This window comes from Polypterus senegalus, chromosome 1, assembly GCF_016835505.1.
Source record: "Polypterus senegalus isolate Bchr_013 chromosome 1, ASM1683550v1, whole genome shotgun sequence".
Classification (NCBI taxonomy): domain Eukaryota; kingdom Metazoa; phylum Chordata; class Cladistia; order Polypteriformes; family Polypteridae; genus Polypterus; species Polypterus senegalus.
Genome location: NC_053154.1, coordinates 46426044 through 46498132, shown reverse-complemented (window position 1 = coordinate 46498132; position 72089 = coordinate 46426044). Strand labels below are relative to the sequence as shown.

General features: G+C 39.6%; 1 long non-coding RNA gene across 1 annotated transcript; it reads left to right on the top strand.

Annotated features, from left to right (window-relative positions):
• The first annotated feature begins 17954 nt into the window (after window positions 1-17954).
• On the top strand, window positions 17955-60802 carry LOC120517836. Its single transcript, XR_005631113.1, has 3 exons — window positions 17955-18019; window positions 42766-42866; window positions 60608-60802. It is a non-coding gene; the product is annotated as an uncharacterized LOC120517836 (long non-coding RNA).
• The last annotated feature ends 11287 nt before the right edge of the window (window positions 60803-72089 follow it).

Here is a 72089-nt window from a genome sequence, read left to right as displayed (position 1 = left end):
CAATGGAGACTGCTCCAAGGTTGATTTCTATCTTACACCAGGGGTTGTTTGGCCAAGCTCTAGTCTCTCACTAGTTAAGTGCTTCTGAGCATCTGATTTTTATATTATTATTATATTTTAATTTATTTCCTGTAGTTTATATCATAACTCTGCACATGTTTATTCCCTTGACTGGACACTCCAAGGAGTTGACTGGAGCATAGAACACGGGTTCAGTGCCTTTCATTAAATGGGCAGGAGGACAAAAAGAAAATCAGTTGTGTGTGGTTTATTCTTACCCCAGTCTGTGAGAGAGTGGGTGCCATTAAAGCCTGGCATCTGCATAGTTAAAGAGGAAATCATAGGGGATTTTTTTTAACAGTGTGAATTTAGTTGTTAAAATAACACTACCAATCCCAGCAGGTATTGGAGATGAGAAGCCCTTTGACTGAAGGTTCAAAAGCCTTCCTCTGCCTCCAGCTGGGATGTTATTCAGACCCATATCCCACTGTTTAAAGCCATCACACATCCTGTCCCTTGTACATTTTAATCCCTAATAAGGCCAGCTTTCTGTCACTAAACTAAAGCCATCGTGAGATTCCTTAATAACCGATTCTATATGAAGCCTGGGAAGCATCTCCACATTTAAAACCGGCAGCCAGCGATTTTATACATTCAGCCGATTGGTCACCTTGCTTCAGAAGCACCAAGGGATGAACAGGAATCATCTTTTCTAGGCAGGTGTTTTGAGTTATCTGGCTTCACTGGATTTCAAGAGGATGCAGTAAAGATAAGCTCCTGTTAAAATGGAAACCTAATAGTAAAGTCTATCTTCCACTTTATCGGCTCCCAACCACACATTTTCTTTGATTATTTGTCCACGTTTCTTTCATTACAAAGCCCTTCAAATAAATATTAACTATAGGATTAGGGTTAACAATGCAGTCGCTCAGGGTTCAATGCAGAGGGATTAAGGGCGCACTTGTCAAAAGCCTGGGAGTCCAGAGGCCTACTGCAGTTTCTAATTGGATCTTTCCCGCCAGTCCCGGCCTGGTGCTTTCACTCAGGTTCTTGACAGGCAGCAGCAGTGAGTTCAACAGGACACACTAAAAATAATACTGGAAGACAAACAAATAATTTCCTTCCTTTGAAAGTTATACACATTGAAAGCACTTGACTTGATGTGTAGTGTAATCAACATTTCATGGAAGGCATCTTACAGCATGGAAAAGGTTGGAGTTAGAAATGACTAATGGGACGCCAAAGAATGATAGAAAAACACACATAAACACTTGTTTGAAGTATACAGAGTGAACCTTGGTCTTTGTAAATTTACAATTTACTGTAGATTATAAAACACAGACGCACCTTCATAAACAGTTGATAGTCTTATCGGTGGCTCTGCTTGGTGGGACTGGCCAAGCCCCAGATAATAGGGTTTCCATCTCAGGGCAGAAGAAGGTTCGTGGAGTGGAGGGAACGTGTTAGGTCTTTAAAGGAGAACCCCTAGTAAGATCTTTGACCAGCAAGTATCTTAATTGGAAGAGCTGAAGCTTTGACACTGGGCACACAGTGCCCTATAGCCTCTTCAAATTCAGCCATCTTCAACAACACGTTAGACCCGGGATCTCAAACTCCAGTCCTGGAAGGCCGCAGTGGCTGTAGGTTTTCATTCTAACCTTTTCTTAATCAGTGACCTGGCTTTGCTGCTAATTAACTTCTTTTGAATTAATTTTATTTTACTTGCCCTTGAAGACTCAGACCCCCTAATTATTTTGTTTTCTTTAAATAGCAGCCAAACAATAATGAGATACAAATGAACCAAAACATGACCAGCAAACTGTGACAATCATACAATATCTGAAAATAAAAAGGATGGAGGTCTTAGGAATGTTGATCTACTCAGGTCAGGTCCACAAATCATTTTAATGTTGCTCTTAGAAAAGTAAAGAGAAAATCAACAATATTAAAAATGTTTGCTATTGCACAATGGGAGCAGCAACAAGCCATGGAATTAAAGAACGGGTTTAATTAACAACGAGAATCAGTGCCTAATTAAGCAACTGGTTGGCATGAAATTGGTTGGAGTTTGATGCCCTGACTTAGTTGGTCTTCTGTTGGCCCACTCACTTCACATTTCATTTCTGTTTAAGGAAAGAAATGAAGCAATTCAGAGGAACGATGAAGAAATTCTGGGGAGCAAATCTTGAAAAACAAGTCAATTAAAATTAATTCAGAAGAAGTTAATTGGGAGTAAAAACAGGGCACTAATTAAGAAAAGGTTTAGAATAAAAACCTGCTGCCACTGCGGGTCTCCAGGAGCGGAGTTTGAGATTCCTGCATTAGACTAACCCCCGGGCCCAGAAGGAAATGTGGTATACAGTACACATCTGGAGATGAAATGATGAAGCAAACATTCCTTGATTTTAAGACAGATGTTCAGGGTAGAGCTGATGCCAGGATTAGTCAGATGGGTACAGGGTGGTTTGTTGTCTGTCTGTGATGCCCTCGATTGATTTGTAACTCCACCGCATTTCTTATAAAATGCCGCTGTTTTTGTGATTGACTTGTGATATGTATGCCAGTGGGCCCAATGGACAATTGATGGGTTAGTACCAGTTGTACAAAAAATACTGGAATAATAAGCCCCATCTTCTCATGGCCCAGAACTCTTGAGAATTATCCTGAACCCGTGCCGATCCTGACAGCATCAAGTACAAGGCAGGAACCAACCCTGAATGGGGTGCTAGGCCGATGCCTCGCTTCACCTTCTCGCACACACCAATGCTGGGCAACTTGAGCTTTTCATTTAACTTAACATGTATGTGTTTAGGATGTGCCTGTAGGAAACCACACAGACATTAGTGGAACGTGGCCCTATGTGGAAACGTTTTAATACTATTTTTGCATTTTTTAAAGAAAATAATATAGAAAGTCACTCTTTGATTGTTGAAAATAAATTATATTTTAATTGTATTATAAACACATTTATCTATGGAATCAGAAGTTGTATATTAATTATTAAGCTGCACTGCATTTGTATAAGTGCTTGCAAACTAATTATTATGTGATATGACATGCAGGTTTCATATTTTATCTTTTAATATTTAACAAAGCCCTGCTAAGAAAGGTTTAAATAAAAATTATCATAAATTACATTTTTGAATATTTATTTTCAAACTAATTCTGAAATGCCTTGAAGTGAAATCTATTTAATTTTAATTGATTACCATCATTATTACTTTTATCAGTAATGCCATTATTACTCAGCATTGATATGAACTAAATTTTACTGTACATGTTGTGAAAGGTAACCTGATTTTTTAAACATATTATTAAAATGGAAAAATGTGTTGACATTATTTATGAAATGCATCACAATTAAAATATGTGGTTAAAACTGTTTAATAAATTAAATGAAAAATCACTTCAAATGAATTATTAAATATATTACTGTAAGAAATCAGTTAAAGTTAAATAGTGTTACAACTATTTATTAAATACATTACCCTCCAAACTCCAAAGTTATTTATTAAATGTTATAGAAAATATGTAAAAAATATTTAACTATATTTCTTGTTTTATTTATTAAACATATTATTACAGAAAAATCAGTTAAAATATATATTGAATGCATTACTATAATAATGTATCCAAATAATTTATATTATAGACAAATCAGTTACAAATATATATGTTAAATGCATTAATATGAAAATGTGTTAATTATCTCACTTGTATTGTTTTTAAAAAATTTTTTAAGTTTCTGTTGATATGTGTGTGTGTGTATTAAATACATTAGTTTAAAAATGCATTAGAATTATTATTCAAATCTATGATTTTTTTTAATTATACATAAAATGCATTTACAATTAATTACAAATATTTTAATTAAATGCATTATTATAGAAAAATCATAAAACTAGAAACTAAAATGTATCACTATAACAAAATTCATTAAAATTACTAATACATTTGTGTAAGAAAAGGTCCAAACTTCTTATTAAATACACTGTTAAGCATAAATTCTTTTTTAAAGAAACAACAATATTAACACACTAATAATTTACACAAAAATACATTTTTAATGAGACACAGCAAACATTTTGCACATAGATTATCTCTAAACTAATTATTTTTTGCAATAGAAATTGGAAACAATGTCTTACAAAACGTTTTATTGCATTTTTACATTACTAGCTAAGTTTGGAGGCTGATAATAATTTTGGTCTTATTTTGGTTTTATTTCATCGTTGTCTAAACCCTTTTATAGGCCAAGTGATTACAGAATAGAGGATAGTTTTGTTTTATTTTCTCATTTTTCTTCTCATTTTTTCCTCCAGTGCACAATCGAGCAGATTATCTTTCTATATGTAATCACACTGCCCCCCCACCAATGGATGATGATGTAGATGAAAATTATTTTGAGACACAAGCTGAGGTCACCAAATGAATTTTGTAGCTCAAACAATTGCTGGACTCAGTAGTACGTAATGTGTTATTTAGGGTAAAGTAAGGGTAAGAAAACAAGTTTCACATCCCAGAGCTTCCTGAAAGTAACTGACAGATTTTGTGTAGGTAGGGAAAATAATAAGCAAATATCTTCACATCAGCCTCTATATATACACACTAATGATTTAAAGCTCCCTACAGCATTAACAGAAATGAAAACAGGGGAAGTTTGTAATCCTTAGCCAAAACGTCAAAGACAATACTTCTTTGCTCCTGCTACATGTCTCCAGAGAAACTTGAGATATAAACTTAAGTGAACTCTGGGATGGGTCAGTGTGACATATTTTGCTTTTATTTGTGATCAATTTTTTATTGTAATTCTGCATTGAAAGAACAACAGTCATGAAAAGAATCTCCTTTTGGTGCTCATTTTCCTATTTGTTCCCCAATCCAGCCATTTTTCTGAAGCTTCTGTATGCTTTGATGCAGTGTTTCGATGTGCTGCTACAGGTGGTAAACCCAACCTTTCAGCAGATAGCTCAAATCAAGGTGAAGATTGCTCTATTTAGTGATGTTAATGGATGTTTGGATTGGGACACTTTCAGAAACACATCAAATGAGGCAGTGTTATGTTATTTGATTGCATTCCATTTGCAATTTAGGATGGAAATAACATTTATCAGAAGTGACTCTGATGAAACTACACCTAACATGTTCATGGAAAATAAACAAAAACTTACAGCAGTGAAGGCAACACCCTTCTCTTCCCTGATTGAACTGGTGTTCCATGATGCCACAACAGTAGCCATCAACAGAGAGAATGTTTGAGCAGATCATCTGGAGGTACAGGATATATGCTGAAGCTCCAAGTAGTACCTTGATGTTTGTGACCCACAAGGTGTTATGTACCATTTCTTTAGCATTTCGGTAGTGAGCCTATCTATTTTCTGTGGCTAAGATGGGATAAGTAGGACAACCTACTACTACAGGAACCAACTGCAAGGAATCACACCAGATCTGTGGAAACTAAAGACCATCCACAAACACTTCACGCCATAGCAGTAGAGGTCATCTGGGACAACATTTCAGGCTTCACTGCAATGTGGACCACATGGTTAGCTGTCTAGTGCGTGTGTTGTCAGAGACGGCCAGCAGCTCAGCCCGGCCAGGATGCCCCTGATATAGAAGGATGGGTGAAGGCAACTTTTTTTGAACACTGCCACCCCCAAGATGGTAGATGGCAACTCCCCTTGAAAGTAGCAGTGCCCTGGATTCTCACAGGGTATCCTGGGACTGGGAGTTCAGTATCTCATCCCTGTTGGGTGCCATCAGGGGGTGCTGTGGAAGGACCTGGAGAGACATATTGCCATATTAAACAGAAGCACTTCTGGGTCGGACACTATAGTAAGGACTTCTGTGAACCCAGCAAACGAGTCTGACTTGAGTGGAAGTGGACAAAGCTTGCTGGTAGGGGCGCAGGAGAAGAGAATTGTAATTATTGTGTTTATTATTTTGATTACTTGCCTGTTAATTTGTGGCTGTGGTGCTTAGGGGCACTGTACAAGAAGCAAATTATTAAAAATACTTCTTAGTGCTTTTAACCTGTGTCCTGAGTGAGTGTCTGTTGGGTTTAAAGGGGAAACAGTGCCACCTAAACCTAGCGTTCACAGTGTATATTGGGTAATTGGATGAAAAAACACCCCCATTCCCTCCAGGAGGCGCTCTTTTGGAGCACTTTTAGCCACAGGCTCATTCCACCAGGCTGTGTGAAGAAAAGCCTCTGCAGGTCTTTCCTGCCCAGTCCTGTCAGGTAATTCACTGCTTCCTCCAAAATACTCTTTAAATGTATTCTGAAATACCTGCACAATACACATTGATTTATTTTAATTAATTGTTTTATCGATTGATCAATTGGTTGATTGGCTGTATTATTTGTTCCTGTTTTTTATATTTCTGCTGCTGTATACATCTGAATTTCCCCATGGCATTAGTAACGTTTATTGAATGTTATCTTAGTTATAGATGTATAGTCACATACGCACGTACGTAACGTGAGGAAAATACTGTATGAGGAAGGAATTACATGTGACAATGTCACTAGCGATTGTCTGTTTCTTTAGAATGGAGGAAGAGAAAACCAGGAGGCCCACTGATGTCATGTCCAATACCTGCAAAGCAGAAATATTTAAACTGAATGACAGCCGGATTTCAGCATTCAGATTCACTCTGGTGCTCTGAGAAACGTTTGTTTTAAAAGATTTTTTGACTCTCTCGCTAGTACCTTCTTTATAAAGATCTGCAAATGCTATGGTATATTTGAATAATTTCACATGTATAATAAAATAAACTGAACCATGCATTTTTCATAAATAGATGTACAGTAACTACTATAAAAGTAGTAGTATAAAAGTAAGGTAGTTCTTTGTCTACGGTAAGCAGCTTAATAACTTTCTTTACATTAGTTTGCCTGTTTTTAAGCTTTATCCCCTATAATGAATACACACCCCTTTTCCTTCCCTTTTTCTTTGCCTTTGGCCTCTTCACCTCTCAAGTGTTGACCATTAGCTCTTATATTGACTCTACACTTGCTTGGCTTCTGTCCCGGAGTCAGCCGTAATCCTATTCCTGTATTAATTTCCTGTCATGTTCTGTCAGGAATGGTGTTGTTAGCTACAAGGAAGCCCTAGTTTTTATGTATCCATGTACCCATGAGCCATTAGTAAGCCTTATAGGGTGGGTACCTTCATTTTAGCAGAGTGTTCGTCAACCATGTCCATTGCTCTGGTATCCATCTTCTTGAGACATATCCTCCCAAGACATACTTCATTCTCTTTTGTGATTGTGACCCATCCCTAAAACCCTCTCAAGATCCACCATCTTCTGAAGTTATCCATGCTGTTATATTCGCTTAGAAGTCTGTGTTTCCAATGCCTTTTGTAAAGGAGGGTAGCAACACAATAGGCAGCTGGCAGGGAACAGTTAAATGGTAGAACTTCTGTTAATGTCTTTCCCTTCCCCAAACCACTAGAACCAAACCGCACATTATAGCTCTGCAAAGTTTACTGTGCAATGGTTTGTGTTGCCACCCAGGACCCCAGGAATACTTACTCCAGTGTATCTAAAAATAATTCTGGGCCGTGGTTGAAAAGACTCTCCTACAACAAGAGAAGGTAACTTTGGAGCTGGTGAGGAAGGGTCAACTGGTGAGAGGGAGGACGGAAATCTAAAGTGGTGGAGATTATGGATACTGGGATCAAGAGAGAGGTGAATATGCTTATGGGTAGTGAGGAGGTATTTTTTTACTGTTAGGCCTCAGATATTATGAATTAGTCTCATTTTAACAATATGAGGGGTTAATGATATGATTTGTTTTGATATTGTGCACTCATTTTGGGTTTTAAATATGAAGAATCCAAATATTGACACAGTATTTTTATTTAAAATGTATTTAAAGTATTTAAAACAATTGTGTGCCCTCTTCTGTGTCATTTTGTGACTTCGTCAAGAGGCCAGCGCTGGTGTCTTTTGCTAATCCAAAATTTTGCATAAAACTCAAACCTTTGTTTAGCAAATCCTCCTTTAAAATACTTTTCTAGTTTAAGATCTTTAGGCTCCATTTCTTTGAATTTGACTTTTAAATACAATTTTGCATCCAATTAAACCAAAAAAATTATAAGGCAAAAATCATAATTGGCTGACGTCATCCTTGTAGTGGGAAAGATAGCACCAGATTACGCCCTGGGCATCTTGTAGTTTGGGACTGAATGGGATCAGAAATAAGAGGTGTGAGACAGGGAGGAACAGACAAAGGTGGGCTTTTATTTACATGCAAAGTAGTACCAGGCAGGCTTTTTACACCATCCTCACTTCAACTAACACACAAAACACAGAAGCAATAAAACAGTGAGCTGTACAAAATTTACAGGTACAGAGAGTATTGCAAGTCCCCAAATGAAAAAGAAATGGAAACAATAAATATATATGCGCAAAAAAATGGTCAATCTCCCAAAATAAAAAGGCAGACAGGAAGATGCAACACAAAAACAGTCCTTTCAATAAAAAGATCCACAAAAATTATTTAAAAAGAGAAAACTTTACAAAATGACAAAAAGTTCACCACAACCCCAATTCATATAAATATCTCCACCAAAACTATACTACTCCTAGGAGTCATTTATATCGATATGTACAAAAAGAAAATATACACCAAAAATAAGGCACAAGCTGCTGTGTTTGATGCAGTTTTACGATTGAGCTACACCGAACACTCACTCACCACCATAGGCAGGAAGTGTCTTTTATACTCAGCGAGGTTTTGCAGACCAATCGTAGAGCACTGCATCACACTCTGACCACCCTCTTACGTCACGTCTCTTCTGCTCTCTGCAAGGCCTCTATTAAAATTCCGGCAGCCTCGTAGTTGCGTACATATGCTCACACACAGAAGCTTGAGTATTCTTAAATTAATACCTCTCCTCTTAATCCTTGATTAGGTTAAAGGATCCCATTTACTTTCCGCAGTAAATAAAAGAGTTCGAACCACCTTTCTTTTACATCAGTGGCGGGTGGTGATCTACCGCTGGCAAGGAACGGGTCTGTGCATGGAGCCGTGTTGGTCCATACAGTACAGCCGGGAATGACAGTGTCCTGACACGTTGCGCCAGTGAAGCAGCGCTTAAACACTAGCAAAGCCATCATCTTAACTTGTCTTCTGTTGAACAAGAAAGGTAAATGCTATTCTCTCTTTTCTGTTCTCCTACCCATAAAACATGCAGAGTCTTAAAAAGTTCATTTTTTCTCTCTTTGTTAATGACTTTTCAATTCACATTTACAATTGTGATTATTTTATAGCATAGATTGGACCACCCAAATTTAGAACTGGGGCAATTTTACGATTAATACATTTTGGTAATGCATACATTTTACCTTTCCACCTTTCTAATTTCAGAAATGGGCAGAAATACATCTGGTAGAACTAGAAATTATTTCAAGAGGCAGTATGGTGGCACAAGGATAGCATTAAAATCTCACAGAACTGATTTGATTTGCAGCTTTTTTGTACAGAATTTACAAACTGTCTCTATGCTTATATTTGCTACCCAGTTGATGCATGAATCAAAATTTTTCCAGTGTTAATGAGCATGGCACACTTGTGAGTATGTGAGTGTGCCATTTGGTAGAATGGCGTCACACCCTGGGTTGGCTCTAGTTATTTAAAATCTCTTACAATCACTATTGAGATTAAGGTGACTTCTGAGTTATAATTAGGATTCTTACAATGTAACGTTAAATAAAGGTTGTGTAATGTGTAATTTATTCAGATGAAACCTCCATCACCATAGCCAAAACTTTCGAAAAATCAAATGAAATTGCTGCCACGTAAAAGAGTACACTTGGAGCTCCTCTCTTTTTTTTACTTTAAAGTGTGAGAAAAACCTGCCTAGGTGAGCAGGCCAATTCTTCACATAGATTTAATGATTGTTTATCCTTCATGCTGGTTCAAATGACATTTCAGAATAACTACAAGGTGCTAATGAGATTGAAAGTGATGATATCAGGGCTCAAGTGTCAGCCACCATTGTGCAAGCCGACACAATGCTGAGAACCGTCCCTCTTTCTCTTTTTGTCTAGAGGCCCTCATCGAGTTGCTCATCGTGGCGGAAGTCAACGCTTCACCCATCCTCAATAGGATTATTGTCATTCCAGAGATAGTACTCCATCATAAGAAATGTATGAAGAGATCGGGGGCCCGCTGCAAACACCTGAAAACCTGGCTATGTGACATCTCCCAAAGCAGCTTAGGGAATTGGAAGACTGATAACCTTTGCATTTCGGAGCACTTGAGCCGTCTCATTCCTCCTGATCTGTTCTCAAGACCAGCAGCATGGGAGATGCTGGTGCTACTTTGCCTGTGAAAGGTGACAGCTGACTTTCCCTTTCTTTTGTTGGAAGCCTGAAAAAATGCTAACAATGTGGGCTTCAGTGGGCTGAATCCTGTAAGAACTGAACACACTTTTAATCAAGTGGATTGATAAAATAAAGGCTGAAAAGTTCATAGTTCCGTTAGTGGAGTTAGATGGTAAAACTGATGAGAAGCGATACAAGGAATTACAGGTAATGCAGAGGACACCATAACACTGACCAGAATGTGGATTCTCTTTCAGCCAAATTGAAAATCTGTTATTTGATGCCAAAAATGTTAAATGATAGCGCATGTTGTTACACGTGTGCAACAGGGGGTCATCTTCCAAGCTCAACTGAGGTAAGAGATACCATTCTAGGAAGAGAGGGGGTACTGTCACTAATGATATTTCTCTTTTGACTGCAGCTCCGGGCAGATGCCCAATGCGAGCACCCAAGCCCAGAGCTGGTCCTATCTGTTCCAGTTAGGACACCATAAACTGACAGCCTCTGAAGGTGGTATCATGACATGGAGTCAAGACTGAACAAGCTCCCATACAGGATCCGAGGATGGAAATGAGAAAGGAAGAATTCAGAATGGGCTTAATTTTTGGTCAACTATATTTTCTCTTGTGCCTGAAAGAACCAATTTTGCTTGTTTTGGTACCTCAATGATTTGTTCTGCCTTGCTTTGCTCTGTTTGCTGGTCACAATGTCACCTGTAAGCTGTAGCTCAATACCGTATAAATATCATTTTGCAGTGGCCGAGATACAAACAAGTAAATTGGATGATCTCCAAGAATAGTAAGCAAGCTATTGTCAGTAATGTGAGTTGGTATTAGCTCAGTATCCATCTTCATAACTTGGAGAACCAAAAACGCATGGAAAAAAATTACAAAGCAGTTTGGTTAACTGTAATACATTCAACTGAATTTAATTTTAGAGAAATTATGATAAGAGAATAGTATTGAGAAGCTTGTCTGAATGTTGTCATCAAAATTGTTCTAAGTTTCTGATGCCAATAAGATTGAAAACTTCTTTGTTTTTCATTAATTGCTGTATTAATATGGTAAAAGTGACCTGAATCTTTACTATTAAACTGCACCTTGCTCTCTTAGGTATTGTGTGCCAGGATGCCAGGCACTTGTAATGCAGACAGTGAGAATTGTTCTAGTCATGATATATGCTATGACTAGATTAGTGAGAAACGGAAGTGTACCTGAGGCCATCATTGAAATGCAGATGAAAGGGCAATGTCTTAGCCACTAAAGTGAATAAACGTAAAACTGGATTTATGGTAGATGCAATAATTATCATCATTGTTGTTGATATGGAAAACCAGTTGCCGTTTGTTGTCTGCTAAGAATACTTAAAAATTATAATGTGCTATCTTTCCACAACAGGCGTCTCAGTTTAAGTGCTAGCCGGAAGGGAAAAATACATTTACCTTGTAGTGGGGCAGAGATATTACAGAAGTGGGACAGTTCTTTACAAACTATAACAGAAGTATAAAACTGAGGAAGGTTCTTTGTAGGGGTCACGCATACATGTAAAATGGTCAACTTCTGGGCTTGTCAGAAGTAAGTAGCACAACACTGGGACATGATGGGTCAATGTCGCTGATGGCATTGTCTCTTTTTCCACCCACAGCTCAGAGAAAACCACCCGCTAATGGCAAATGACTTCACCTCTTCTGTTTATAAAGTCGAGATGCTCCCTGGGAGGGGTCATCTCATTTTGGGAAGAGGAGACCATCAAACGGTGCTTCCTGTGACCACTCTACACAGCTTGACTCCCCTTGGTTAGGTAGGCAATACAGCCTAATTGTCCTTTAAGTTTGTTTCATTTTGCTGGACGGTTTAGTTATTAAAAGGGATGACCCTGGTTGGCACCCCAACATTAAAGCATTAGAACAATCTAGACAAGAACAAGCCATTCCTTCCACCAAAGCTTGCCAGTTCTATGCACTTAATTTTTCCAAAATAACATCATGTCTAGTTTTGAAGGTCCCTGAAGTCCTACTGTCTGCTACATTACTTGTTAACTTATTCCATGTGTCTGTGGTTCTCTGTGTGAAGAAAACGTTCAAATGTTAGTGCAAAGTATACCCTTTCATTGGTGGACTTGCATGTTGACAGCACAGGTAAAATCCAGAATGTGTTTTGTCTGTGGTTTCCATGTTTAATGTGATTTTCTCAAAAACAATAGCTTTTAGGTTGGGTAAATCTAAACAGTCCCATTATAAGTGAGCTTATATGACCAAGAATCGCCTGGCTCATTACTACCTCATAACCAAAGCTGAAGGAATAAGCTCAATTCCACACAATCAAGTAACGGAAAAGTATGCTCTGAAATTGAATGGGTGGATGCTAGGACATGTATGAGCCTGGTCAGATTTTTGTTCTAAGAAGCTTTCTTTTATTTATTTTTTTCTTTTTCTGAGGTGTTTGATGAATGCTGGTCTTGATCTAATGTTCTTTCTGAAGTTGGTATTAATTAAAATACAGAATGTATTTAACAACAACAACAACAACATTTATTTATATAGCACATTTTCATACAAACAGTAGCTCAAAGTGCTTTACATATTAAAGAATAGAAAAATGAAAGACACAATTATAAAACAAAATAAATCAACATTAACATCGAATAAGAGTAGGGTTCAATGGCCAGGGGACAGAAAAACAAAAACTCCAGACGGCTGGAGAAAAAATAAAATCTGTAGGGAGTCCAGACCATGAGACCGCCCAGTCCCCTCTTAAGAGATGAGATCATACCATATGAAAATAATGTAAGTACATTTTTCACAATTAATGTTATATTTGTAGTGTACTTATTAGCACATCTTCCTCACAGTATTAGAATGCAGAAGTATCATTGTGTTGATACAGATTGTCATCCTCTCAAAAAGGTGAATATTTCAATTTACTATTTACATTTAATTGTCATGGACTTCATTTGTCACCTATTCCCACGGATGTGACATTTAAATAGGTCCTTCTGTGGGGATTTTGATGGACTATTCACAGCATTATTGTAGCTGGATATGTGGCTCCACTAACACCATACATGCACTGCTAGTGTGAATTTACTTGGACTTTTCAGTTGTTTAGGATTATCTATCAAACCAAGTAAACCATTGTCACCTGTTAAGATAAATGAATACCTCACACAACAATGATCATTTTCTCATCTGTTACTAATGTTGAATAGAAGCAATGAAAATTAAAACATCCATGAAAAGAATTTAAGTTGCAGTCCACAAAACCCACCACCCGGCCAACCACCACCACCATCTCCATTTATTGGTAAAGGGACCTGTCTTCAATTTCAAAGTTCACATTCAAGTTTTTATGCACTTTCTCATTTTCTGAAGTATTTATTTAACATTATTTTAGACAAAAACATTTTGGTGCTTACGACTGGATAAGTGACATGTGGATTATGCAATACAAACACCTTGAAATGTTATCATGGACATTTTCATATTGTTGTTGCTATTCAGTGTTTTGCCCCCACTGGTCCCCAGAGAAGCTCATTGTTTCAGAAACTTTATTATCAACTTTCATGAGGGTAACATTGCTAGACAACAGTGTGAAAGTGAAAGATGTGAATTTTAATACATTGAAGCTATGGGAAATAGGGGATTAGGTTCCCACGATCACTAAGCACTGTAATTTTTTGTTAGAGATTGCTCAAAATACACTCATCTACATAGATTTCTTTATAATAAAGTGTTATTTCTGAAAATATGAACTTTGCATAACACAATAAGCATATAATTCAGTACACAAAATAAATGTGGTAGCCAACAAAAAAAAATTTCTTGCTATTCATTCCCTAGAATTTTGTGATGTTTCCTTACCTGTACGGGAGGCTCCTGGAGCCAGGGAAGAGAAAAGGGCCAGAGCCAGAAGAGGTGGTCAAACTAGATAGACAGACTGCCCACCGGAAGTGGAAGATGTCACTAGGGACTTTCCATTCCACCCAGGCGCTAGACAGCAGCAACGCTTCATATTGGCACCCATTCAGGAACCAGCAGGGAATGCCGGGAGTTGTAGTTCGACTGTAGAGCCCAGCTGGGGTCCATGGGTTCTGCAAGGAAAATACGGGACTTCCACATGACCCGGAAGTACTTCCATTAGGCAATGGCCCTGGCACTGGAAGTGCTCCTGGGTCCTCAATGAAAGGGACTACACTCCCTTATCCAGGTGAGTCGGAGCTGGGAGAATGTAAAGCAACACTCGACTGGAGGAGGGCAGCGTGGTGAGAAAAAGAAGAGAAGTAATGTGGAGAGAGAGAGAGAGAGAGAACCTGTGTATGTGTGCTTTTTGCTACTTTGTGGAAGTGAGTTGAAGAAACGCTCCTTTATTTGAACCCGGGATTCTTAGTGTGATCATGTTTGGGGGTTTGGGGCTTACTGACACCCCTGGTTCCATCACAATTAATAAAAATACTTTAGTTGCTGCTTAAGTTCCCAAGACTGGTGAGGTCGCAACATCATCACCATCCGGCAGCCATGAAAGATGGAGTGTTGGAGATTGTAAAGGATGCACTGGATAGAAATAATCCATCAGTGATGCCTGCTTCGCGTTCCGCTTGAGATCCTTAAGGGTCTCTTTACGTGCCCTTTAACCCTGAGGCTGCAACTGATGGTGGATTTCAGCAGCCTTGATGCCTCTAACCAGCTGGTTAGTCCATTAACACCAAACTTGTGGCCCATAGCAGCTGCCAACATTACTTTAACATAGTTTACTTTAAATATTATTTTATTTAACACCTTTTTATTACTGGCTTTGCAGACTTTTACTACACTTTGGGGCCACAATTGCAAAACAAATCTTGTTTTTTTAAGCTAAACAATGAAAATGTGCAACGAATGCATGGGCAACACTTGAACAGGGTGAACAAGACCAATGAAGCACCTAGCAGGATACTTGCCACTTCATAAACGTAAGGGCATCTCTCCTCTCTTTTTTTTCTTTATCAATTAAAAACAGAAGCATTCCCTTCAATGAAACAATTTTTTTTTTCATTTATGTTGAAATTATTTGCATTAACTAACTTGCATTTGGAGATCCTCCTGGAGGCCTGTGCTAACCTGATGGTGCATTTGTCCTTGACTTGCAATGTCATTTTCCAGCTGGGCAAACCTTTGCAAGAATATGAAAGAGGAACCTCCATATCATGATGGTACCTTATTTAAGACAAACTATGTTGAACTGGATGATGTGTGTTTATCAAAAATGTCCATATCCTTTAAATCCTTGTATAGCATATAGGAATGATTGACAAGTCTAAATTGGCACTTTGCGAGAGTCGTTGGTTGTGTGATGGCATGTAACTTTCTTCAAAGTTTGACCCTACCTTGCTCCCAGTTCTCCTGCCCACCATGCCCTGACCAGAATGAAGGGCATTTTGCAATGCTATGTTATGTTATTTCATATCCATATGGACCATCCTAAAATCCTCATGGCAGAACCCAGAGTGAGCCAGATCTCAACAGGACGTGTTGACCCCATGTACTGTATGAAAATAGAGATAAATGCACTCTTGTTGAAGAACCAAGCTGGGGACACATCAAGAGAAAGTTGTGAGTTGTTTCCTTCAATTTAAACTTTTTGCTAGAGGTGTACAACAGTTACATGGAAGTGTGATATGATCAGAAATGAGATCTGATAAGATTTGTAACTACAATCAGAAATACTGAAAACATGGCAGTCCATTGTTTTGTCTTTGACTCAGACATCATTTTAGGTCTAGCACTTCTGTAGTGCTTCACAGATGAGGGAAGCTAATACCTGAGATTAGTTGTTTTGGCCCTGTGTGCAGTCCTGCCAAGATAGGCACTGACTCCTCATTATCCTGAATTGGATTAATCTGGTAAAAATTGGATGGATGGATGGATGGATGGATGGAAGGATGTTACTATATAATAACTGTAAATATCTGTATATATTTTTTGTAAGAATTTGATTTGGTGAAACTCAAACAAATGAAACACCAATACCTAATCTACATATGTAGATGTTTTTCATTTAGTATGATGCTTCAGATTGCTATTTCCCTTTTGCCAGTTATTAAGATAACTTTAAAATTGGTTTTCAGGTAGGGTGAATTTTTCATATTTTTCATTTAATTTCATCTTTATTTTTATAATCATAGTTCACCACTGCCTTAAAAAAACAAAAAGCTGGAGACAATAAAACTAAAGAAACATGAGCCCATTTAACACTTAAGTAGTAAGAATGTAATCTGCTGTCTGCCAGAGTTCATTTCATGAAACTTACAAGAACACTGGAGATGGCTCAGCGGTTAGCCTTGTTACTTCCCAGTTCCTGGTGGCTGACTGTGTTAAATTTCGAAGTTCTCCCTGTGTCTGTAATAATCATTTCTCATTTTCTTCAGTTTTCCTCTCAATTCATTCGTTAGTGACTCTGAAATGGCTCTGTAGGAGTGAACACGAGAGTACATGACAGTCAACTGGTGCCCCCTTCAGGACTGTTCACTACCAAGCCCCCATGTAGTGCAGTTTACTGCATGAAGGTAAATATTTTAAAGCAGGGGTGGGCAACATCAGTCCTGGAGGGCTGCAGTGGCTGCAGGTTTTCGTTCCAACCATATTGCTTACTTAGAGATCAATCCTTGTCAGTCTCAGACCTTTTTTTATTTTATGGCTTGTTAGTCTGCGATGTTAGGTTCTTATATCATTATCATTTTTTTCCTTTCCAAGGATATCATCTGAATGATTTGAGTCCTGAAATGGGTAATTTTTAGTCTGTCACATTTTTCTCTGATGTCTTTTGTTAAATGAAATTGTGCATGATGAATCCCCTCAAGTGTAAATGGAAACAAGTTAGATGGGGAACTGCTGACTCCTCTGTCATTTACGCCTTATTGTTAATATGGAGCCAATTAAAACATTGAATGCTGCTGTTTAAGACGAAAATAAGCCATTAAGGGTGGGGAACCACTAAAATGAAGCAGAAAAATGTCACTCGAGCAATAAGTGCTTCGTCAGCAATAATTGACTTCTTATTAAGAAACTGGGTCAGAACAAAAAATCTGCTGCCAGTGAGGCCCTCCAGGAACGACGTTGCCCACCCCTGGTATAAAGCACACACCTTGACTTGCAGGTCTTCCTCCTATCTAAGTAATGAAGGCCACTTTTAAAGGTCAGAATTCCTTATCGCCTTCACTCTCATGCTGAGAATCAGAATTCAGTTTCCGTTTTAATGGCCAAAGATTCATTTAACCCACCTTTATTTTTGTAACTATTGTACTATATTTTAATCATTTTTTAAAATACAGAATAAACAAGATGAGCATACAGAGCAAGTGGCATTTTGGGAGTGTGTTTTGTTTCTTTCTCATAAAATGCTTCGGCCCCAGGTTGTAAATTCTGCAACTTTTTTTAACCATGGTGAAATAATAAGGAAAATATGTGAAGGTTCACTTTTTTAAGTAATTTGCCACTCAATAAGGGACGGGCTTCCTCTTTTTAGGTCAATGTGTTTCCGGAAAGCTTCAGGTTAAATTCATGGGTGTGTCATGATCACTTGGGGAGTTTATTTTGTTTTATGGCTTTCAACGAAAAAATGCTAATTATGGAATAGAAAGAATGTTGTTTTATTTGGCTTTGTACATAAAGGCATCTCATGAGAGGATTGTTTTGCTGATGCATCTGGTAAGATTAAAGTGGATATATTGCCTTATTTATAATACAGTAATAAACAATAGAGGTGAGGTGCAATGTGTCGGACCTTGGCTGTCCTGCTAAAAATATCAATCTGTTTATTTGTTGGATTTCTCGCTTATTTTAGAATCTCAACATGTATGAGATGATCTTGTTTCCAAACTTATCCTGAATATTTGTGTACAATGGGTCAATGTGTAATTCTCCTCCATCTGTGCATATCACATAAAGCTGTGCAGATGCTCTGGAGACTGGCAGAATGCTAAAGGTGCTGTGTTGCCGAAATGGATATACTACACTACAAGGCTTGCTCAAGTGGACATAAAGGAGTCAAAAAGTGTCTTCATGGCTTACTTTACAGCTCCTCACAAATGAACAAATAGATCCCAATCATTTTCACTTGTGTTAAATCCAACTAAAGATCAGGGCAGTGCTGCAAAGCCTCTGTCCGATCTGGTGAAGTCCACCTTTGGGTGACCCATCTACATTATACAAGTCTGTAGTCAGGTCATATATGTGCATATATATATATATATATATATATATATATATATATATATATATATATATATATATATATATATATATATATATATATATATATATATATATGTCTGTCTGTGTGTGTGTATTTGTAGGGCTCTGACAACATACATCTGTGAAGAAATAAAAGGTTAAAGGTTAATTCCCCACTGAAAATATTATATATAAATATATAAATATGCAGTATTTTTATTTTGTCTATCTTGCATTGAGTTTTATTCTTAAATATTGTGTGTTTCTGTGTTGATTATGCTATTACCTAATTTATTTTAAGCATAACAGATTGTAAATGGAAATATGCTGTATAAGAATAAATTTGAGAATATTAGAATGACCTTAGCCAAATCAAGTTGTGCCCTCTAGTGGCTCCTCATGTTCCACACCATTCCCTACATTCTCATTTTTTGACCTGTCAAACGACAATGACTCACCAGTTCTGTGTCTCATCTCTAAATCTGTGTCGTTATGAGTATTCATTATGTATACTAATTATTAATTTGTAAAGGTTGTAATTGCATTTGTCTGTTAACTTGTTACAATGCTCAGGGTCTGAGCTCGATAAAGAGCACAGTTCAAAAATAAACTGAGTTCAAACTGAATTTCTTTTGCATCTCTGGGGCTCTGCACCCCTATTTGGACCATGCCCTAACTTGTAACAGTTGTCTTTGCTGATTAAACCCAATCTGTAGGCAACAGGATAAGAATTTAGAGCTACTCTAAATGAATTAAGTGTAATGTTAATGGTTTCTTTCTGTCTGGCATTTGGTACTACTTAGGTAGACTCCAACTCGCCATAATCCAGTAATAGAGACAGCAGATTCCAAATATGGATTAAAGTATGGATAAGGTTTATAAAGTTATACAGTTTATACAATTGTGGACTGGAAAATGTGTTTGACATGTTGCAATGCCTGATGAAAGGATCTTAGCAAATGTGTCCTTGCCTGTTATAACCAACTGTGAACCCCTGGAGGTTCGTTCTCTTTTATTTTTTTTTTCCTCTCCTTCATTGTTAGCTGTGTCCATCATTATTATTGTTAATAGGAACATACTTTTAAGATTTTGACATACGACTAATGAGGTTGATGTCTGTGTTTCTGTTTATTTGCTGGCAGCCTTGTTAATCTGTCATCCTGCGTTTGAACGCCATGACCATTTCTCGTTTGGGATCTCTGTTAAATAATATAATATGTTATGTCGATCAGTGACTAAACTGGCCCTCGTTCATTGCGTTGGTGTATGGATGAGTGGGCTCTGTGTTAGAGTACTGCTCTGGTCACATTTGCTTCCTGCTTTGCAGCTAGTGATGATGGGTTCCAGCCCCCATGACCCAGAGCTGGGTCATGCAGGTTTAAGAATGTTCAATTATGTGTTTTTACCTTAACATGTGTGTTTGTGTATGTAAATATTGCAAGATTTTGTACTCTACTATTTTTATAATGCTGCAATAAACTGGCATCTCATCCAGATTTGGACTGGGCCCTATGCATAGTTCTTCCAAGATAGGCACTGACTCCTCGCTACCCTGAATTGGATTAATCTGGTAAAGATTGGATGAATGGATGGATGGATGTTACCATATAACAACTGTAAATATGCGAATATATTTTTTAGGAATTTGATTTGGTGAAACTCAAACAAATAAAACACCAATGCACACATAAAGGGCAACAGTAACCAGCACTCCTCAAATGTCTAAAAACAAGTAATTTAAAGAAAGCACACCCTGACATATTCATCAAATCACTGTAGAAGAAATAAATATTTTTAAAACACTGAATCCAGATAGGGAGAGGCCTTAGCATATAAAGTCAAGATAGTCACGTCATGAGGTTTTTGTTGTCATACCATCCACACATGTTATTGTAGTATACATTGGATGTCTTTCATGGAGGGTAGAAAGGTCCCCTCTACTGTGTGGCACTATCCATTGTAGGACCTCACGGTTAGAGACATGGCAAATTCCAATCATGACAGTGATGCAGATGGTCAGAATGCTCTTGATGGTGCCCCAGTAGAAAGTGCTGAGATTGTTGGGGGTTGTTATGCATGCCTTCTTCAGTCGCTGAAGGAAGTGGAGACACCACTGCACCTTCCAGGCTGTGGATGTGGTGTTAATTGTTCAAGTAAGGTCAGCTGCCAGGTGCACGCCTTAGAATGTGCAGTGGTATATGGACAACATGGGCCTTTCTGAAGTCAACAAAAATCTTGTTCATCTTGTCCACATTAAGAGACAGATTGTTGCACATGCATTAACTCACCAATTATAGTATCTCCATTGTGTAAGTTCACCCACCCCATTATAATGTATAATTAATTGATAAATTTAAAATCCATCCTTCTTTTAAAGACTGTCAGAATCATGCAGACCTATAGTCTAGCATAGGGAGCATGTGCTCATACCAGCCTATCACAACTGCTTCCACACTTCCCCAGAATATGAGAATCCTGTGTTTGTGTTTTGATTTCACTCATCTATTTGTGTATTTGATATTATCAGGCTTTCATGTTTGTTCTGTAATGGCACGTACTGTGAATGGTTCTATCTAACATAAGATTGATGATTGATATCAAACCAGTACAGAGCTGCAAATCAAGCTCGAGAGCATTGAGTGGAGTATGCAAGGAAAGTGGACTTTCTGAAGAAAATACACTCACAGATACAAGTGCTGTGAAGCAAGACTTTACCCAATGCCCACATCTGCTATGACATATGAAGTATGATGTTTAAGTATGTACTACTACTAGAAAACTGTTCCATATAATGTGCTGTAGTAGTATCGTCACATACAGAGTACACTGAAATTCTTTTGTGAATGTCACAACAACATGCAACACATTGCCACTCCATGGTAAAAATGAATATATTAAAATACAGAAGAACCTTAACCTGCATTTGCTTCATCCTCGATGTGACGTTAACCTTCATCTAGCCCTGCAAGCAAGTCCTCCTACTTGCAGGGAAAACTTGGGGGTGGGTGGCGTGATTGGCACTTCAGCCAACACATAAAACCTCACACTGTTCCATTGTGGTGTCACTGCTGCATGGCTACACTCAGGTCCCAATCTGGGTGGTTCATCATGTAGTGAGTGTGGCATGACACACTGTGATCAGTGCATGCTCCCAACCTAGTAGTCATTAATACAAGATGTAAACCAGCTCACCTGATGTAGTTTTTACTCTGGTCTCCATGCTCCCCTTACCTGTAGGAAAAAAACTCTAACAAAAAACTTCAATACAGTTAAAGAGAGAGATCAGATATTGATGAAAACAATTTCGAAACCGTGATGAACGTAAGTTTACTTTATTGGATTTTGGGGCTGCTCTGTGTTGCCAGCATGCAGTCAATGACTGCTGTTAAAAAATCTGGGAGAAAAGTTTAGCTATGATTAGATGTCTGCATTTTTCCATGTATGGTATACAATACTTTTATATATACAAAACATAACATTTTCCATGAAAGGAGTATTTTGGTAGAATCCTGGACTCCAGGGTAGTAATTGTTGTCCAGTTGCTGTCTGAAGTTGAATGTTTTGTTCTTGTCTGTTTCAGTTTTCCACCAGATCCTCAGCTGTTCTTCCCACACCCCTAAAAAGTTCCTGTTAGGTTAAATGTCAATGAGCCTCATATGAGTATGAGTGTGCAGATGAGTTGGGCCTGTACAGAGATGGTGACCCCAAATGTATAAATAAATCAAAAATTGAATAGGTGGGTGGGATATTTGGTGACAAATACCTGGTATGTTCCATTGTGTGGTAGTGACCAGAATATACAAAGCTGTTGGTGCATAGATATGTACTCTAGCCAATACTTACAGTGTTACCTAAGTGCTTGTAATATACAATGCATTACTTTGTAACAGACTTTACTCATTTGGGTCAGTTAGTGCTTCATATATTTGAAGAAATAGGTTAATTGGTGACTCTAAACTAGTGTGGGTTCGTACATGATTGGGCCCTGTGATAGATTTGTTAATCCTGCTGGGTTGGTTTTGAAGAAGCATATAATATTAAACATCATGAAATCACATGACTACAAATGCGCTCCTTTTAACGTCAGGACAGGCCCTTTTACCTAAACCAAACCCCACCCCCCCCAGTGCAAAAAGGCAGGCAGCACAGTGGTTTTAGGTTGCACCCACTACCTTCCAGGCTGAGACCACCTAACTGCTCCGCACTTGGGCCTGTTGCTATGTTCAAAGAGAGTTTTTGCTGAGCTGACGAGAGCCGAGGATTAGGTTTACCCTGATAGCCAGTCCCCAGGAGGCATTCAATGGGATGCCTGAAAAATGCAACTTCTTCAAAGGACCTGTCTCCGCATATTGCCTATTGAAGACAGTCAGGGCTTCTATTGCCCAATTACTCTGTAGGTCCCAGGGTCAGAGACCCCAACCAAATGTACACTCAAAATGTAATATGAGATGTCGGCTCATTTTTTTCTTCTTGTTCTTAAAGCGAAAGAGACCTTACTGTTTCAAATCTCCGCAATTGAGAGAAGTGTACATATGTACATGTTCTGCTTTGTTGCGAAATGACTTTGGAACAGCTGGACCTGCATGCCCCCTCCTTTTTTCCCAGACTTTCAGAGTAAAAATAATCTTAATATCTTATTACAATCGCTTTGATTGTGCCATTAATGAAAAACGACGAGATATGCAGGACCCTGAATTTCTGGAAAGCCGCGTTCACCCCATCAACTGCCAAAGTCTAAAATGCATATCTGCCAAAAGATAAAGATCACAACTGCAAGCAATAAGCCAGTGATCTAGTTCCTCTTTTGTGGCCACCTCCACCCACCGAATACCTTTGACATTTTGAGAACAGAATAATATGTCTTACTAGTTTCATTATTGCAACTTACATTCTAACATTCCTTGCCAGAATTCCATTTTCATTTGGTGTAAAATCAGTAGGTAAAGTTTAACACTGAAGCGACTGACACTCTTGATATCCTTCTCCTGTGAAACATTCTAACCCGTCATTGTTTACACATGTCTTAAACAACTATTATCATGCACTGATAATTTTTGTATTATCTACAGTATATCTATTATTTATTATTTATTTATTATATTGCATATTCATTGACTATATTTACGTATCTAGTTTGCAAATACCATAAATTTCATCAATGTTCATATTGCTAACTACACCTCAATATTGCTGCTACTTCTTTGTCTTTTCTTTGCACAATGTCTTGTCTTGTTTGTGTTTTAATTTTAAATTTAAATTTTAATTCTATTATTAATTTATTATTTCCATGTCATGTTGTTACACTGTGGACCCTGAGCTTTGCCATTTCGTCTCTCAATAAAGCTCACTTTGACTTTGACTAAATGATGAGGGTGATATGCAGATTTAAACAATCAGAAAAATTCAAAGATGTTGAAGTATGAACAGTATTCTGGCCATAAGTTTTTGTGAAGATTGACATTAGTGTGATCTGTCCTTACAGGACAAGAAAGGAAACACTGAAAGCAGTTACGTCTATCCCTGAACACTCAATGTGTTTGTCTGCTTCCTGCACAACTGCACAAGCAAGGGCCTCGACCCTCTCTGCGTCGTGCCCTCTAACGGTGAGGCTGACCACAAACAGCACCTTAATTGTTGGAGATGAAGTGAACTCCCCTTGACCAAGTGAGCCACTTGTTGTTCTGTTGTTATGAAACAAACTATATATATATATATATATATATATATATATATATATATATATATATAAACGTCTACACGTGGAAGTGTGTGTGTCTGTCCAGCCCGGAAGTGAGAGGTGGAGTCGGGGTAAGGGCACCACCTCAGAGGAAACAGAAAACTAAATGTCTGCGCATGGAAGTGTGTGTGTCTGTCTGTCCAGCCCGGAAGTGCGAGGCTACTACAGCATGAAGCTCAGAGAGCCGCCAAGACGGCCCCAAGTTAACAAGTTGGAAGAAGAAAGCAACTCTGTTGCCAAAGTAAAACAGCCGAGAAAAGAGAGAAACTCTTACAAGCGAGACAAGCACATCGGCAAAATGGTATCCCTTTTACTTTTCCTCTCGCAGCTAATGCACAAGTGAGGCAAGCACGTCGGCAAAACAAATCCTTCTAGGAGAAAGACGCCCCGAGTAGTTCCTCTCAATTACCTGACATCTCTACATTTCATTTTTTTTTTCTAATGATTTCAATAGTTTCTAGGACCCCAGGCTTTTTAAAGCATGGGCTTACACAGCTAGTCCATTAATAAACAAACGAAAGATGAAATAAAATAATATGAGTGGGCAAAGATCAGAAGTATCAGAAGACAAACTGCTGTTTGAGTAAAGAGAGAAAGGCAATATCAGAAATCAAAATGCCACTTCATGAAAAGAAAAGGACAAACTGGACCAGGGGTCCTCAATCACGATCCTGGAGGGCCGCAGTGGCTACGGGTTTTCATTCCAGCCAGTGTCCTAATTAGAACTCAGTCCTTGCTGATAATGATAGTTGGTGTTTAACTCTATGCCTTGTTAGTGCTTCCATTCATCAAATACAAATTTTAGTTACTTTATAGATCAGAGGTCCTCAACTCCAATCCTGGAGGTCTGCTATGGCTGCAGGTTTTCACTTTAACCAATTTCTTAATTAAAACCCTTTTATTTACTACTAAAGCAATGGGCTTAATTTTTGTTTTCTTGCCTGTTACCATTCAGACCCCTTAATTGCCTATTTTAGATTTTAGCAGCTGCATTTAAGTTTTAATTGTTGCCTGTTTTCTTAATAACACATTAGCTAACAATGAGATGCAGATAACCAATAAACCAGCAGCTCTCCAGCTAACGTGCTTACCATGAAGTATCTGTGATAACAAATGTTTAGAAATGAATGAGAGGGGAATTGGAAGGACCATTAAGTTTAAATCTATTCTGGTCCACAAAGCACTTGGATAATATTCTCACAGAAGGAAACTCTACAGTGCAATTAAAATTGCTCTTGGATGAATGTAAGCATTAACAAGCTAAACAGGTCAATACCAAGTTTTATTATCAGCATGGACTGCTTTCTAATTAGGAAACTAGTTGGAATAAAAACCTGCAGCCACTGCGGCCCTCCAGTACCATGACTGAGGACCCCTGAACTAAACCTTAGGGTGACTGAACATCTCCTAGTCAAAACAGAAATGTCTGGCTTTCCTTTTAAACAGAACTGAGATCAACACTTGAGGTTACGTAAGACAACCACTATAATATTATTCACCAATTCAGTACCAACAACAGAACATCTTCAGGATCTTCACATCAATGGCAACTCATTGCATAATGTATAGCCATGTGAAAGAAAAATATCACACAGCTGCAAAATGTAAATGGAAGTTGAAATAGACAGTCAGGAATGATTTGATCCTGACTGTAGGGAGCATACAGACATACATGTTATTTATAAAAGTTTAAGTTTGTAATGTGGGTTATCAACACAGGCACTAGTAAATGTAAAAATATATCATAATGTCAAAAAGAGTGATCGTTCCCTTTAAATCAGCCATAATCATAGGGTTCTGTGAGATATTAATGTGACATAAAAATCACACTTATTGTTCAACTGTTAAAACAAAGTCACACTTTGAAACTCTGGATCAGCCAACACCTTAGCACCTCATTTTCATCTTGAGACATCCTCCATTACCTAAGATGGTCTTATTAGAATAGTATTAGATTTTGAAATTGGGAGCCACCTTATGCAACGGACAAAACAAATTAACAGAAGGAGAGGAAGGAGAAAGCAGACCAATGGAAACTCCTGCCCATCCCAACGTCCTTCCCTAACTGCTTCAAGTCAGTGACTCAAGATCTGGACTCCACAACCCCTTTAATGGACATCACTTTCATTTCAACCGACCACCAGCTTTATTACAATTTAGTCATTCTTTTTTTTTTCTTTACTCAAGGCACAATACTTATCCACCATTACATCATTACATTAAGCCTATGGTTGATTTTAAGCTGATATTTGCACTTGAATGTAACCTCCTTTTTCTTTGAAGGCTGGAGAAATGTCCAGTGTGCTCCATATCCAGGTGATCATCATCTCCTGAGGTAGAAAGTTTAAGAGCATATTTCACAGGCAGAGGGTATTGAATCATTTAAGTTGTAATGTAAATGTAGCAAAGCATACAATGAACTGAATGCTGGTGGCTTGTAAATTTGTGCTTCAATAAAAATGTTTCAAGGCTATTGACTTTATACCTTGTATTATCATTTGGGTGCTCCTGCCATAAATTCTCCAAATATAGTTCACTTTAACACATTGTGAAATTAACTGATAGATAGATAGATAGATAGATAGATAGATAGATAGATAGATAGATAGATAGATAGATAGATAGATAGATAGATAGATATTGTCACACATGTGCACATAGGAGGCAACATCAGGGCTCATTCAAAGGTAATTCCACCCCAAATTAAGGGTCACTGCTGTCCTTTAGGTCAGGACAGGTCCGAAGACTGACAGCTCAAAGATCTCAGATTTCTCAGATCTCAAATCTGGTTTCCAGTCATCTGGGCCCATCTCTTTCTGCTTGATAAAGACCACCACCGCCATCTTGAGTCAGTCTAGAAATAGACTCGTCTGGAAAGACATTACTCTGACGAATGTTAATTCGCTTTTATTATTTTTCCGCCAATAGTTATACGGGGATTACTGCTGGCACCCGAAACCCTTTATGATTTCTCTTTGTCTTTTGTTACAATAGATAGATTTTACAGAAGTCAACACAAAAGACTATGTGGTATGAGCTCACCTACACAGTGTGGCAATATGGTGCAAGTTGACAGGACAGAGTTTCATTGTACTCTGTATGCATGTCAGTGCTGCTACTACTACTACTGATGCTGATATTATTACATTAAGATAATGTGTAAAATACTTTAATACATTGTATGCTGTATGTAAGCTTAAACCACACATACCGCAGCGAAAAAAATAGCGTCATCTATCATAGCATTGCAAATGGTTTTTACTTCTGGGCTATCAGGCAGTAAACTTCCATTCTGCCATTTGCTTGACAATCTGTGATTAAAGCTCCACCACAGAAGGCATGTACAACCTCTTATTTTATTTTATAGTGTTCTTCATTGACTTTAGGTGAAGAGCACTGAGAACAAGTTCAATTCAATACAAGTATAGATTATACTAATTACTAAATACAGCACTGGTGCACATACAATTTCAAATTTGTTAAGCACACAAAGGAAAAGGCAGAAACTGATTAAACGAAAATTGAAAACAACAATATCTGCCCATTACTTAAATGATGAACTATGGCCATTTGATAACAGTAGAGATTAAAATCATAAAAGAAAGATTCAAAAACAAAGTCATGGCCCTGGGACCTCAGCCAGCTGGCTGCCTACCCACTCCTTAGTTTTTTACAGTGGAGTCTGTGCAGGCCATGCCATCTGACTAGAACATCTTCAGATCCAGAGATTCCAACGCACCTTTTTCTGAGATTGCTTTTCCATTTGCTGGGGAGCACCCTGGCAGCAAAGCAGTGGCACTAAGAAGAGAAACAGAATAGAGGAGGATGAGTAACAGTTTAAAAAAATTGTAATACTTGTACAGATGACTAAATGCAACTCAATACTGTAATGCCCCTACTGGTCAGGTGTCTCCACATCCAGGAGATTTGCCGCTAATACATTTCACAATACCATTAAGCACTGCTTCTCAAACTCAGTCCAGGGGCCCCGTGTGGCTGCAAGTTTTTATTCCAATTAGTTTCAAAATCAGGAAGTCATTTTAGTTTTAGTTTTCTCTTGTCATATTCTGCATTCGGAAAAGCACAGCTGTGTGATTTTTACATTTATAAGATGTTTAGCAATATTTGCATCTTTCCTACAGCTTTAAATACTCAACTCTATTTTGTTGTTTCCTTATTAATTCACCTTTTTCTGTGTTGTTTGCTTGCTAATAATGGCAGTTACGAACAAGCCAATCAGACACCACAGCAAAAAACACTTAACACTGGGAGGCTGCAATTACTTCAGAGTCAGACCTAATAATGAGCTCATTAATAAATAATGAATTAAATAAGTAGTACACCAGGAGATCAAAATGAAAGTCATGATCCATCCTACCATCCATTTCCCAAATTCTTCATGTCTTTTGAATGTGGGAGGAAACTGCCATGGACACAGGAGGAACATGCAAACTTCACGCAGGGAGTATCCGGGTTGTAAACCTCAGTCTCTTTGTTGTGAGGCAGCAGCTCCATCATGCTACCCAAAGATCTTAAAATCCAAGTTAAAAAACAAGAAATGTATCCCAAAGTAACATCTCTATATATACAGTATAAAATCCAAATCTGTCTGTCTGTCTGCTTTTCACAAGAGAACTACTTAACGGATTTAGGTTTAATATAATATAATATAATATAATATAATATAATATAATATAATATAATATAATATAATATAATATAATGCGGTGTGCTGGCGCCCTGCCCAGGGTTTGCTTCGTGCCTTCTGCCCTGTGTTGGCTGAGATTGGCTCCAGCAGACCCCCATGACCTTGCAGTTAGGATATAGCGGGTTTTATAATTGATGGATAATATAATATAATATAATATCAAGCGTCTGTCTGTATATCTGTCTGTTTTTCACAAGGGAACTAATTAACAGATTTAGATTTAATATATTATAATTTAATATGTATAAAATCCAACATCTGTATATATATCTCTCCACTTTTCACAGGAGAACTACTTCACGGATTTTTTTTCTATAATTTGCTTCAACATTCCAATTGATTTTGCGACATCTCTCATTGCTCTATGTATCATAGTTCACTTGTGATACCGATTTATTTGCGCGAATCCGAGAGACATGCAGTGGGCCAAGAGGAAGGGAGCGGGGCCATCCTCACTCACGTGCCAGTCTTGGGGAGTAACTTACCTCCACTTAGCTAGCAAACGAGAGAACTGCTTCACAGATTTAGATTGTTTTTTATCTATAATTTTCTTGAACATTTTGGTTGATTTTGCGACTTTTCTCATCGTGGTAAAAATCACAGACAGAAGCTGCAGGTCAAGGGGAGTGGGAAGCGTGACGTCAGGAGTGGGGAGCCGGGCAGGGCCCTCCTCACTGTCCTGTTTCACTAGTACATGGGCAGAGCCGTGGGGGATGGCTAGTACTTTATATAAATGCTTATTATATTTTAATAAAAAATTACCACATTTAGTTTTATGACGGCGGTACAGTGGTGCAGTGGGTAGTGCTGCTGCCTCGCAATAAGGAAACCCGGGTTTGCTTCCCGGGTCCTCCCTGCGTGGGTTCCCACTGGGTGTTCCGGTTTCCTCCCACAGTCCAAAGACATGCTGGTTAGTTGAATTGGCAATCCTAAATTGTCCCTAGTGTGTGCTTGGTGTGTGTGTGTGCGTGCCCTGCCTGGGGTTTATTTCCTGCCTTGCGCCCTGTGTTAGTTGAGATTGGCTCCAGCAGACCCCCGTGACCCTGTAGTTAGGATATAGTGGGTTGGATAATGGATGGATAGTTTTATGACTGTTATGTTGATCCAAACACATAAAAACAGGGAAATAACAGCTTGCTTTTTTAGGCTAGACATCCATTTAAAAAACAGAACTTGGCTGGAACAAACTCCTGCTGCCACATGAGACTGTGATTGAGAATTGGTGCTTAAATTAACTAAATGGGATAAAAATGTCAGATAACAGTACCATATACAGGAAAGTACTGCTTATGTATATACATTTCTGTTTGAGTGCAACAAGCTTCTCTTAAATTTGAACCTTAACATTTATTTGGCCATGCTTGTCTCTCTTATCACAGCTCTACAAAGCTGGCTCATGGAAGCAGATTCATTCACCTTCTCGCACGTCACGTCATCAGCCCCACAAAACAAAATGGGATAGTTATACCAAAGTCTAAACCTAAAAAAAGTTCAAAACCATCAGACGCATTCATTAATTCCATACAGATAATGGTGGCTCTTTTATTTGCCACTTATCCAATCTAGCTGAGATATTAAGGATAAGCAGCACAGGAACAGAGCAGCCTGGGTAAGACACACACATATACCCGACAATATCATTCTTGAGTGTTTTACAACTTCAGAAACATTGTACAAGTTTACAACTGACGCCTAGAATAAGAAACTCCTTTAGAGTCACATGCTGAAGGGGGTTAAATCAGTAACTTGCTGTTTAATGTCCAATGACTTAACTGCAATGACCACAACAGGTACAGTAAGTATAAATGAAGCATAAAATAATAGGCAAAGTGAGTCAGAAATACGCAGAGTGCTGAGCATGCCTGGCCAGTGTTAATTAACAGATGTATTGACATGGAAGATGAAATTCTAAATTCTTCTTTTGTATTGTGTTTAAAGCTCCCCTTCAGAGTTCTGAATCATTTTATAAAATAAGAGAAGAAATGCTTTTGTGCTCTTCTACAGTTTTTATTTTAGGAATTTGCATCTATCCTATGAGCTAGTGTCACATTAACTCATTTTTTAGTTGTTCTACAGATCAGGTGTTATTAAACTTTTTAATCTGAGAACCAAAATATGAACATTGGTACCATACTGAGACCCAAAAAAGAGGATTATTGACTTTATGACAGCAGAGCCAGGCAAATAACAGTGACTATTGTGGCAAGTGGCTGGGGTGGCACCCAGCCGGGATGCCCAGAAGGTACTGGAGAAGGGATTACGCCTCCTCCTGACCATGTTGGGGCAACCGCCCTGGTGGCTTTGGGGACCCTATAGCTCAACCCTATAGGGGCCCGTGGTCACTGCCAGTGGGCGCCCAGATGCCTGAAGAGCCCTGGCCCTCACCACTTGCACCACACCCGGAGGTGCTGGGGGGAAAAAGACCAGGGACACCTGGAGTGCTTCCTGGGTGCACAGCCAGCACTTCCGCCACACCTAGGAGGGCCGGCGGAGGGTTATTGGGAGGCTCCTGATGCTCGTCCGGATGAACATAAAAGGGGCCGCCTCCCTCCATTCGATGGCTGGAGTCGGGAGAAAAAGCAAGACGGAGTTCGGGAGGAGAGTATTGGAGGAGTAGTCAGGAGAAGAGAAAGGCATTGTGAGTCCTGGACTTTGGGGGAGTTTTCTGAGTTGTGTGCCTCACCTTGTAAATATTAGTGTTGTAAATAAACGTGTTGTGGTGCTTAAAAGATGTCTGCCTGTCTGTGTCCAGGCTGTGTTCCACACTATATAATAAAAAACAGTAAAGGTTTATGTTTCCATTCAAACATATTTTTCACATGAATTTTACTGTGAGATAAAAAGTGTAAATCAAACATATTGTTAATAAAACATAGTTATTATATTATATATTATAATTTAAAATAACAAAATATAATTATCTTTCAAAGTACTGTATATCACTGCCAGTGTAAATACTTAATGTAATCTTTAGTAAAGCTTAGAGAAATAAACACTTCATAATGGGCGTGGTGCAAGACTATGATGATTTTTAAATGAAAAGTATAAATGATCACTTAGCATAATCAGTTGACTCTAACGACACCAGATAATGAATAAACTGAACTGCAAAACTGGCTCAGAAACAGGAAGCAGAGGGTGATGGTGCATGGAACCTTATCAGAACTGGCTGATGTTAAGAGTGGTCCACCACAGGGGTAAATGTTAGGACCGCTGCTACTTTTAAAATACATAAATGATTTGGATAAGGATAGAAATAAGAAGCTGGTTAAGTTTGCAGATGATTCCGTTGAATGCTTACAGAGAAGCTTGGACTGCATATAGGCTTGGGTCAGATTTGTGGCAGATGGAATTTAAGGCAAGTAAATGTAAAGTATTACATGTATTAAGTAAACATATCAGGTTTGATTACACAATGGGTGGAAAATTGAAATAAGAATGATTTAGGGGTCTTAGTGGACTTGACTCTATCATCTGCCAGACAGCATTCAGAAGCCATTAAGAAGGCTAACAAAATGTTAGGTTATATAGTGCCCTGATGTGAAGAGTACAAGTCAGATGAGGTTATGCTGAACCTTTATAACACACTGGTGAAGCCTCATCTGGAGTACTGTGTGCAGTTTTGGTCTTCAGGCTACAAAAGTGACATAGCAGCACTAGAAAAGGTCCAGAGAAGAGCGACTAGGCTGATTCCAGGGCTATAGGAGATGAATTATGAGCAAAATGACATGATTTGAGTTTGACTGTTTGAAATGTGTTCATCAAGAACACAGGGATATAGTTAAAAACTTATTAAGGGTAAATTTCGCAAAAACATTAGAAAGTTTTAATTTACACAGAGAACCACAGACACTTGGAATAATCTACCAAGTATTGTGCTAGACAGTTGGACTTTAGGGATTTTCAAAAACTGACTTGATGTTATTCTGGAAGAATTAAGTAGAAAGGACTGGTGGGCTTTGATAGGATGAATGGCCTGATCTTGTCTAAATTGTTCTAATATTGTAATTTTCTTACAGTTTTAAAATTGAAGTTTTCAAGTGGGCTCCACCATGTACAATGCATTCTTCTACACAAGTTCTCAAATTGTTCAGCAATATGTCTCTTCCTTCTGGGCGCTGGTGCAAGAAGCAGCCTTTTATAGAAGCTCCATATTTCTCACTGTTTTTGTTTCTGAACTCATTTACTAGTTACCAGTCTCTAAGTTTAGAATTGATCTGGCTTTCTTATGAACAATACTGCAAATCCCCTCTCTGAAACACTAGCACTGAAGATTTTCAGCCAACAAATTATTCAGCAAAAGTGTGTCAAGAAAGGTTATAACAACAGCAATACGTCTGCATAATTCCTCACTGTGACTGAGACAGCCAAGTCAAAGTTTTCTTTCTTTTTTAATTTCTTGCTTTTTAGTCATATTTTTTATTTTTCTATTTATGTATTTATTTATTAAAATAGCTTTTGAAAAAAGGCAAATTTCCCCATAGGGATAAGTAAAGTTCTATCTAAAGTTGTATCTCTATCCCGGTTTTCATTTAATAATTCAGTGAACTGAGAACAAAAGTTGAGTTGCAGAGGTAAATTATGCCTAAAATTTGTGCACAATTTGAATTTTATAAAGGTTATAGGTTAAATCTTGATTAAGAACTCAATGAATAGTCCAGTTTAGGACATTTAATGCTACTGGCCATGTGCTAATCTTGGAGGGCTCTGCTCTACTGCGGGTCGCACCCTCTTCACTGTCCAACACATTAGCAGTAGAATCAAATTAACGAGGCTGTACGAGAGGAAATTCTTGCCGTGTTAAACTTAATTCAAAATTTTCTTTGCAACTCTTTGGTGGCTCTGTGGCTAAAGGTTCTGGGCTGGTGACTTGAAGGTTGTGGGTTTGAATCCTGGCAGTGACAGAAGGAATTCTACTCTGTTGGGACCTTAAAGAAGACGATTAACCTGAAATTGCTCCAGGGGTGCTGCACAAATAGCTGACCCTGCACTCTGACCCCAAAAAGCTCCCTGGAGAGTAATTTGGGGTATGAATAAACTGACAAATTCCTACTACAAGAATTAAAAATGACTTTTTTTTTGCCTTGAGTTACGAGCCAAAATTCGAAATACGAGCCATCAAAGAGCTTTCCGAGGAACTGACGACGGAGGAGTTGACGGAACTACAGATGAAGCAACATACAGAGTTTCTGCAGGAGATCGGTATCACAGAAGTCAGAGGCGGAGGAGGTTATCTCTTCAAGTGAGATAAAGCAAGTGCTGGAAATGTGGGAAAAAGTTTTGGACTTTATTGAAAAGAAACATCCTGAAAAAGTTGCAACTGATCGTGCAGCGGCGCTATTTAATGACACTTGCCTAACTCATTTCAGAAACATTCTAAAGGGGAGGACTAAACAAAGCTCCTTGGATAGGTTTCTATTGAAACGCTCGTTGAATTAATGTGACGAAAGTGTGGCAAAAAAAGAAAAAAACTAGTGAAGAAGAAAATTAAGTTAAGCAAAAGTGAAGTGAAAGAAAAAATTAATACAATCCGCTAATCGGCTCTGCAAACATCTGTTTATTTCTTTAGATTCTCTTGTATGTATTAGGTTTTATTTTGTTTGTATACAATATTTGTTCATTATAAATACATTTTTCTTATGTTGAAAACATTTAACAAAACATTAGGGTGGTTTATTGGGGGCTGGCACAAATTTATCTCATTTCAATTAATTTCAATGGGTAAAATTGATTTGAGATATGTGCATTGTGACTTACGAGCTCGGTCACGGAACAAATTAAACTCGTATCTCAAGGTATCACTGTACTGCACCAGTTATTTTCATTTCATCCTTTCAATGCAGTGCCATGGTGACTCCATTTTATAAGGTTGTCTGTGTTCTTCCCTGCTCTCCCTCTTTCTTATATGTGTCTTTGCTGTCAGTCATCTCAGTTTGATTGTTTGGTGGTTAGAGGGGTGCTGGTGTCATGGGGAATATTTATTATGTTTTCGTACCATGGAAATGAAAGTTCTCTATGATGTGTCACCAGTGTTTACAGACTTTGTCTCTAATCATATACTATAGCAATAAACCATATGCAGAATAGAAGGTGGTATATTACTTACCACAGAATTTGTGCTTATATGAACTATTTTAATTTTAGTGCACAATCATGTGGCAACACATCACAAACATGCCTTGGCCCACAGTTTAAGAAATACTGTTTTAGTGGGTAGCAGGTGGCCGGCTTGGGGTTAACTGCATGTTGATGGATGTATGTTGATGAAGAAGGCACCACTGGTCCATGGCCTACAATGCAAAAAATCATTGTCATCTAAAAGTTCACTTGCATAGAGGTGTACAATTTTTAAATGTATAGCCACCTGTCTACAAGTTGTCCCGCCGGAGGGACGCAGACATATTTAAAAGTTGCTTGTGCACATTGCAGTAAATGCACAAGTCAGTCAAAACCAATAATGGTATCTTTATATACTCAAGGGTGTCTTATTTCTAATACATCGTAAGTTTCCATATTGTCTGTCCTGTTTCATTATTAAAATATGCCATTTGCACACGTATACCCTGAGGCAGGTAATGTGTCACAACTGAGTAAATCTGCTTATTCAAAGTTCTCACCTACTTCAAGCCACATTCACTGGATGTGGATAATCACTCCTGCCTCCAAGCACAGATAGTAATCAGAAAAGAGTATGATTAAAAGTGAGAAATTAAATTGAGGTGGTACGGTGGTGCAGTGGGTAACTCTGCTGCCTCGCAGTTAGGAGACCCAGGTTTGCTTCCCGGGTCCTTAGTGCGTGTAGTTTGCATTTTCTCCCTGTGTCTGCGTGGGTTTCCTCTGGGTGCTCCAGTTTCCTCCCACAGTCCAAAGACATGAAGGTTAGGTGCATTGGCGATTCTAAATTGTCCCGTGTGTGGGTATAGAAGTATAGAGAAGGCCAGAAGAATTTGCATTGTGTATTTGTGGACCTGGAGAAAGCATATGACAGGGTGCCTCAAGAGGAGTTGTGGTATTTTATGAGGAAGTTGGGAGTGGCAGAGAAGTACGTAAGAGTTGTACAGGATATGTACGAGGGAAGTGTGACAGTAGTGAGGTCTGCAGTAGAAATGATGGGTGCATTCAAGGTAGAGGTGGGATTATATCAGGGATCGGCTCTGAGCCATTTCTTATTTGCATTGGTGGTGGACAGGTTGAGATTAGACACGAGTCCCCGTGGACTATGATGTTTGCTGATGACATTGTGATCTTTAGCGATAGTAGTGAGCAGATTGAAGAGACCCTGGAGAGGTGGAGAGATGCTCTAGAGAGGAATGGATGTCGGTAGAAACAGGACAGAATACATGTGCGTAAATGACAAGAAGGGCAGTGGAATGGTGAGGATGCAGGGAGCAGAGGTGGCAAAGGTGGATGAGTTTAAATACATGGGATCAACAGTACAGAGTAACAGGGATTGTGGAAGAGAAGTGAAAAACAGAGTACGGGCAAGGTGGAATGGGTGGAGAAAAAGTGTCAGTAGTAATTTGTGACAGACAGTTATCAGCAAGAGTGAAAGGGAAGATCTACAGGACGGTGGTGAGACCAGCTATGTTATATGGGTTGGAGACAGTGGCACTGACCAGAAAGCAGGAGACAGAGCTGGAGGTGGCAGAGTTAAAGATGCTAAGATTTGCATCGGGTGTCTGACGAGGATGGACAGGATTAGAAATGAGTACATCAGAGGGTCAGCTCAAGTTGGACGGTTGGGAGACAAAGTCAGAGAAGTGAGATTGCATTGGTTTGGACATGTGCAGAGGAGAGATGGATAGTATATTGGGAAATGGAAATGGAAAGACAGAGCTGCCAGGCAAAAGGAAAAAAGGAAGGCCTAAGAGAAGGTTTATGGATGTGGTGAGAGAGGACATGCAGGTGGTGGGTGTAACAGAACAAGATGCAGAGGACAGAAAGATATGGAAGAAGATGATCCGCTGTGGCAACCCTTAATGGAAGCAGCCGAAAGAAGAAAAATTATTTATTGATATATATGTGTGTGGCAGAAGGGCCGGGAGAGGGTCTATACCTCCCTCGACCATGAGAGGGCAGCCACCCTGGTTGGTATGGGGGCCGCGGGAATGGAGCATGGAAGTCATCAGAAGGTACCTGGAGCACATCCGAGTGGACATAAGAGTCTCCCTCCAGTCTGGCCACATTAGGCTGGACATTGTCCTGCACCAGGAGGAGCCCAGGGCCCACTGCATGAAGGTATGGTCTAACAATGGCTGTGAGGATTACATCCTGTTATCTAACAGCAGTCGGGGTACTGGTGCCCAGCTTGTGGACTTGCCTCCCCAGAACATCACTGAGCCTCTGCCAAACCGGTCATGTTGGATGATGTTGCAGGCTGCATAATGTTCACCATGTCGTCTCCAGACTTTATCACATTTGTCACATGTACTCAGTGTGAACCTACCTTCATCTGTGAAGAGAACGGTGAGCCAATGGAAAAGTTGTTGATTGTAGTATTCTCTGGTGAATGCCAATTGAGTTGCACGGTGATGGACCATGAGCACAGGTCCCACTAGAAGACATAGAGCCTTCTATCAGTTTGGCCAGAAACGCACACCAGCTGGAGGTCATTTTCTTGGGCTCTGGTTGTGCTTTTCCTGATCCTCCTTGGACAAATGAGCAGATACCAGTCCTGCTGCTGGGTTGATGCCCTTCTATGATCCTGTCCTGCTCTCCTCTTGTACCAGCCTGTCTCGTGGTATCTCCTCCATGCTTTTGAGACTGTGCTGGGAGATACAGCAAATTGTCTTGCGAAGGCACATATTGATGTGCCATCCTGGAGGAGCTGGACCATCTGAGCAACCAGAATTGGCTACAGGTGCCTCCTCATACTACCAGTAGTGACAAGAATACTAGCCAAACTCAAAATTAGAGAAGAATCAGTCAGGAAGGATAAGGAGAGAGCAATTGCGCAGGGCCACCACCTGCGAAACCATCTCCTTTTTGGGGTTTGTCTTGCTGTTACCTCACCAGTGGACCTGTTGTCACTTTCATTTGCACCAAAGCAGATGAAATTGATTCACAATTGCTTTTGCTTCCTACCTGGGCAGACTGAAATCCCTGAAACTTAACTAACTTATTGTTAGACAGTGATGATTAAGTGTTCCCTTAATTTTTTGAGGTATTATATATAAAAATAATATATATGTACTTGTTTTGAGAGATTATTTAGGTGAAACAGACTAAATGTTTGCAAAAAGAGGCACAATGTTTCCAAACGAGAGACAACTTAACATTACTTATTGTACCTAGTGGTTACCCTAATAGAGAAAATGATTAACACGGGATAGCACAGGAATGTAGTGGAGGACACTACTGCCACACAGCTCCAGGGGACTGACCTTGATTTCCTGACTGTTTGGAGTTTACTCATTCACTCCATGCCCACATGCATCATCTCAGCATTCTCTTCTTCTCCTTCCACTTCTCAAAGAGATGCAGCTTTAGGTTGATTGGAGGTTCCAATTTCCAATTTATGAGTGACTGTAGGTGGGCTTTGTTATGAACTGGCGAAATGCCTAGGGTAGCTTTAGGCCTTACACCCAGTCATACCATGGTGGGGGGCCAGTTGCCTGAGACACAATGTATTATATTAGCCACGCCAGAAAATGAATGTGTTATCACCAAAGTTTACCGTACAAATATGAGTTCATTGTAAGCATTTAGCTCAGCTTTCTTGATTTTATCCGGTTCCTGCAAATTATAATAAAGTATTACACAGAGGAACAGTTATCTTTGTTGCATAAACTTCACCAATGACATTAATTACTTAATATTATAATAATCTAAGCCAATATACATTCAGCGTTGAATTGGGTTAAATTTGCTATGCATTTATGAGAAAGCTCCTGAAGCAGAAGCATGCAGACAAGTAAAATGTTTTTCAACTCCAGAAAGCACAGCAAGCCACCACAGGCCAGACTGATACACACTGCGATGTACAGTATGCATGGGTTTAGGATCCTTACCTGGCTGGGAGGCCAACTGACTGCATGAACAAGAAGATAGTTTAAGAATGCCCTACAACTCACAAATTGCATTAAAACATCACAAAAAATAATTAGTTCACCTGCAAGTGCATTTTGTATGTCTGTATGCATTTTCTAGTGTGTCTCACACTACTGAATTAAAACATGAATGCTGTCAAAACAAAACAATGCAATTCCAAATACACAGATATGACTTATTCATTTGTCATTTTGTTCCATGTCACTGTTTCACTTTATTCACATGTCCAGTTGCATGTGTGATGTGTTTTTTAGTTAGTCAGATGACTGGCACTGCATGGAGTCAACAAGAGAGGCAGGTGTCTGGTGGAGTGGAGCCACTTAGCTTCACTCTTATGGAGTCATTTAAATGTTCGTCTGTCAGTCTTGTTCTGAACTTTGATTTCATGACATTCATGTCAGACTCACAGAGGTATGGAGATCCAAACAAAGCACACATTTTCAGAGCTGCTTGGTGACGATTCTTATAGTTATCTGGCTCTGCTAAGCTTCAGAAATGCTGAGAATGTCGTTGAGACTTTAATTGCACATTATTTTGAAGGTTTACTAATATATCTATCTGTACTAATAAAAGGTAAAGCCCTCACTGACTCACTGACTCACTCATCATTAATTCTCCAACTTCCTGTGTAGGTAGAAGGCTGAAATTTGGCAGGTTCATTCCTTACAGGTTACTTACAAAAGTTAAGCAGGTTTCATTTCGAAAATCTACGTGTAACGGTCATATCTGAATCCTACTTACATTTATATATACGTCCATAGCCTGTAGCTCGGTCGCCGTGTGAGGCGGAGTTGCGTCCCCCATCCCCACGCCTCCCACGTAATTGGCTGCCTGCCCATATAAGGCCGTCCGTCGCTCCAGTCTCTTCATTCCCTTCCTTGCTTCACCACGGTATTCATGTCTCCCTGCTGATAACTGCAGCCTTTTTATTTAACCCACGGCTTCTCTGCTGTTTTATTGTTCGTTTATTACAACTAAAGTTATTGTGTATTTTAGACTTAGTTTACTGTTCAGGTACCCATTTCCTTTATCATTCCAACCATACCCCCATTAACATGTCTATCGAGGTCATCACCATCGATCAAAGAACTATCACTTACCGAGTGGTTTCCATGCCCGGAGATGCCGCCTGCACAGCCATATCAGGCTCACTCTTGATATCCAGAGGAACATTGTGTCTTATGTATTGAATGACTGGGACAGGTTCAAGGTGTGGACTGATGACGGTACAGGAGATAATTATACTACACAGGAGCACTAGAAGAGTGAAAAGCGTAAGCCCTTCACCTATGGTTCTGCATGTGAGTTGATGGCTGCCGCTGAATTGTTTGGTTGTCGCTTTCAAGTGTACCGAAATGGCCAAATATTTTACACCTTTAGAGAACTGCCAATGCCTCTTAAACATCTTAGAGTCACAGGTGACGATTTGAGTAGTGGACACTTTGATGTTTATGAATGTTTCAACTCTCCAAAGCTGGATGCAAAGTTATCGATGAAACCGGTTGTATGCTTACAACGCTTGACAGATGCTGAATGTCACTTCAACACAACAAGTCCTGCAAATACTAACGTAATTGAAACAAACCATGAAACTCAAACCGATTATGACAGCAGCAATCCAAGCTGTGAGAAAACAGTAAAAAGGAGGCGTGTCAGACATCATGGTACATTTTCTGATGCAGCTAGACGGAAACAACTTTGTGATGCTGCCGCCAAATACTCACAGAAAAATCCAAAAGTTAATTGACAAGCCGTCGTTAAATACTCGCATGCAAATCCACAAGTTCATAGAGACGCTGCCACTAAATACTCGCAGGCAAATCCACAAGTTCATAGAGAAACTGTCGCTAAATACTTACAGGCAAATCCACATGTTCATGGAGAAACTGTCGCAAAATACTCACAGGCAGATCCACAGGTTAAGAGAGACGCTGCCGATAAATACTCGCAGGCAATTCCACAAGTTCATAGACAAGCTGCCGCTAAATATTTGCAGGCAAATCCACAACTTAATACCGGGAATGCCTGTTAAACATCTTGATTCACGAGTACCGATTTGGGTAGTGAACACTTCGATGAATGAAACCTGTTATCTTTACAACGGTTGACAAACACGGAATGTAACTTGAACACAATATGTCCTCCAAATACGAACCTGATTGAAAGAAATAATGATAATCAAATCCTTGATGACAGCAACACTCATAACAGTGACAAAACAAGTACATTGACAATCATGTTACGTTATTTTTAAAATGTTTCCTTTTCTTTTTCATAACTTCTTTAACACACTACTTCTCCGCTGCGAAGAGCGGGTATACAGTAATATATAAAATCCAATGTCTGTCTGTCTGTATGTTTGCCCGCTTTTCACGAGAGAACTACTTTATGGATTTTGGTTTTTTTTTCTATAATTTGCTGGAACATTCTGGTCGATTTTGCGACTTCTCTCATTTGCACAAATCTGATAAACACATATCGAGCCAAGGGGAGGGGCCTTCCTCATTCACTCGCCAGCTTCGGGGCGTGTTCCTTAACTCTGCTTAGCTAGCAAACGAGAGAACAATTAAATTCAACTTTGTTTGGTATTTAAAATAAAGTGTTACTGAGTTTGAGTCTGGATATTCTCTTAAGTGTATGCCACAATGAAAAGACAGATTGCAATTCAGATTGTGGATCGTGATTTTGTGTTAAAAGGATCATGATATAATTTTTTGGAAAGATCTCCCACCCCTAATTTGACTAATCAAGTTTTCAAATTTATGTAGGATTCATTAAGCCTTTGGCAAGCTACTTGGAAAGGGGTAGCTCGCGAGCGATGTGTTGGAGACCCCTGGTATAAATGATCACAGAAACAGCATAAATCTAAAAATGAATAAACCTTCATGAGTTTGTCTTGGCTTAGAAGGCTTCAAAGCTTCCAAGAAGGTAATCTGTCAGTCCTAAAGCTAGGAAGAGTAAATACCCATGAAATGAGGTTCAGGCAAAACTTGACCTAGGGTGTCCTGAGTTACTAGATTACACCATTCCTGATACTGCAAATAGACTGTAGGTCATGGGCAATCGCAAATTTGGTCCACTGATAAAATGGCCTGGTCTTGTATTAACCCAGAGATGAATCTTGCTGCTCTTTAGGATCGAATCAGCATTTGTCTTTCATCTTGTTTGCCCTGGTCTAACGAGAAGTGAAGCAAAATGTCACCTTTTATTAGCTAACTAGAAAGATTACAATATGCATACTTTCAAGGCAACTCAGGCCCCTTCTGATTACAACTTGCCTGAAGAAGGGGCCTGAGTTGCCTTGAAAGTATGCATATTGTAATCTTTCTAGTTAGCCAATAAAAGGTGTCATTGTGCTTAACTTTTCACTACATACATAATGGCTAGCACAGTACAACACCCCAGTACCCTGGTCTGTCTAAATAGTGCAGGACCACCTCTGGCTCTTCATATACTCAGCAGTATACTGTAATGTCCACATCATGCTCCTCACTTTTTTTGTAAAGCTGCTTTCACACTTAAAAACAGAAGAACAGCATGAGTAAGAATTCATGGTTTAATGGGATAATGAGTATCAATCAATCAATCAATCAATCAATTAGGTAACATGAACATGGATTTAGCACAAATTAGTGCTGAGGGAAAGAGACATTTAAACTCAAAGCTGAGCCAGGTCACAAACATATACTGTACTTCTTGACCTCTTTTCCCCTTTTCTCTCCACAGAAGTGTAACTGCTGTTCTGAAGGTGATAACAAAGAGACAACATTTTCACGCCAAAATCTCCCGCTGTCTGATTGCTGGAGTTATAAATGTGCATATGGCAGGTGAGCAATGAAGGAAGTATTCAATTCATATTTAATCTCTCTACATCATTAAAGAACCATAGATTGCAGTCTTAAGGGAACACTTTATGACTAAAGGAAGTTTGCTTTATGTCCCCACCTAGCTTATATATCACTGAGCCGCATTCCAGCCTTTGTTTCCACTCAGTTTTGGCGTTAGTTTGATTAGCTACAAAGGCCACACCATATAGATAAAAAGCGACAAGTGTGGATGGAAAGTTGACCATGAAGCAATTTTTTTTTGAGGCCAAATCAAAAGCAAACCTTATAAACACCCACGGAGAATTTACTCTGTCAAAGTGAAAGTTTGAAAATAGCCTGGTGGCAGTTGCAGGGTGCAAGAGCAACGGGAATTGTTGTGGGTTCCAAGAAAAGCTGATACTTGCTGGAAATGAGCTGATTGATTATGTAGACACATAGTAGATATGGCCATGTAAATTCAGCCTCTTAAACGAGTTCAGGTATTGCCTGCTGTGCACTCGGATTGGGGTTAGATTTAAGAATTACTGCTTCCTCATCAAAACGTATTTGACCTTTGACATCTGCATGCAGACTTTTATAATGCTGTTTCAGGGATAGCAGCTTGGGCAGGCAGTGATTAGAAAGAGAGATATAAGTGATATATTACAATGCGTTTTAGGTGGATCAGTGTAATCTTTTCTACCATACGGGTCCAGAGGCCGGGGTTCAAATCCCAGCTTTAGCATTTCTTGGTTTGATTTTGCACATCCTCCACATTTAAAATATGATTTCTTTTCTGGATACTTTGGTTTACCTCATGCATCTCAAGGTTAAATGGTGAATCTAAATTTACCCATAACTTTGTTGTTACAGATTTGTATGTATGTCATGTGCCAAGCAATGGGATGGTGTCCTGTTCAATACGGATTTCTGTCTGGTACATAATATTGCTTGGATAGGCTGCACCTCCATAGCCTTGAACTATCTAAGTGGGTTAGAAAGTGGATGGAGGAAGGTTGGATTTGACTATAGATATTTTTTTAGTGGCCACGTTCTTAGTGAAACATATCTAGCTCTGGGTAGGCTCCTCCTTGAATTTCAGAACAGCTTTAATTCTTTAAGGATCCTCCTACAAGGTACTGGAAACATACCTTACAGATTATAGTTTGTGTTTACTAATCAGCACCACATACTGTAGCTCCTGCAGGTTTTCCAGCAATGCATTCTTGCTGTGAATGTCCCATTTCCTCTTATCCCAAAGGCACACTGTTGAATTAAGATCTGGGGACTGCACAAGTCATTGGAATACATTTAAATCTATTGTGTTTGTGGAACCAGTTTGAGAAAATGTAAACTCTATGACACAGTGCCATATCCTGATGGAAGTCATTCTCTGTGGCACCAGTGGCACTATGCAGAATAACATCAATGTACGATTTGTATTTAAAAGAGCAGCACAGGGAGTCCGACATCCTTGTCTATAGAAACTACTCTTTTGGCAGCAATTTAAATAAGGAAACAATCTTTAGGTTGCTAAAGCTTTCAGCTTCTGTTTTTAACTTGGATTTTTGCCTCTTGATTTTGAAATGAGATTTTTTCTCCTTACAGTTTTCATTTTTGCCAATTTTGACCATCATTTTTTTGTTCTGTTGCATTTCCTGGTTCTTTTCTTCTTTTTGGACAGAATGCTTATTACAGTCTTTAACTGACACAAATGCCATATGATTTATATATTTACTGTCTGTATAGGCTAGTAATTGCCTAACTAGACCTTTCATTTAGTTTTTAAAAGAGCCAAATTAGCACTTCTTTATGTCAAGCCATCACAAGCAGACATCATCCTGCACCAGGTCTCAGTCCCCACTTGGGCACTTGTGGCCACAAATGAGATCACAGTTGCTTTTGACATTACTCAAAGATACTCAATCGTCCAGAAGACATGGGCACATAGTTGTAACCAAAAGTGTTCAAGCAAGAACAAAACCTAAAATGAAATACAGCAAACAAATGGTAAAAGATTACTGGACTAACCTATGCACAAGAATGCAAAGGGTGAGGCACAAATCACATTTTATTTTTAAAGCAAAAGTCCAAATGCCAAAGAATGCTGAGGTCTGAGAAACAAGGAAATAAGAAACTAGCAGTTTAACTCAATGACAAAGCGACTAAAGAATGCACAGTCTTTTAAAACTGCCATCAATAATTAAACTAAAATGGACATTAGATGATGCTTAATTAATTGCCAATGTGAAGCTCAAGTATGTGGAGTATAAGCTAAAAGGTTTTAGTCCAAATACCTTTTCATTTTGTAAAAGGAGACTTTAAGTTTAATGGATGGTAGATTGAACTAATTGCTTTGTATCTAAGGCAAGATTTGAAGGCAGGTTGCACATTTTTGTTTGTAACTGCTTAGTTGTTTGTAACTCTTTCTATTTTTGTAAACTAATAAGCCTAGCTGAGGGATAGCAGACTGACTCGCTGTCAAACAAAGGTGTGTTCCGAAGAGTATTAGAACATTACAGAAATGTTGACGAGAATGGGCCATTCATTCCAACAAAGCTTGCCAATCCTATCCACTTAATTCCTCCAAAACAACATCAAGTCAAGTTTTGAAGGTCCTGATAGTCCTACTGTCTACCACACTACTTGAAAAATTTATTTCATCTGTCTATGGGTCTCTGTGTGAAGACAAATACCCTAACAGTTGTGTAATATTTACCCTTTACAAGTTTCAAACTGTGTCCCCGTGTTCTTGTTGGACTCATTTTAAAGTAACAGTCCCGGTCCACTGTACTAATTACTTTCATAATTTAAACATTTCAATTATGTGACCTCTTAATTTGCTTTTGCTTTAACCGTGAAGGTTCATCATTTTTAAACTTTCCTCACAATTCTTCCCCTGTAGTCCTGGAATCAGCCTAGCCACACATTTTCTAGTGATTCTATGCCCTTTTGTAGCCTGGAGACCAAAACTACACACAGTACTGCAGATGTGGCATCACCAGTGCGTGATAAAGTTTGAGCATCACCTCCTTGGACTTATACTTTGTATATCGTAATACAAAACCTAATATTCAGCCTTCTTCATGGCTTCTGAGCACTGTCTGGAAGCTGATAGTGAGACAATTTTCAGACTTCACATTGTGTATTCAAATTCAACATTTTTGCTTTCTAAGGGCCAGTTTATACTTCACGCTCAGAACGTGTACTTGCAGGCATCATGGCTGCCACGCATTCCCAGCGTTCATTTGACGTGAGAAATTAACATGACACATAAAAAATCGGGGGGTGGGGGGCACAGTGTGATCAAGTGGGAACATGACGTCAGAGTCTCTATTTACTATATGCATGCTTTGCGGGTCCTACGGGATCGATGTGCGCACTTCGATGTTTAATGAATGGTTTGATGCGGTGAAGCAAAATACCAACATACAAACTCATTCGTTGTGCTTTTAAAGTCAAGCATCGCATATTCTCCAACGTAATCACATGATACATTTTAAAGATCTCACATACCATACTCCGTGCCGTCGTTTTTTATTTATTTATTTATTTATTTTTTGTTTTTTTTTTTGCACCTTCACAACACCATCAGAATGTACGGCAGCATATTTGACCCACAGAGAAAAAAATTAAGGACACAGTGAAAAAGTCTATTTTGTGAAAATTTCAGCTTTAATCTCGAAATGTCCACTTTAATCTCATAGGTTATTTTATCATTAAAGTAGACCATTGTAAACGTCATCTTAAAACTGAACCAGTTGTTAATCACAATGTGCTTCTGCGGCTTCCTCCTGCACTGAAAGCAGTCGCAGGCAGAAATTGCCTTACAGAACACATTAAATGTATGACATTCCAGCTTTCTGCACATTTAGAATCCTTAGATTTATTCTTGCTATCACTTTCATGATGAAATGCATTAAAGTATGTATGATGCATTTTATAGATAAGTCGTTAACTTTATTCAGATAATGAATACTGTGTGAAATGAACAGCCTCAACACACACAAAAAGGTTTGCGTCAGCCACCCATATACCGCTTTTTACTCGTGTACCACACACCCTCGTGTAAAATGCGCACCCTAATTTTTACAAATAAAATTGCGAAAATTGTTTTGCCCCATTTAAGACACGCATTGTGATTGTATAGGAAGCGTTTAGGGCATGTTTTCTGCAAAATGCCCTTCTGTTTTTGTTGCATGACGAAAGTTTTTCTTTCTTCCGTCGCCAATCTAGAACACATGACTCTGGAACACCATACTTGTGACCTGCTTCCAAAATCACTTTTAGTTTTCCTCCCGCCGTGAAGGAGTGTAAACGCTTGCTACTATTCATGCTGAATGACAATGGCAAACTGATTCAAAAACAAGAGCGAGAGAGAGCGCGAGCGAGAGAGAGAGAGAACGAGCGAGCAAGCCCAAGCATTACATTTCCTCGTATATGACGCGCACCTGATTTTCTAATGCTAATTTTTGTGTGGTACACACGTAAATACGTTATTGACCCTGGCTGCAATGGGGTTTGATAAAGCACTTGTGTACATTGTTTTGAGTCCTAAATTGAAGTGATGTTATGCAGGAAAGATGGTGTCTTTAAAAAATCTAGACAGGAAGTGATGTCATCTAAGTGCTGAAAACGGAAGTGATGTCACCCTTGGCGCCAGAACTGAAAGTGGCGTCGCCCTTGGCATCGGAACCAGAAGTGACAACGGCAACAGATTTCCTGTATTTGGTCTGCAGAGATAACCGAATTAGGTATAGTGTACCCTACCACCCCCTGCTGCCTTGAAGTGAGTCACGTTGCTGTTGTTTCCTGCCTGGAGTTTGCATGTTTTCTTGGTGGGTTTCCACAGTGTGCTCTGGTTTCCTCCCAAAGAGATGAAGGTTTGGGGATTTGGTGACGCTAAAATGATGCTAGTGTGTGTATGTGTGCTTGTGATCACACCTTGTGATGAGCTGATGCCCCATTCAGGGATTGTTTCTGCCTCGCATCCTGATGCTTGCTAAAATGGGCACATATCTGGATTGATGGATGTAATCATTAAAAATTCTTTTCAGAGATATTGCAGCAAGGTGTCTTCAGAATTTATTTGATGTTTCAGTCAACACGTGAAAGCCAAACGTTTTTCTCACCATGATGATATCTCGCATTGCCACCTGGTGGAATCTTCCAGATTTACGTAAAGTACGTGTGCAAGTATAAACAGTACAACGGTTGCATAGCACTAGTGTCCACAGATGCATGCTTTGTGTGAAGCTTAAACCCGGCCTAAGTGTAATACTTTACATTGGCTTACATTAAATTACATCTGTCACAAATCTGCCCAAACCAGTATGCTGTCCAAGTCCCGTTGTAATGATTCAACGGATTCTAGATTGCATGTTAATTAGAACATGGAACTATGACATTCACTGTACTCTGTGATTGAATAATCTATAATGACTAAAATAGGAAAACTGAGACTCACCCAGGCAAGTCTGCCATATATTTATATTAGATTTAGACATGGACCTGCTCAATAATAGCAGCTAATTGATCTCAATTGATCTCTAATCTGTTGTGTCAACACCTTTAAGCAATTAAACAAACTGAATTCAATAAAAGTTAAAACATATTTCTCTAATTATTATGCGATACAGTCAATCTGAAATTATATATTTGTTCAGATAGAAGCTGCCCATCATCACCAAAACCTTTTCAGAAAGCAAACCTTTTTAACAGTGTTATATGCGTTGTGGTACAATAAAAGACTTCCAGTCTCCGGTGATCCTTTTTCTTTTGTTTCTGTTATTCTCCATACTGCCATCCACTGCTGTGTTTCCCATTCTCTTAACAGGCAAACACATGATGCTGTCAGTGATTGTGCTTAACTCCGCCCTTGGCCCCTCCTTTTCATGCAGTTTGCTTCTGCCCCCTCCTGTCAACTGTGTGCTGCATTATATTAATGTTTAACACTCTACAGTTACATGATAGAAGGGGCAAGGGAAATCAAAGCGGCTGGTGGGACTGAGCAACAATTTGATTTGATTTGCCATTTGTGTGAGGATGACAGACCACCATCCGGTCCAGGGTTTTTTCCCACCTCACACCAAATGCTGGTCATATAGGTATCAGTTATCCACAACACTAAACTGAATACATAGGTTAGAAAATGGATGGATGAAAGCTATTTAGTAATGTTTTAAAATAAAATAGCACCGTGGAGTTGTGAGTGAGGGTCTGCATGGCACTTCTGCCTATAGATGAATAGCTGAGGAGCTCATTTTAGCTTAGGCAAGGTGATTACATTTCACAATTTTTTTCTGACACACAATTGTCCAGAAACCTTTAAAGAATTCAGCCTGTCAAAAATCATTTGTTTTTCATTCCACACTACTTTGTCAAAGTCACCAAAGGGGCACTCATTTTTGATCACCTGTTTTAATGCACATCGTGCACTGAAAATTCGAGAGATTATGACATCTCAAACAATACCAGACAGAACAATACTTATTTGTTAACAGAGGAGCCTGACTTCCGAATAAGGGCTGTCAAAATAGTAGGAAGCTGGTTTAACGGAAGTGATTACATGTCTCAATAATCTGTTTCAGCGGTGAAAGGTATTTGCAGCTGCAGCCGTATAAAGGAACACTAGCCTTAGTTATCAAAATGAAAATATGTTTCAGAAGACCTCACTGAGTGTTAAAGTAGCCGTCTTTCTAAAGTTTATTCTTCTTTCATGTTTCAGTTTTTGAAATTTAACAGTTTTGTTCTTCAGGCATTTGTAGTGGAATTTGGGCAAATGTGGAGTTTCCAAATTCTTGTAACAGGTGAGGATGCCCTTGTGCGTGTCTCTGGGATTACTTTAAAGAAGCCAGAGGTGTCAAAAATGGTGCATTTATTACAAAAAAAAACCACAAAGGGGGTATAAATAATGGCAAATACTTTACACAAAATAACAGAAGACAAACCTAATCCCGCTTCTAATCTAAGGTAACCTTCATAGGTACTCACGTAGTGTCACCCTCTTTCTGACCTTCCTTTTGTGTTTCTCTCTCTATGCGTAAGGTCCCCAGTCTCTTCCCTTTCCCAGTGAACTTTCATTCCAGCTTTCTTCCTGAATCTACAGTACACTCAGTTAGCTCTCTGGAATAAATGGTTAATTATACCCCAATCCTGGAATTACTTTCAGGCCTTACTTTGCTACTGCTAGAACCAAGTAGAATATCCTCTGGTGTCTCTGCACTTCCAAGCCCCATGCAGTCCTTAAACTTCAAGGTACCTCAGGGTACTTCTGGATTGCCTACCTTATAAAGAAAACAATCCCACTCCTCACTATCGGATAGCATGTGTGCTGCCACTTTTCAGGTTTGTTGGACAAATGTGACGTCGGAAGTCACCTTCCTGGGGTTTCTCCTCCATTCTACAGATCCAAAAGGAAAATGTATCAATAATTATGCAACATTTTCTCCCTTCCCAGTGTGCACCACGAAATCAGAGTCCACAGAGCCCATGTGTGATTGTAATCGACTATATATATATATATATATATATATATATATATATATATATATATATATAAAATCCTAAGCCAAAAAGTGCAACAATTTTGTGCAACGATTTTAAGTCATGTTTTAATGTCACTTTTTTGTCACGCTTTAAATCTGGCTTATTTTAAAACCTACATATGTATGTTTGGTATCATTCTTTTCAGATTCTTATTCTGTTTTTAAATTATAAACTAAAATATCAAGAACTCATGTCCCCTGAGACAAGACTCTGTGCCAAGACATTTAACCATGCCCGGGGCTGGAAATAAAAGACAAAGAGTAGAACAGCTGCTGTACAGGTGTTTAAATGTTCAAAGTGCCATGTGTGATGCAGATCACGTGGCATGGCAGCAGCAGCAAGCCAGGAGCTGATTGAGCAAAGAGAAGGTAAAAAAAACTGTATTTGTTTCCCATTGTATTACCGTTGAAGAGGGGGTTTCGGAGGAGCGACCGCATCTCCTTGGGGTGTGTTTAGCCCCCCTCTTCACAACGCGAGCAGCAGAGACGTGAAGTGGCTGGAGCGCAGTTCACAGGCCAATGGGGTTGGCAAGCGAAGCAAGCAGGAGGGAACCCCTAGTATAATATAATATAACTGCCACCTCACAGATGCAGCATTGTGGTTTGAATTCCATGCCCAGTCACTTTCTCTGAGGAGTCTGCACATTCTCCTTCTGTCTGCAGGAGTTTTCTTTCATGTACTCCAGCTTCCTCCAACATTCCCAAAGATGCATTACTTGGGCGGGTGTCACACTACATGACTTTGTGTCAGACAGCTTGTCACTCTTAATGACTGCGCTTGCTGAATATTGTTGCATCGAGAGTGTAATTTGTACACTACTACAAACTACAGGCAATGGTGGAAACTCCCTTGTGACTTCTCACCACAATTTCAAACTTCCAATTAATATGCTTCTTGAAAACGCCAGTGGCAGTACAAAGGTTTTTCATTTATGCTTAGGTCCGCCCCAGTCTTGATGTGTTTGCACCATCCAAAACACCTGCTTTCCTTTCAGCCACATTGTATGCTGTGTATTTCCAACTGAGCGATTATTGGTTGTAAACTCTTGTGCACACAGGAGTCCACAACTACATCTGAAAGCAAAATCAAACTTGTTAGTCATAGAACTCTACAGTATGTCTGAGTTGCTGGAGATGTCACAATACATGACTGTCACTGACTCAGTAAGACTACAGTATGTTAATGAAGGCTATAACTGAATTTTGCAGGAAAAGTGGTGTAATGTGACACTAACCATAGTTCCATTGGTGACAGCACGTCTTCTTCTATGTAAATGTGAATGTGTGTGTATGCATGAGTGGGCCTTGTGATGGAATGACATTCTGTCCAGGACTGTTCCCTGATACTAGTACTGTGAGCGATGTGCAGTTTTCCCAGTTGATTCTGGGGCTCATCAAGGGTGTGTTTTTGCTCCTACTCTTTTCAATGCCTGCATGGTCTGGGTGTTGAGCAGGGTCATGGGGTCCAGCGGCAGTGTGGCATTTGTTGGTGAAGAAAGATTCACTAATCTTGAATCAATGGAGGCTCTGATCAGGGCTCTTGAGAGACTCAGTGAGAAGTCTGAGTGTCTGGGATTGCAAGTGTCCTGGATAAAAAACAAGATTCAGGCCTTTAATGACCTCTTAGGCAGAGACATCAGCAGTGTGTCTGTCTGTGGAGAGAGTGTCGACCTTGTTGAGAGGTTTAGCTACCTTGGCAGTGACATTCATGTCTCTGGTGACTCTTCCTATGAAATCAGATTGGGATTGCATGGGGGTCATGAGGTTGCTGGAAAGGGGTGTGTGGCTCTTCCTGATATCTCTGCAAAAGGATGAAGGTCCAAGTCTTTAAAGTCCTGGTGCTTCCTGTCTTGCTATATGGTTGAGAGACTTGGATGCTATCCAGTGACCTGTGACAAGGACTGAACTGCTTTGGTACTGTGTCTCTTCGGAGAATCCTTGGGTACCGCTGGTTTAAATTTTGTGTTGAACAAGAAGTTGCTCACAGAGTCACAAATGAGGCACATTACCAGCAATGTAAAGGAGCATCACGTGGCGCAATTCCACGTTGGGTGATCCAGCTTGCAGTATCCACATTGTTCAGGACACAAGCGGCTGGACCAGACCAAGGTTTACGCTCACGTAACACCTGGCTGCAGCACATAGATGGCCATTTCCGGAGGGTGTGATTGGACTGTACTGGACCTGTGGGTGGTCATCCTGGAACCCAAGCTGTTGCATCGTGTGGTGGGTGCGGCAACGTGCTGTACCAGTCCATGCTCCCAAACCTAACCTAACCTAACCTGTGCTGTTTCCTGCCTTGTGACTGGGTTAGGCTCCAGCCAGCAAGATCCTGAGTTGGATTAAGAAGGTTTGTGGCAGGATTATATTATGTAGATTAGATTAGGTACCAAATTCCAATTACCTTATAGTCACAGAAGATTAGAAACATACATAAATAAATAATATCTCATCAAACATTCAGTATTTGGGTATTGTATTTTAGATATTTTGAAGACATTCGAGTTTTAGATAAAGAATTAATATATGCATTACTATGCTGTACAAACATATTGTCTATATAAAAGTATATATAATATAAACTGTACTAGGAGTAGGGACAATGTAATAACCATTAAAAAGTGATGCCTAATAAGTTGTGTAGCTTTTTACAAATGGTGCTGAGTCTCTGAAGGGGGAGACTCCTACGTGAACTAAGATACAGTTGATCATGAAAATGTTTTTGAAGATGGTCTGTCCGCGTGTGTCCCTTATTAATAGTGTAGGGCCAGTTCAGCATCTGGTAATGTGAAGTGGGCTGCAGGGATATTTTCTGAAATTCTGTGTGTCAAAAATGTGCTTGTTTTCTTTATTGAGAGCCTGACCACTCTCCCTTCTGCATCACCTTCATCTCCCATCTGTTCTTGTAGTGAGTTGCCCCCACCTACTGTGCCAAAACTTCATAAACAGAGACGGACACCAGACTTGATTTTCTTTTGTCACAGTTAACTGGGTGGAAGAGTGACATTTGCTCTGACATAAAGAAGTGCTTGTAACCTGACATGAGGCTGTTTAGAGCCGGCTTGTTCATGTGGAAGCCACTGGTTTTCAAGCATTTGTTGTTGACATCTACCTGCTGCTCCTGACTTGAAAGTAGGGGACTTTTTATTACTGTGATAACCCTTCTGTCCAGACTGCTGTCTAGTCAAAGGAAAGAGAGAAAAAAAAGAAAGAAAGCGCTTAAAAAATACAACAAAAACTTGACCAGACAAGCTGATAGGCCATGTGGCAGCCTCAAATGATGAAACTTACCAGCAGTCAGTTCTGTTCCAATAAAAAGACTGTCATTACAACTTTTAGTTTCTTCATTCTGTTTCACTAATACAGCTCTGAGGAACTGACAAGCTTTATCATTACAAACAGACATTTGAAACCAGAGATTTCAAAATTCAGTGACCTTTACTTTTTTTTTTTCATCTGGGTATAGTGAAACATTTAATTGAAGAATGTTCAGTAACAAAGAAAGACGTTACACACAATTACAGTACAGTGAGACACAGCATTTCAGTGAAATACTATAAAAGGCGTAAAGGGGGGTTAAGTGACACCGCCTAAAGGGCTATACTCTATAGGAAGATATAAAAAACAGGCCATTCAGCCTAACGTTGCCAATACCATCCATGCATCCATTTGTTTTCCAAACCCATTTATCCTAAGCAGGGTCCGGGTAGGCTGAAGCCTATCCCAGCAAGTATAGGCACAAGGCGGGCACATCGCAGGTTAACAAACACACACACACACACACACACACTATAGGGACAATTAGGCAACAAAAGTTCACCTTGCCTGCATGTCTGTGGACTTTCTGAGCACAGTGTCAATTCCTATTCACATTAAACAAAGGAGTTAAGATCTGAGGAGGGTGGCACAGTTAGCTACATAAAATCTACATATTCATTCAGGCTAAAGCTGATGTCATTAAATTGGTTGTGTTTCCCTGATTATTTGCTACACAGTGCATAATACATTAAAATATAATACATCTTGTAAAGAGGCAAAAGGCACAAAATAAAGGGTATGGGGCAAACCCCATATATTGCAGTACGCAAAATCCATTAAATAAAATGTGTTGTGAATCACAATGATGTGACTTTGTTAAATCTCAGTTGGTCAGTCCAAGATGGCGTTGTTTCCTCTTATGTGGAGTTCTGGGAGATAGAGGCGGGTCCAGGTGGTCTGATCCCAGAAGTGATGTCAGAGTGGGAGATGGTTCAATCTTCCTTTCCAGAGGGGGAAGAAGAAGAGGGAGCATTAATAAACAGTGCACTCGAATATCTTGGTGGTAAATTACACTAACCTAAACCTTTGTGTGACAATTTATATCTTGTGAGCTGGAGGGCTGATCGCACCCCAAATAGAGACAGACGCCCCTGGGAAAACCACAAACCCTGAAACACTGACTACACATTGCTCCTTATCCTTGCACTATAACGCGTAATACAAGCCTCGCGCGGTACTCCGCCGACTTATAAGCCTTGCACAGCGCCTGTCAGTTTGGGAATTGATTGTTTGCTTTTATCTCTCTCTGCTCCTAGCGGAACTGTTATATCTGACTTGTCATGGAGCACGTTTAAGCTCATGTGTTTGCGGTGTCTGAATAAAAATCCTTCTTTTTTTTCTACGACCTTCTGTGTCTCTGTGCAAATCTGTGACCCAAGCGTGACAAGTGGTACCAGGAGTGGTTGCACTGATGGATGCCGTCGAAGACTTATTTCAGAATTCTAAAACATTTGCACTTAAAGACTGGAAACTAAACATGGATGACCCAATCCGTGCGCAAATTCAAGATTTGATACATAAAGTGCACTGTTGGTTTGAAGGAGACGTGATGGAAACAGTTGTCGTGAATATATTACTGGCCGGCATACCTGAAGTTCTTCGAGATGAATTTCTACGCCATGATATTAAATCATTAACGATTATGTCCAGACGATTAGAGGGTTCACAGTCCACTTGGAGAAAGAGCGGTGGATTTCGTGCTGCTTCGCAACCTGTGAACGAACGTCCAGGACATTCTCGTCGCTTCGATCGACAAGCTGCAGGACCTGAAAATCTAATGGGGTCAGGTAGGACCCCGGGAAATCCAGTCGTAGATGGGACGCCTGTTTCTGGGGAGACAGCGGCAACAGCGGTCGACGAGACCGTGGAGGCTACAGAGCACGTCGACGTGGACGCCGCAGAGGATATTTCGGAAACGGAGCCGACCGTAGATGTTTCCGCATGTGATCAGCTCGCCATTTGGCAAGAGATTGTCGCTTGTCTCCAGCTCATTCAATGGAGATTGGACTGGCGAGATTTGTTGCTCAACTATTACATATCCGGATGGAAAAGATGGCTTGTTGATCCCGGTGAAATTGGGGGACAGAGAAATCTCAGCATTGTTAGATTCGGAAGTGACCTTTGTATTGTGAGACGAGACTGTCTTAATGAACAATGCCTTAGAGACTGTGAGACTGTAAAAATACGCTGTGTACATGGTGATGTTAAAGATTATCAGACTTTACTTCTTCCTTTAACTTATAGGGCGCCACTTTAAGGTTTGGTCTGCCGTTTGACTCGTGCCCTTGGCCATTACTCATAGGACGGAGAAATGCCCTTTTTCCGAAACTGATTAATAAATGTAAGGGACCAGTAGTCCAGTCCACTAATGAACTTGGTGGGGGGGGAGAAGAAGAAGAAATCCAAGACGAAGAACTGGTAGCGGCCGGGGAAATCTAGAGCCCAACTTAGATATTGAACCCGATCTCTCCAGCAGACGGAGGAGGTCACCCCGACAATCTTCCAGAATGGGCTGCTCCTTCTACATCTTCCCAGATTGCAAACGCCTCGAACACAAACCGAGTGTTAACGAACAATCAGATTTTGTGCGTTTGCAGCATACTGATAGCTCATTAGAATATGCATTTAAACAGGCTCGCCCTGCTAATGACTCTTATTACCAAGAGCGTAATTCCGGGGGTGTGAAAACCCCACACTTTATAGAAAAGGACGGTTGCCTTTTCAGAGTGATCTCAGATCATTTGGAGGGGGAATTTATTGAACAACTGGTGGTACCTGAAGCACATAGGGAAACTGTTTTGCATCTGGCACATTCACACATCTTGGGGGGGCACCTCGGTGCCGACAAAACTAGAGACCGGTTATCAAAACGATTTTATTGGCTTAATATGGGAAAAGATGTTGAACGATTTTGTACTTCATGTCCAGACTGCCAGATCGTCTCTGCTTATAAGCCTCCTCGGCTCCCCTTTGTCCTATGCCCATATTGGAAGTTCCCTTTCAGCGTGTGGGATTAGATATTGTGGGACCATTACCTAAGACTAAGGATGGGTACCAATATTTGCTGGTGTTGGTTGATTATGCGACACGATATCCAGAAATGATCGCTGAAAAGGCCAACTCTTCGGCTGTAGCCAAAGCACTATGTGAAACTTTTACTCGTATTGGTATCCCTAGAGAAATCTTAACTGATCAGGGCACACCTTTCACTTCTCGCGTGATGAAACAATTGTGTGACAGCTTTGCTATTAAGAAATTGAGTACTACTGTTTACCATCCTCAAACGAATGGTTTAACCGAGCGATTTAACAAAACATTGAAACAGATGATCAGGCGAGTTGCTCATAATGATCCCACAACATGGAACACTGTCCTACCGTTTGTTTTGTACGCGTGTGAGAATCACCACAGGCGCCCACTGGCTTGAGTCCCTTCGAGTTGTTATTCGGCAGGCGGCGCGAGGCATCCTGGATGTGGTATGCGTGAGGAATGGATAGGAAACGAGAGAGCAGCTAAGGGTCCAAGCTTTGCAGATCGACTAATTTCGTTGCAAGACAGAATTTCTATGCTTTCCTCTATTGCTGTGGAACACCAACAACGAGAACAGGAAACTCAGAAGCGTCTTTACGATAGGCGCAGCAAGCTCCGTGAGTTCAAACCTGGCGATCGTGTTTTGGTACTGGTTCCCTCGGATCCACACAAATTCTTAGCTAAATGGCAGGGCCCGCCATTATTGAGGAGCGTATGAGTCCGGTAAATTACAAGGTTAGAATACCGGGCCGGCGCAAACCATTCCAGATTTTACACATTAACCTCTTGAAGGAATGGCACGACCGACAAGAGGTTAACACTTCCTTGGCTGCTGTTTCTCAGTCCGATGTTACCATTGGTAACGATCTTACTGACACGCAAAAGACAGAACTGTTATCTTTGATAGAACGGAACACTGATGTCTTTTCAGATTTACCAGGCAAGACTAACATTACAAAACATAAAATTACCACTGCACCTGATGTTCGCGTACAGATGCGGCCGTTCCGGATACCGAAGCGCGCGAAATATTGTGCGAAGAGGTAAAAAAGATGCTGACACTGGGTGTAATTCGTGAAAGTAAAAGTGACTGGTGCAGCCCAGTCGTATTAGTCCCAAAGCAAGACGGTTCGGTTCGGTTCTGTATCGATTTCAGACGCTTGAATAAGGTCTCTAAATTGATGCTTATCCCATGCCCGTGTCGATGAACTGTTGGAAAAACTGGGTCAGGCGAGCTATATCTCCACGCTAGATCTCACGAAGGCTATTGGCAGGTGCCTTTAGAGGCTAGCAGTTGTGAGAAAACGGCATTTGCGACTCCTGACGGACTCTATGAATTTACAAGACTCCCGTTTGGTCTTCACGGGCACCTCTAACTTTTCAGCGTATGATGGATCAGATCCTACGTCCTCACTCTGAATATGCTGGGGCATACCTTGACGATGTCGTGATTTTTAGCAATGATTGGAAAACACACTTAGAGCGGCTTCAAGCCGTTCTTGAAAGCTTGAGACAGGCTGGCCTTACTGCTAACCCTAAGAAATGTAAACTAGGCATGTCCGAGACTCATTACTTAGGCTATTCTATGGGCAAGGGTTTACTTAGGCCACAATTAAGGAAAATAGAAGAAATGCTTGTTTACCGAGACCTGAGACACAGAAACAAGTACGCCTTTCTGGGACTCGCTGGTTACTACAGAAAATTCATTCCAAATTTTGCACATAGAGCTGCTCCTCTTACAGAACTTACTAGAGGCAGAAAAAACCGACCTGTCCTGTGGACAGAAAATTGTGAACGTTCTTTCAACGATTTAAAAAAAGCATTGTCTTCTTACCCGGTTCTAAGGAACCCGGATTTCACAAAAGATTTTATCTTGCAAACAGACGCAAGTGCATTTGGTGTGGGCGCAGTCCTGTCACAAATTTTTGATGGAGAAGAACATCCAATCACATATTTGAGTAGGAAATTACTTCCTAGGGAACGCAATTATTCTACAATTGAGAAAGAATGCTTGGCAATTAAGTGGGCTGTGGAAGCGCTTCGCTATTACTTGTGGGGACGAAACTTCACTTTGGTAACTGATCATGCTCCACTCCAGTGGTTGTACCGACAGAAAGATACAAACTCTCGTCTAATGAGATGGTTTCTGGGTTTACAACCTTACAGTTTCACAGTAAAGCACCGACCAGGTTCTGAACACGTCAACGCAGATGTGTTATCACGATTAAATGAACCTAGTACAGAGAGTCGCTTGATTCACAGGAATGTGAATAAAGCTGAGGGGGAGGGTGTGAGCTGGAGGGCTGATCGCACCCCAAATAGAGACAGACGCCCCTGGGAAAACCACAAACCCTGAAACACTGACTACACATTGCTCCTTATCCTTGCACTATAACGCGTAATACAAGCCTCGCGCGGTACTCCGCCGACTTATAAGCCTTGCAGCGCCTGTCAGTTTGGGAATTGATTGTTTGCTTTTATCTCTCTCTGCTCCTAGCGGAACTGTTATATCTGACTTGTCATGGAGCACGTTTAAGCTCACGTGTTTGCGGTGTCTGAATAAAAAATCCTTCTTTTTTTTCTTCGACCTTCTGTGTCTCTGTGCAAATCTGTGACCCAAGCGTGACAATCTGTAAATCTTTTAAACAAAGTAACATGGAGCCAAACACTTAACTTGTGCAGCCTGCAAAACGTAAATGTGTCTGATGAACACCATCACAACAAAAAAAAGTGACCTGCCAGACGACAGAAGTTCCTCTAAATGGTTCCACATGTGACCAAGTCAGGGTGCTCAAGGCGACCAGGAACCCCCACCATGGCCATTCCATTCTAAAACTCTGTGGTTTTTTTTTTTACAATATGTCAAATAATAGTAAATGGACTTTTCCAAACCCTCACTCAGTTAAATTATTATAAATTAAAGCATTTTACATTTTAACCAAAAAATAAAGAAATGAAAAAGCTAAAACATGAAAATGTAAAAAAAATAAATAAATAAATAAACCCAGAAGGTTATTTTCTCAAGCATCTCACTGGTGGGAGTTTTTGTTTTCCTCTTCTCTCTGGCCAACAGACCAAAGCATTGTTTACCATTAAAACCACTACAGAAATAAAAATACTTAATACTTACTTAATAGTCAGTTATGCTAAGCTTAGGGAACTTTATCTTTCTTTTACCTAACTGTTAATATGAACTGCATATATTTGTATTTTGTTATTTATTGTTTTATTTATTTATTCAGTTATCTGTTTTAAATTGCATTTGCTTTTTTGCTTCTTGTGAAGTACACTTTTTGATTGAAACCATAAATGTTGTTATTGCTGGAGTTTCAATAAACAGTGTATAGAGTTTTAATTCTTTAAGGTTTTAATGCATCTTCCTGACTGTTTCTCAGTCCATCTATAGGACCATCTAAAACTGGGGTGGGCAGCGTCAGTCCTGGAGGGCCGCAGTGGCCTCAGGTTTTTGTTCCATCCCAGTTTCTTAATGAGAAGTCAGTTATTGCTGATGAAGCACTTGTTGCTCGAGTGAACATTTGCAGTATCTTATTGCAGATGTTGAAGGACGCCAGTCTTCTAAGGAAGTATAGTATATATATATTTCTGAACATAAATTTACAAGTAATAATTAGTAATAAAATGACATGAAGTCTATCTAAAACTGATATTTTACTGACAAGAAGAAGAAGGCCAACTTCATTCATACACCGTATCTGAAGCAATGCTAATCCACAGTTGGTCAAAACATCTTGTTCCATATGCATTTATTAAAAATAAGTAAAGACAATTTAAAAAGGGTTTGAGGTGTTCTCAAGCTTTGTTTGCTTCTTGTGGAATGTTTAATTTTATTTTTTTTTACCTTTTCAGCATGTTCTTGATGATGTCAGCCAGTGTTTGAATCCCACTGGTCACTCAGGACTCTTCTCCATTGAAGGGCTGTGTACAGCTCAACTGCTAACAGAGTAAATGCTAAGGGATTCTGTGTGCACCCTGTCTGACTTTTACTTAGAAATAAAGATAAACCTCTCCTTTTCCAAAGAATTAAAAGTTGTCATTTAACAATCCAAGGCTTTAAATTAAAGAATATTTAAGTACTGTTCTACTTTTTCCACCTTTGCTAAGGAAGGGCAAGCAGAAATGTGTGGCCTGTGACATCATCGTTCCAACGTATTAAGATCAGTGCTGGTTGTTCTAGATTACAGAGACAAATCAAAAGTCTTTTCATGTTTTGTGTCTGCTTGTTTTTCTGGTTACTGAATTTCTACAAGTGAACTTCTGACAAAGATTCTGGCCTAATGTCAGTGTTTCAGGTGGTATAGCAACTTTAATTATGAAGCATTCACGTGATGGAGGGGCAGGCTTCATTTGAAGGGATGTCTTAAATTGTGGCTTTGCTCAAATGTTTTAAACAGCCTGAGGGTTTTGTTTTTAGTGTTTTTGCCCTTTGCTTTGAACTTGGTAAAGTATTTGGTAGGACACTGGACGGGACAGAGAATAAATGTTGCAGACAGCCACTAGATATTTTAAGGTCTTTCTTTTAGAATTTTTTGTGATATTAAATGGAGTTGACACACTAACTAATTTTTCATCTTGTTAAAAGGACAATACATAATGAAAACATCAAAAGGAAACATGAATCAAAACCAATAATTCTTTAAACGTTTTTTTCTTACTATTTGCATTTCTCATGAAGTCCGTACCTTTAGTTCATTCAGAGTTCCACCATCATCTTTATCTTTAATTGATTCAAAGTTCCATTACCATCTTTTATAGTCCTGCTGTTTCAATGTCTTTCCCTCATCACTGAAAGAATGGTTACAAGCCAAAATGACAAGAAATAAAAATTAATGACACAGTTTTGGAATTTTTGGACTTTTTTGCTTAGCAGTTTTGTTCTGAACTGGATTTCCGTTAGTGATTATTGTGCCTGTTTTTGGATTCCTTTATTTTAAACTGCTATTTCACTGTATGATTTTTTTATTTTTCTCCATGTATGACCTTCTAGTTGTTTTTTGCATTATTCTTTTGGATTTTGAATGTATTTTACATAAACAGTCATTATTATTTTTTTTTTATTAATTTTATTACAATCCATACAAAGCAATAAAGATTTTACAAAAAGAAAAATTGAGTTAAGAACAGATCGATCCCCACCCCTGAACAGTCATTATTATTACAATCGTGTTTTTGTTCTTTTCTTGGATCACAGAGATCTTCACAACAGTTCTGATATGAACAGCCGCCTATACTTTGCAAAGTCGCACTCTGCTTACAATTGCAGTTCATTGGCTCATATTTTGAGTGTGCCTCTGTGGGGACATCTAGTGCAAACGTGCCACACAGTTTGGATACGGGGATTGCAAGAATTTTTCCAATAGGGGCAGAAAAAGAAAGCAAACTCAAAAAATAGCCACATTGACCTTTAGAGATTTAACAGCCTATCACTTATATCAATTAACTGGTGAGACAGAAGGCAATACCTCAATAGAACATGTGAAAGAATTTTCAAGAATAAGCCATTCGGCCCAATAAGCTCATCTGTCCTATTCACTTAGATTCTCGAAAATAACATCAAGTCAATATCTGAAGGACACCATATTAGGTTTTTAATTTTATGTATCTGTGGTTTATTGTGTGAAGAAAAACTTTCTAACATTTGTGCAAAACGTACCCATAAGCACTTTCCAACGTGTTCCTATTTTCTTTAATCCCACTGCACTCAATCCAGATGGTTTGTCGTGTGGTTGGTGCGGCAGCGTGCTATCAGTGCATGCTCCCACCCTCCTCCTCCTCCTCCTCCAAAATGGAGCTAACGTGAACAGGGGAGCTAAAATCCTTTGACAGCCCTTTATTCTTTACATTCATGATTGCAGAGTAACATAGATGAAAAGTAATTTCCTGCATTAGCAAAATTAAATTATGCCACATAATCGAAGCCTTACAGTTCAGCAGCGCAGATTGAAAATAAAGGGCCCCGAAGAATAAACATGTCAAATAAAAGCTGAATTTGTAACCGTGAGGTCTAGCCGATCATTTTGGCAAAACAAAAACAAAACCATTGCCTGAAATTGTCTTTACAATAGAAAGTCAAGAAATGCAAAATGCATGCATGAAGCTATAATATCAGATTGTGGTGATCTTTCTTCGTTTTCTTTTTTTTTAAGCATTTTATTGAAAATAACATTCCATACAAGCAAGTCATATTTTACAAAACTAAGTTCACATCAAATCAACCCCCAGCCATGAAAAAGAGAGCTAGGCCAGCAGATTAAAACGTTATTAGTAGGAAAAATAAGTAAACAAATACATACATACATACATAAAAATAATTTAAATAAATAAGGGAAGATAATCCACTTCCTCAATTTAAATGGTTATTCTAAAATGCTATTGATTAGATCTTGCCAGGGTGATCTTTTATGTCGTCCAACTATGATGTGTCACACTAATCCCATTGTAATGTAGTAGCCACTGCACCACAAAATTGTGGCATTCACAGAAACAAGATGATGTCAGTAATTTAAACTACCTGAAAACCAATTTAAATTAAAATAGTAAGTAGTGTCCGGAATTAATTCAATAAACTCAAAAACTATGGAAATTTTAATTTTGTACACTTTATACATTTTTTGATTTCTCCATCACCTTCAATACCATCCGGTCATCCCTGCTAAATGGTAAACTCAGAGATTTGCAGGTCTATGGTGTCCTGCATAATGGACTGCCTGTCGGGCAGACCAAAGACTCGAGGACTGTGTTTCTGATATGAATGTGAGCCACACTGGAGCACCACAAGGAACAGGCTTATAAATCCCATTTTGTTCAGTCTGTACACTTCTGACTATAACACCAGAAATCCTGCACTTATGGGGTATATTGATGGTGGAGATAAGACAGAGTATAGGAGTCAGGTGGAAAGGTTTCATGGTGCAAAGACAATTGTCTGTATCTTATTAACAAGATTATCAGCAAAATCAAAGGACTGCTTATTGCCTTTCACCACACTTAAGAGCCTCTATGTCCTGTCGCTATTCATGAAGTGGACTCAGAGGTGGCGCACTCATGCAGGTACTTGAGGGGTCCACATTAATGACAGGTTGGACTAATCTCAGAACAAAGAAGAACTATATGAGGAAGGTTAGAGCTGGCTCTTTTTCCTTAGGAGGACATCTTTTATATCTTCCACAACTCAGTTGGCCAGTGTGATTTTCTGCTCTGTGGTGTACTGGGCTGGTAACATCACTTCAAGAGAGGCCCACTGAATCAACAAGTTAATTAAAGAGGCAAGCTTAGTTATAAGACACACTCTGGACACCCCAGTGGTCATAGCGAAGGAGAGAATTCAAACAAACTTGAATGACATTATGAATAACCCTGCACATCCTCTTTCTGACACACTAAAACAGAGGACTTTAAGCCAATGAATTATTCAGCACAAGTGGGTCAAGAAACATTATGGGGGCGCCTTTATACCAACAGCAATACATATCTGCATAATGTCTCATTGTACAGTGACTGACAAATCAGAAGTTTCCTTTCTTTTGAATTTTCTTGCTTTATAGTCATTCCAGTATGTGTTCAGACCAAAAAGTGAGTGTACAGTAATCCCTCCTCGATTTTCGCGGTGAAAATCCGCGAAGTAGAAACCATATGTTTTTATGGTTATTTTTATATATTTTAAGCCCTTATAAACTCTCCCACACTGTTTATAAATATTCCCCGCAGAGTTATACAGCATAATCCCGTTGTATTCTCTTAGATATTAGGTAAGATTCATTGAAATTATTTTATATAAACACACTGTTTATATACAGTAAAACCTAAATATTATTTTAAAGATATTGAGTGTCTCCGATATCACATGTTACAGCCATTACGATAGACATGCCACCAGCAATAAATACGTACAATGCAAGAAAAATTGTATACAGTAAATGTGTGTGTACAGTGACACTAAACGTACGTACATGTACTAAGTACTGTAAGTAGAAAATTAATTATGGTTACTCACCAACAATGACACGATGACTTGTCCGATAACAATGAGTTTTATTTTACTGCACAACAAAGGAGAGCGTTACAGCTCTTCCAAAGGAGCCTGTTCAGGCAAATGTGTAGCACTGCCGTTGTTCTTCTTCTGGCAGTCTTCAATCCAAATCCCTAAAGCAGATTCCATCCAGACTACTTCCTTATTACATCCACTTACAACTTGTTTTGCACCCTGGTTAAAAGGACACTGCGGCCATAGATCTTATATTCCTTTCCTACTTTTTAAATAAAAGAATCGTAGCCTTCAACAAATCCAAAACGCTTACCTTTTCGCAATCATTAACATCTTCCGTTTGCGCTTGGGCACGGCCCCTGAAGCAGTAGCAGATCGTTTTGGAGCCATAATGAAGGGCTTGACTATGCACAAAGATCAACACAAAAGAGCACAACTCTTTACACAGCGAAACACGTTGATGCTGAATGAGCGAGACGAGACTTCCTGGTTAACACTGCATTCAGCAAGCAGGAACTTAACTGCGTGCTCTGATTGGTTAGCTTCTCAGTCAGGAGAACTTAACTGCGTGCTCTGATTGGTTAGCTTCTCAGTCATCCGCCAATAGCGTCCCTTGTATGAAATCAACTGGGCAAACCAACTGAGGAAGCGTGTACAGGAAGTAAAAAGACACATTGTCCACAGAACCCGCGAAGCAGCGAAAAATCTGCGTTATATATTTAGTTATGCTTTCATATAAAATCCGCGATAGAGCGAAACCGCGAAAGTCAAAGCGCGATATAGCGAGGGATTACTGTATATTTATCTACTGTGAAAGAAGTTATCCTCGGACAGACAAAAAGATTTGGAGCAGCCACCCATCTATTGCACCTAGCTACAAAGGTTAACTGAAATTGCAGAGATGTGCTCAGGAAAAGTTATCAACATGAACTGATGAGTAGTGGCAAAGGTGGTGGCTTTAAACGGCATCAAAGGAAGTGATGTCATCTATGTCGGAAGCAGAAGTGATGTCACTCTTGGGGCCGGAAGTGGCAGCTGTCTTGGGAATCAGGACCGGAAGTGACATCACTCTTTGGCCCGGGACCGTAAGGGACTTCTTTCTTGGGAGTCAGAACCGGAAGTAATGTCTTGTATGAGAAATCAGGCAGGTTTTCCTGTGTTTGGTCTGCAGAGAAAATAGAGAAAGGTTTAGTACTCCCTACCACCCCCTGGTCTGGCATGGAATTACCTTCTTTCGGTCCACTCAGGTTCCTCCTACTTATTTATTACTTATTTATTGTAAAAAGCCAAATTACCCCATGGGGACAAATAAAGTATATAAAAGTGAAATATTCTTAACAATAAGTCTTTTAATCATAATTATATTATGTAAAATAAACAGGTTACTAAAAGGGTGCAGCAACAGAAATGAAAATTTGGCTCATTTAGGCCAGGAGATGAGCAGCAAGAAGAAAAGGAGGCCAAAATCTGACTAGTTATATTAATAACTCTTCAGCAAGATCTTACCTGCAGTGGAATGCAGTTACATTAATCAACAAATGTTTTTTTTTATTTATCCATTCATTCATTATTGAACACCCTGCAAATTCAACTCAGGGTCACAGAAGTGGAGCCAATCCTGGTAGCACTGAGAACAAGGCAGAAACCAATTTTTAAATAAGTAGATACGTTTAATTGTCATATTTATTTGGATGGGTGACAATTCATCACAGGGCACACACACCCATAGTTGAAAAAGTCATGGCAAGTTTAAATATGTTTTGTACTGCATATGCCTTTATAAATATATTTTATAACTGAAATTGCCACTGCTGGCAAAATAATGGTTTAGAATAATAAAACATATGCATGTTCATATAGATGAGATGCCACTCCACCTCAAGATATGTACTCACCAGGCCAATTTAGATTTAATAATTTTTCTATCTTTGGGTTGTGGGTGTAAATTACCAAAGCCAGAGAGGCCACTTGCAGATACAGGGAGAACGTGAAAACACGAGGAGCACAGTGCTCAGAATTTTTAACCAGATACCTGCAGCACTAATTATTTTGTCTCCTTGCTATTCCTCAATCAAAATTTAAAGTATAAACTAATAAGAAGAGCAACCAATAGTAACCAATCTGACCTAATCTTTTTATGCTTTTCTCAGAGATGTTTGTTAACACCATATCCAAAGATCCTTCCAGCTAACCCATCTTCATTCTCTGTTCAAACAACTTCCCGTTTAGTTTGAGATTATGTGAGACCTACAGATAACCATCATTATAACATGGGAGGAGGATTTAGGGATGAACCATGCAAACTGTTTGTGAAGAGGCATGAAGTGCTTTTAATGAGTAGCACATGTAAGTAAACTCTCAATACACGACAGTAGAAAGTCTATAAACCACAAATGGCATCCCTTCCAGCATCACACTGTTTTCCTTTAGACTGATATCACACCAATCTAGGAATTTTGCCAATCCCTCTCAGCAGCATAGCCCATCCTGGTTACAACAGAACTGTTTACAAGGAAATAGGCGATTATGAGGAATCATTTGGTATGAAATAGAAGGAAACTGTTCTTACTACAAGATGCTCTTGTTCCTTTGCTTTGAGATGGTATTTATCAATGGCAAGAAGAACCTTGCTCCCCTATTTGTTACAAATCTATCTCCAGACTTCTGTTGCCCACCATGAATCTAATGGGATGCTTTAGTAAATTGTGCCAGGGCAGGCATTGCAGCCACAGCTGTTCCAGTGTGTTAGCTCGGCTCTTCTGTTACTCACCCACTCAAATGGCAATGTGAAGAAAGAGCTAGAAAGGCTTGACACTGTTTTCTCACCTAACATTTCTTGGAAAGGAGCAGCTTGCTTTCTCAATATTTGTTTTCCTGGTAAATAAGTCAATACATGGCAACAGCCTACCTTAGCCTAACATGTTAATCACTGTGTATTGTATGCACTAGCATTCCCTCCAGCGATGGATTGTCCATTGCTTATCATTTCATCCAGGCCTGACTTTAGAAGAGGCTGGAAATATAACATTTTCATCCTGATTAATTCAATTCAGTATTGTGGAGAAGCAGAACCTATCTCAGGAGCACTGAGTTTAAAACAGCCCATCAAAGCAGAAACATAACATGATGATAACAAAAACACTTCAATAAAACAATAAACAACATGAAAAAAAAAATTAAAAGCATATCAGGACTTGAAAGAAAAACTTCAAAAACTATAGACTATCATGTGTCTGTTGTGAACTGGGAGTCCCAAGCACTAATGAGTTCCAAAGAACACAGACCCAAACACTTCCGATAATGTCCACTAGAGGGAGATATCACTGTCAAACCCCAGCTAGTGATAAGGGCAAGCTCCAAATCTTTATAAAATAAATTAATAAATTAATAAAATAAATAGAAAAAGCTATTCCAACCTCAATGAAGCTCCATGGAGCACAAAGGAATTCCTGTAGCAAAAAAAGCAAACCAAGGTGAACAAAGTCCCAATTAAGAATCCAAGAGCAAGGTTAAAACACAAAGCAGAAGGTCAAAAAAATCCAGAAAAATCACAATGGATAAAAAGAATTTACAAAAGCATAAGAACTTTCCATTCCAGAGGACATTCACAATGAACTGCCAGGCGTTTTATAGGGTGTAGGGTGGTACCGGGTGGTAATTGGCAGGTGGACATTAATGACAATAACAATCAAAAAAGTCTCAGCACATTTACATTCTTGTATAGTGATCTGTTTTGTGCACAAACTTAAATACTATTGGCAGTGAAGGCATCATTAATCGGCGACTTCCTGCTACTCCCCCTAGCAACAGGATGCTATGCCATAGCAACGAGAACCACAAATTAATATGGTCCAAATTAAAATTTCAAAATAAACCTGTTTCAAAACCACTAATGACTCCATTACAAAAAAATGTTATCTAATTAAAAAAAAGATTCATGGAATGGCATTTATAAATACACCTTTGCCTTTCACTGTGTCAGAGGTGGAATTAGGTATGGGCAACATGGGTAGTCACCTAGGGTGGCATCTTACCAGGGGCAGCAGGGGGCATCCACACCAAAAATTAGGAATGGTGATCACTGCCTCAGCCAGTCATTCCACTGGGACACTGTCTATAAAAGGTAAGGGGTACTCACTCGACACCAAGTGTGACACACTCCGCAAAGTCTGTGTTATGTACAAAGAGGGCCACCATTTATGTAACTGAAGGAGTGCACTCAGAACACAGAGGGAGACCCCCTCCACCCCAGATGTTGAACTTAAATACTGACTACCTGGCCATGGACACCAAGGGTTGCCATTGCTCTGTGCGGCTCACTCATTAGTCTTGCTCACAACATGCCAGGCACAGCAGTATGATCACCTTCCTCTCTGTTTCCAGTGTTTCTCTTTAAGAAATGTCTTCCTGCCTTCCTGCAATTTGATGCCTTATCTCAACCCACCATTCAGACTGCAGGTTCAATTAGCCTATGATGGAGACTGCATTTTTAAATGCAGCTCCCTCATTATTCTGACAAGTCAAGTCAAGTTGGGGAGCATGCACTGGTACAGTGCGTTACAGCACTCACTACACCTCAAAACAGCTCTGGATCCTGGTTGCCAACCCCCTAGGCAGACACGCGGTCCAGTCCTACCCTTTGGAAATGACCCTCTATCTGCCGCAGCCAGGTGTTACGTGGGTGACTCCTTGGCCTGGCCTAGCCACTTGAGTCCCCAACAATGAGGATCTTATGAGCCGGATCACTCTCGGGAAAACACATCACATTACCGTAGTGGCGTAACTGACGCTACCTCACAGTGCAGGTAATGTGCCTCATTTGGGACTTCATGAGCAACCGCTCATTTGACACAAAGTCAAACCAATGGTACCCAAAGATTTTCTGGACAGACACAGTACCAAAGGAGTCTAATCTTCATCTCAGTTCACTGGATAGCGTCCATGTTTCACAACCATATAGTAAGACAGGAAGCACCAGGCACTATAAACTTGGACCTTCGTCCTTTTGCATAGATATCAGGAATGCCACATACCTCTTTCCAGTGACCTCATGACCCCCCATGCTCTCCCAATCCATCTACTGACTTCATAGGAAGAGTCACCAGAGGCATGAATGTCACTGCCAAGGTAAGTAAACCTCTCAACAAGGTCAACACTCTCTCTGCAAACAGACATACTGTTGATGGCTGTGCCCAAGAGGTCATTAAAGGCCTGGATCTTGGTTTTTATACAGGACACCCACAAGCCCAGACACTCAGACTCCTCACTCAGTCTCTCGAGTGTCCTGATCAGAGCCTTCATTGACTCCGCGAAGATCACAGCATCATCAGCAAAGTCAGGATCCATGAATCGTTCCTCACCAACAGATGCCCCACAGCTGCTGGACCCCACGACCTTGCCCAACACCCAGCCCATACAAGCATTGAACAGAGTAGGAGCAAAAACACATTTCCAACGAACCCCAGAATCAACTGGGAAAAACACTGAGGTTCTGCCTCCACTCTGCACAGCACTCACAGTACCAGTGTGTAGGCTGGCCAAGATATTCAGCAACTTCGATGGGATCCTGCGAACCCTCAGGATGTCCCACAGGGCAGCTCGATCAACGTCGAACGCTTTTTGAAAATTGACAAATGCTGCAAAGAAACTCTGCCGATATTCACGTTTGTGCTCCATGAGAAACCTCAGTGCCATGATGTGGTCGATGGTAGACTTCTTAGGCGTAAAACCAGACTGTTCCGGTCGTGAGATTGAACGTCAAGGAGTGATACTTTTAGATAAACATTTGTTAATGGAAGCAGTGGTTTGTTCATGTTGCCAAAATTCCAAAATCAGCCATCAGTCTGAACATCTGTGGATTGTTTCCACGAACTCCTAATCAATTCTGCATATTCTGACTTACTGCAAAGTTGCTCTGTCCAAATTGGTAATTAGTAAGAGCCCTAATGACTAAACGATATAGTCAGTATGGTTTATGCTGTTTTGTTTATGACTGGTGCAGTATTTAATGCCTTAGGTGAATTAGCTTCAAATGCCAATCCCGTCAATGTCCATTCTTTCCAAGTGTGTCTGTGATTTTGTCCATACTCTCTGCTTCTTCACACTCTAAACTGGCCTGCTATGAACGCATCTGATGGTGTGGTGCCCGCGCTTGGGTTGGTTCTTCCCAGTTCTCTACAGCATCCCACTCTTCTGAATTGGACTGAATTGTTTTTTGAAATGAACTGCTGGATGGATGAATTCAGGAAGACTGAAGGAAGGTTCTCTTGCCTTTTTGGGCAAGCATATCTGCTGAATCCCCCAATGGCAACTGGGGTTCCTTTCCTATAAATTGTGGCCATCTACCCTGTGTTAGCATACTGGGCTAAGTAATCTGCCTCCACATAGCCACCTGTAATAGATTTGTTTGTTTGGACCATGTTAAGAAACACAGCAAAAGCCCAAAATTTGTTTAGCATTAATATAATTGGAACAGTAGTGGAACAGAGATTTATTTTTATAGCAGACTGAGGTGGCATGTGAGAGCAGTATTCCCTCGTGAGCTGCACCCTCTTTCTTTTCTTTTCTTTTCTTTCTGAATATGCTGAAGTTTTACATTTGGTGTGACCGCATTACAAAGATTCGGTTTGACCAGATAACAATTAGATGCACGTGTAGATGTATAAAATAGCAATGGGTGGCCACCTCACGTCATTGTTTTACTCCCCAGAGAGTTGAGGACTGGCAAGTGAGGAAAACAAAAAAAAAATGTAAAAAAAACTCATAACAAAAGCAGTTGACATATAATCAAGGCCCCTTTTCTTCTCCTCGTTTCATTTTTTTTTTCCTTCAGAATGAAGTTTATTTTTTTGTACAGCTGTAGGTTAGGCGGGGAGAAAAAAAAAGTATCTAATGAATGTTTCGTATATGTCAAGAACAGGGGTCGTAATGTTCAGGATAATGGCTTCTATTGAAATCAGTGTTTCTCGGGCCACTGGTTCCAGAGTGAGCTGAGTGTAGAAACATGGAGTGGGGCCAGTGACCCCCGCTGTTGACTGTCATATTGCTGAAAAGCAAACTTGTCAAATGTAATGTAATTACGGGGTGGGGGTTTGCTGGGCTGCCTCCCAACTTCTACAGCACACAGTCACTGTGAGTCAAGGCTCTTCAGAATTTGCTCCATTCCTGGCTTGTGTTCTCTTGCTGATTTCAAAACAACAATTTCTAACACCTTAATATTTGAATGAGTGGAAGAAAAAAAAACAGCTAGCTACTCATTTGAGATAAAACATACAAAAATACTGAAAGTGAAAAAATGAACACATATTTTTAAATATAGCAGCCCTGCCATTTTCAAGTGATTTCAGA